Source organism: Jaculus jaculus, chromosome 9 (assembly GCF_020740685.1).
Source record: "Jaculus jaculus isolate mJacJac1 chromosome 9, mJacJac1.mat.Y.cur, whole genome shotgun sequence".
NCBI lineage: Eukaryota > Metazoa > Chordata > Mammalia > Rodentia > Dipodidae > Jaculus > Jaculus jaculus.
The window spans coordinates 109811177-109881353 of record NC_059110.1 but is presented as its reverse complement, the minus strand read 5'-3'; the positions used below and the strand labels follow the sequence as shown (position 1 = coordinate 109881353).

The following is a 70177-nucleotide window of genomic DNA, read 5'->3' as shown; positions in this document are numbered from 1 at the left end:
GCCTGAGCCTTGTCACCTCTCCGGTGGAACACATACCGACTTCCTCACGGTCATCACATCTGCTTCACCCTGCCCTCACTGCTCCTGTGTACGGACACCCTCTCTCAGCAGCCCCTTGTCCTTGTCCTGAGAGGAGAGGAGGTATACCTGGAGTGACATCTGCTTTCCTCCAGCTCCAACTTCTGAAATTCATGGTCCCTTCTAGAGTTGGACAGGTGGGAGAACCAAGGAAACCCAAATCGTTGCCTTCATCCAAGCCCAGAACCCAGATGAAGGCAGATCCCAAGGCCAAAGCAAAATTCCTATGAGGTCAGAAGGGCTCCTAGAAGTCAGCAGGCCACAGGGAGAAAACAGAGAGGCAGTGCTCGAGTGATAATGTCCACAGTTCTGTGCTCAGAGTGACCAAGAGAAAGGAAGAGGAAAGAGCATGGTGAGGTTCATTGCTAAACTCAGTCTATCCCAGCTGCATGAGGGTAGGGGCTGAGGTGGTCTTAGCAAGAAGAGAGGGAAGAAAGAAGAGAATTGGATGGAGAAATTTAATCTAGTATCCACTTTCTAAACCTGTACTGGGTACCAAAGAGCTGGGGAAAGAAATACAATGATAAAGGCCCTACTAAAATTCTAAAGAAATTTTACCAAAGAAATGTTTAGCCTGAGTGGCGCCCTCTGCAGGTGTGCAGTGTCTAGCTCCCGTTCATAAGGATCTGAATGGAAAGGACTGGATGGACATGGCAAGGGTTCCTGGGAGGCATGAAGCTGGAAAGAGCCCAAAGGCAACTTTGAGGCGTAGGCAAATGCAGAGGACCTAAAAAAGGGGCCAGCTTGGGGTCAAGTTTATCAGCTGACACCACTGCCAACCTTAGGAATGCCATGATAGACTGTGTAGTAGTGATCCCCAAGCTTTTCAAGGGTGAGGATGTTTTTCATGAACCCCTTTCCCCAGAAAACAGACTTTGTGGTATTTATTGCAGCACTGGGGATTGAACCCAGGATGTTGTGCTTGCTAGGCAAGTGATCTGCTAAGCTGTATCATACCCAGACCCTTTTATTTTGCTTTGTTTTTGTTTTCTGAGGTAGGGTTTCACTGTAGCTCAGGCTGACCTGGAATTCACTATGTAGTCTCAGGAAGGCTTCAAACTCATAGTGATCTTCCTATCTCTGCCTCACAAGTGCTGGGATTAAAGGCGTGTGCCACCATGCCCTGCACCTTTTTCTTTTCTTTTTTAAAATATATTTTATTTTTATTTATTTGAGAGAGAGAAAGACAGAAGCAGAAAGAGAGAGAAAAAGAGAGAGAGGGCTGGAGAGATGGTTTAGTGGTTGAGCACTTGCCTGTGAAGCCTAAGGACCCCAGTTCGAGGCTTGATTCCCCAGGAACCACGTTAGCCAGATGACAAGGGGGCGCATGTGTCTGGAGTTCATTTGCAGTGGCTGGAGGCCCTGGTGCACCTATTCTCTCTATCTGCCCCCCACCCCCGGTCTCTTGCTCTCAAATAAATAAATAAAAATAAAATAATAAATTTTTTTAAAAGAGAGAGAATAGGTGTGCCTGGGCCTCCAGTCCTTTGAAACAAATTGCAGGTGCATTTGCCACCTTGTGCATCTGGCCTATGTGAGTCCTGGGGAATCGAGCCTGGTTCCTTTGGCTTTACAGACAAGTGCCTTAACCACTGAGCGGTCTCTCCAGCCCTCTTTTCTTTTTGTATTTTATTTTGAATTTTTTTTTAAAAAAATATTGATTTATTTGAGAGAGAGAGAGAGAGAGGGAGGGCGGGCACAAAAGATAGAATGGGTGCATCAGTGCCTCCAGCCACTACAAACTCACTCCAGATGCATGTGCCACTTTGTGCATCTGGCTTATGTGGGTCCTGGGGAATTGAACCTGGGTCCTTTGGCTTTGCAGGCAAGTGCCTTAACTGCTAAGATATCTGTCCAGTCCTACTTTGAGTTTTGTAGCCCAAGAAGTCTTTGAATTTTCCTTTTTTAAAAAAATATTTGTATTGCTAGGTGTGGTGGCACATGCCTTTAATACCAGCACTCAGGAGAGAGAGGTAGGAGGATAGCTGTGAGTTTGAGGTCACCCTGAGACTGCATAGTGAATTCCAGGTTAGTCTGAGCTAGAGTGAGACCTTGTCTTTATATATTATTAGAGAGAGAGAGAGAGAGAGTGAATATAAGCATGGTTGCTCCAGGGCCTCCTGCCACTGCAAGTGAACTCCAGACATACACACTTTGATTCACTTGTGTGCCTGACTTTACATGTGCACTGGGAAATTAAACCTGGGCCATCAGCGTTTGTAAGTAAGTGCCTTTAACCGCCGAAGCATCTCTCTGATAGGTCTTTGAAGTTTTCATCCTCATACATCCACTTCCTGAGAAACTGGAATTATAGGCTTAAGTCACTAGGCCCAGCTTCTGTTATACTTTTAGTATAGTCTGAGAAAACTTGCAGTGGGAAAACTACTATAAATTATAAATTCTGTACAGCTTTTTATATTTATTTATTTATTTTTGGTCTTTCGAAGTAGGGTCTCGCTGTAGCCCAGGCTGACCTGGAATTCACTCTGTAGTCTCAGGGTGGCCTCGAACTCAAGGCAATCCTCCTACCTCTGCCTCCCAAGTGCTGGGATTAAAGGCGTGTGCCACCATGCCCTTCTCAGTACAGCTTTCTGATGAATCCGTTTTTGCCATCACAGCTTCTGCACAGGTCAGGAAAACATTCACACGTACCTGTATGGGGACTGGGGACTCCTTGGAATCTCCTTGTTCCCCATCCTTGCCCTAGGTGGGGGACCTCCGCTTCAGTGCCCCCAGGGAGGGAGTGGGGATGGCCTCTGGAAGCGGAGGGAGGCTCCCTGGAAGAGGTGAGGTGGTTGTTGAGGCTAAACTTAGAGAAGATTACTGCCCTCGAGGTAGGTGGTTCAGGTGCTGGGCGCGCTAAAGAACCACGTCCCTTCTCTTCCCCACCTCCTGCCCTGTGACCTCAGGGTGAACTTGGCGCTGGCCTACACCGAGCTGACGGAGGAGCTGGGCCGGCTTCGGGAGTTGAGCTCCTTGCAGGGCCGGATCTTGAGGACGCTGTTGCAGGAGCAGTCTCGCAGCGGAGGTGAGGCGGGCAGAGCTGCAGGGCAGGTGCCAGGTCCCCAGCGGGGAAGGGGTGGAGGGAGGGGTGGCCATGGCGTGCGCCACCTCCCACTTCTTGGGTGAGCATGGACCCCTCGCCGCCGCCCACCGGTCCTCCCTTCTCTTGCAGGCCAGAGGCACTCGCCGCTGTCGCAGCGCCACTCCCCGGCCCCGCAGTGCCCGTCGCCCTCCCCGCCGGCCCGAGCCGCGCCGTGCCAGTCCCCGGCCCCGCAGCGCCGCTCCCCCGTGCCCCCGTGCCCCTCGCCCCAGCAGCGCCGCTCGCCGGCCTCGCCCTCCTGCCCGTCGCCCGTCCCGCAGCGCCGCTCGCCGGTGCCACCGTCGTGCCAGTCGCCCAGCCCGCAGCGCCGCTCGCCGGTGCCGCCCAGCTGCCCGGCCCCGCAGCCCCGGCCGCCGCCGCCGCCGCCGCCCGGCGAGAGGACCACCGGGGCCGAGCGCGCCTACGCCAAGCCGCCCAGCCACCACGTGAAGGCCGGCTTCCAGGGCCGCCGCAGCTACTCGGAGCTGGCGGAGGGCGCGGCGTACGCGGGCGCCTCCCCGGCCTGGCTGCAGGCCGAGGCCGCCACGCTGCCCAAGCCCCGCGCCTACGGCGGAGAGCTCTACGGCCCCGGCCGGCCGCTGAGCCCGCGGCGAGCCTTCGAGGGCATCCGGCTGCGCTTCGAGAAGCAGCCTTCCGAGGAGGAGGAGTGGGCCGTGCCCGCCAGCCCGCCCAGCCCCGAAGCGGGCACCATCCGCTGCGCCTCCTTCTGCGCGGGCTTCCCCATCCCCGAGTCGCCGGCCACCACCGCCTATGCCCACGCCGAGCACGCGCAGTCCTGGCCGTCCATCAACGTGAGTGGGTACCCTGCGCCCCACGCCGGCCTCCTGCAGCCCCCTACCCTCTCTGCTGAGACACCCCCCCCCCCCCGTCCCTCTTGAGTGGGCACGAGCAAAGCTTTCACACCTGGCAGGCAGTGAGGGCTCTGTTTTCTGTACCAGGGTGCCCTTCGCCGCCTCCCCTTGTTCCCGGTTGGTAGGGATTAATTGGAGCCTGCGTCATAAGACTTGTCTGATGCTGCCGTGGTTCTCATAGTGACAATCCTGACGTTGATCCCAACTGCACTACAGAACAGGGACAATAATTTTATTATCTAATTACCTTAGTAGGTTCCTAGAAGGTGGCGGTGAGCCAAAAGCGGGTCGCAGGGTGGGTGGCTCAAGCACCCACTGTTAGGTTGGTGTCCAAAGAGTGTGACTACATGAAGCCACCCACCCAGCGACAGGCCTGCCTCCTCCTGTAGGCCTCAGAGCCCCTGCTCCTTTCTGTCTGTCCTGGAAGACACTCCATCGCCTCACTGACAATGAGTTTCCTGAATGTTAGTCACAGCTACCCCTCGACACCTGGAAGAACCAAAATACATTTCAAAGCCAGACAGGAAATTATTTCGGGGTTGTACACTGTTTCAGATAGTACGTAACTTTTAGAGTTATCTGGAAGCTGTATCTTAATCTCCGTGGAGGCTTGGCTGGGTCTTGGCTTCTCTCAAGTTACTGGGGTCCCCTGGCAAAGTGAGCAGCGACTCACACACACCTTGTAGGGAGCTGTGTTTTGGTGCAGGGAGTGTTGGTGCTGGGACCCCTCTGCACGCTGCAGCCCATCCTGTCTTGGGTCTTGGGAATGGGCAGGCTGGACTCTGGTGACCATAAGTGACTCCCTTCTCTCCCCACAGCTGCTGATGGAGACAGTGGGCTCTGACATCCGCAGTTGCCCCCTCTGCCAGCTGGGCTTCCCTGTTGGGTATCCAGATGATGTCCTCATCAAACACATTGACTCCCACCTGGAGAACAGCAAGATCTAGGGCTCCTTCCCCTCAACTGGCTGTTTCTCTGTCCTCTCTCATCACCCCCTGAACACTCACTTTGAATGCTGCATGAATCTCGTGGGGGGCCCCTGCCCCTTGCGGTCCCCAGATACCTCCACTAGCTACTGAGTCAATGTGTGTGCCATCTTCCCTGGTCCGGGCACCACTAAGCTCTTGGCTCTTTCCGGGAGGTCAGGTGAGGCTCTCCTCATCTTCCTGGTCTTTGCTTGGGGAGGTGAAGATGTGGGCTGGGATGGGGAGGACATATTCCCACCTGTCCCTCTCCGTTCTTAAAAACAGGGTCAGATCTGAGAAGGAGTCTAGTGGCCTAGGGGAGGGGGAGAGTGTCAGGTGACTCCAGGAGCTCCCAGAGCCCCTCCTCAGTGTTGCATTCTTCCAGGGGGGACCTCCCTCGAGCCTGCCCTGCACACTGACGCCAGACCTTCTGTACCATGGCTAATGCAGGGCTTGTGGCATTGGGAGGAGGCGGCATCCTGCTTTATGCTGGCTTCTGTAGGCTAGCCCTGGTCTCCCCCTCTGCCCACTCTGGAGAACAGGGAGGGTGGGAGAGGAGTGGGAGGGTGCCACAGGCCTCGGGAGGTACAGCCCAGAGAGGCTGCCCTGGGGCTGGGATTTCTGGGCCTTCACCCTCTCAGGCCCAGGCCCCCTCCTGGAATCCCTGGCACTGAGGTGCAGATCATTACGGCAGATGCCCCCCCCCATGCTCCCCCCCCACTGGAGCTCCTGACATCACCTGTTCCTGGAGCCCTTGTGACTTGGCCTCGGCTAGGTGGGTATCATCAGCCCCTGCCCCCTGGCCAGAACCTGAGAATGGGCCCAGGGTGCTGTGGAGGATCACCTTCAAAAGAGCTAACCCCCTTCTCACACCCACCCACCCCCATTCCCTCTGTGAAATCTACCTCAGAGTCGTCCCCTCGGAAGGACGGGGGAGTGGGAGGCCGGGGCCCTGGGCTGAGGTGGGAGCCCCCTACGGGAGCCTGCTGCCCACGACGAATCCGGCCCTCGCCACGGGCCTCCCAGGGCTTTGGCCGGCGGGTGGCAGCGCAAAGCACTGTCTGATCCAAATCTTCCAGGCCCCCCTCCAAGCCCCGCGCTTCCTCTGTGGAGGGAATGAGGGGCGTGTCAGCTGGAAAGGGGCCAAGGACTCCAGAGACACATGTCGTTGTACCCGGAGTGTTCCCCAGGGAGGGGACATGGGGAAGGGGGCCTGGAGAGGGGAGGGGGGCCCGTGCTTTCTGAACAAGTTGAAAGTCCAAATAAAACGTACCTGTTCCATCTGCGCTCAGCCTGTGCCCTGGTGGATGGAGTGGGGCCGCGACCCTCGCCAGAAGTGGGAGGTCTTAGAAACTGGCTGTGGGAAAGCAGGCACTGGCAGGTAGGGAGTATGGGCTACCCGCGTTCAGTGATTCTGTTGGTACACACGTGCCGGCGGTCCCAGGTAGCTTGTGACGTCACGCTCATTTAGACCGGGCACGTAGCAGCTTCCAGGCCCAAACAAGCACAGAGACTCTTTTTTTAAAATTTTATTTATTTATTTATTTATTTATTTGAGAGCGACAGACACAGAGAGAAAGACAGAGGGAGAGAGAGAGAATGGGGGCGCCAGGGCTTCCAGCCTCTGCAAACGAACTCCAGACGCGTGCGCCCCCTTGTGCATCTGGCTAACGTGGGACCTGGGGAACCGAGCCTCGAACCGGGGTCCTTCGGCTTCACAGGCAAGCGCTTAACCGCTAAGCCATCTCTCCAGCCCGAGACTCTTGAACTTGTGACCTCAGCTCTCCCTAGGGTGGTCGTAGCTGCTCTGCTCGTCCTTGCTGAGGGAGAGATGCGCTTCTTCCCTCCAGCTGTGAGTTGGGGCTGTGTTCTCAGGGGCAGGGTGTCCAGTCCTCTCCTCCCCCTCCTGCCCAGCCCTGCTAGACCTTCCTGGTCGTGAGCATAGAGCTGTGTCATGCCACAGACAGTGTGCCACAGACCAGTGCCCCAAACCAGAGCTTTCCTCCACACTGCAGCCTCCTGAGCATGTGCCTCGACAGGTGGAGGTCTTTGGAGGCTTTAAAGCTCTTGGTGAGGGAGGTCTGTTGATCAGCAGCCCCCACTCTTTCTTAGGCAACTTCTGCATGCCTGACGCCTCATACGTCTCTGAATAGGGAGGAGCCAGGCTCTACGTTCAGTTGCTGCCTCAAGTATCCCACCCCTGGGAGGTCAGAGCTGGGTCGTGGAACTGTGTGCCCTCTGGGTATAGAAAGGGCCTGAGCTTCCTGTTCATAATTCCAGCGTGTCTTTCATTTCCATGTGGCTCTTTTAAGCCAAAGATTCACTTAAAAACAAAGAATGGGCCAGGCATGGTGGCTCACGCCTTTAATCCCAGCACTCAGGAGGCAGAGGTAGGTGGATCACCGGAAGTCTGAGGCCACCTTGAGACTACAGAGTGAATTCCAGGTCAACCTGAGCTAGAGTGAGAGACCCAACCTCAAAAAAACCCCAAAAAACAACAAAGAAAGGGACCTGGGAGGGCCGAGCGTATAGCTCAGCAAGGCTGTCTGTCACCCAGCATGCCCAGGCGCTGGGTTCATTCTTGGCCCTGGAAAGAAAAGGAAAAAGGACATGTAGGAAAGGACATGTTGGCAATTATTCATCGGTAGCCTTAGCTTGAGCTCTAGACCCAGGGCCAATGGCAGTCTCCATTCTGAGCCCAGGTCCCGCCCCCTCAACTCCTATGTTGCCATGAGCACTACTGTCTGCAGCCAGGACTTATCCGAGTGTCAGGACTGAGTGACATGGCTCACAGCCCCGAGAAAGAAGGATCTGGAAACTGGCACATGGATGTCCAAGGCTTCCTGTAGCTCAGCTTTCTGGATCCAGGTCCGGCTAGATCTCTGGAAGCACTCACTAGTGCGGCATGAAAGGCTACCGGTCATCCGGGAACACAAGGGCCCTGAGACAAAGCCGCAAAAGAGAGCCTGGGCTTGAGCCTGCACGCAGGCATGGGGTAGCCCAGGTACCCTGAGCATGCCTAAAGGTGGGTTGAAACCCAGGTATCCCTCTGTCTAGATGTTCCCCTGTCATCAGGGTGTGGGGAGCATGGGGACATGGGGTGCAGATTCTGGCAGCTTGTCTCCCTGATTTCCAGGGACCCGGGAAAGACTCAGGTGCAGGGCAGAATGTTGCTGGGGGCTGGAAGAGAAGTGGGGGAGGGAGAAAAAGCTAGTCTGACCCATCCAGGAACTCCCTCCTCCTCCTTGCCACAGCCTTTCATCTAATGCCCCTGAAAGGAAAGGGCTGGGGTGGGAGAACTGGGGGAAGGTGGGGGAGGATCACTCATTTTCACCGATTGGGTTGGCCATCGCTACTCATTGCTCTTTGGAACTGGGGGTGGGTCAGGAGGGGCTGAGGAACGTGGAGATCAAGGCAAAGGGACGCACATCTCTAGTGTCCTAGAAAAGGGAAGAAGGTGACAACTTTCCCTTGAGTGAGATAGAAGGGAGACCCCTGTGAAGCTGGAAAGAGACTCGTGGGGGACCCACTTGTTTTCCTCAACACAAACCCAGAGGCAGGCATGTCCGAGGTAAGGACAGCTTCACAGAAACCAAGTCAGCCAGGGTCAATCTCTACACGCCAAATGACGAACCGGCACAGGTCCATCCTCTTTGGCAACAACCCTTCTCCCCACAAGGTCTCCCCGGCCAAAGCATTCAGGTCATGACAACTACTGCCCCTCTCCCAGTTCCCTGGGCAGGCTGTCACGTGATCGCAGAGGCACGCAATAGCTCTCTGAGAAGCTGATCATTAGCAAAGGGAGGGTGTGCGGGTGAATGAGCCGTGCTAATGAGAAACACCTCACCCAGCTGATGAAGAGGAGGAACGGGGTTGGGGGTTGCACTCAGTGCCATCTTTCTAAAGTAGGGGAGCAGGACAGCTTCCCAAGTTCCATTTCTCACTCAGCAAAGATAAGAACTGAGTCACTTTGGCCACCCTAGGGAGAACTGAGGTCACAAATGAAAATGAAACATGAAGGGCCTGGGGTGGGGGTGGGCTGGGGTCCACACTAGGAGGGGTGGGACATGGGTGGTCGAGTAGAAAAAAGCAAACCCCTCCGGCACCCTACCCCTCTTCTTGCCCTTCCTCTACTTTCTCTCCTGTGACTTGAGAGGGTCTCAGTGTTATGAGTGGCTCCCCCACCTCCACCCCATGCTGCCCAAGTCCCTGTGGGACCCATCTCCCGTCCCTAGAGGGCTGGGAGCTGGTGGTGTGTTTGGAAGGCTGCACTCCGACAGGAAAGCTGGTCTGTGACAGCATCTACGCAGTTAGTTACCAGGATGCAGCTCAGGGCGAGGGGAGGACTAGGGGAGCCCCCCCCCCCACTCTGTGGCTGCCCTGTCCTCATAGCAAAAGCAGATATCCCAAGAATGCAACTTCAGCCACCCTCTGCCCAGGACAGGGTCACTAGGCACTTCTCACAGATGTTCCAGATCACTGTGTGAGTGTGGGCCTGGGTGAAGGCGGGGAGGGGCTGGGGGACAGGATGGGTGTCACCAGCACCTCCAGTAACTTCTCATTTGCATTGTCACTGACACCCTTCTTGACCAAGAAAATGGAGCCAGAAATAACAAGGGGGAGAAGTGGTTCCCTTGGGGGGATGACTTTGAGGGGCTCTTTCCCTGCCTCCAACTCTCCCACGGTGCTGAGGAGAGGAGGTGAGCCTCACAGCTGGCCTCAGGCAGGGGAAGTGCGCCCACTGTGGCTCATCCACCCTCAGAATGAGCGGACACGCTGCCTCACCACCCTCAGCCCCACATACCACCCCATTCCTTCTCCTGAGCTTACCCCAGCTTCCAACTCCTCCAGGTGGTCTTTCTCCCCCCGGAGCCCATCTCGTGGCTGTGAAGACCACGTCCCTGCCCATCTAGAAAATCATCTATGCCCCATGTTCCCCGGTTTGTAGCCTGCCTCCACCATGAGATTAAGCTTTTCCTAGATCCTGAGCCTGAACCTGTACCTCCCCCATCAGCCCAGGAGCAGCTTAAGGGGCCACTCTGCCCAGGAAACAGTCCAGGTAGTAGCAGGCGAGCTTGTGTTTAAGTTTCTAGAAATGGTATGAGGCAAACCAGAGTTCTGGGTGAAACTATGACCCTAACACTGGTAGTGGGGGATACAAAAGGGCCTTTCCTTTCCCACTAGGGGTTCCTACCTCTGATAGAAGCCATTTGTACTTGGAAGGGGGTTCTCAGCTGTGAGCCTGTCCCTTCATGAGATCCTTGAGAAGGATCAGGACTGTTGTAGTTGGTCTTTCGTGGAGTGGTGATGTGGTACTAGAGGTCAAACCCAGGGCTTTGTACATACTAGGCAAGAGCTCTACCACCGAGCCCTGGCCCGTGACAGACATTTTTATCCCCTGCTCCTGAGACTACAGCCTAAGCCCTCCACGCATTTGGTGCTCAGTTTGCTTGCACTGAATTTACTTCTGTCCCAAAGAGGACAGAGAATCATGTAAGAGCCACACATGGGTGGCCAGGATGGGCTAAGGCCAGAAGACTCTCATGTTGGCACAGGAGTCCTGCGATCCAGGAGGGCAAAGAGATGAGGGTGGAGAGGCAAGAGCGGAAGGGCCTGGCAAGAAAACCAGGTCGCGAGAGACAGCAGAGAGAGCTGTGAACGCGCTGGGGGAAGGAGCGAACAGTGAGCTGAGAACTCCCCTCACCCCTCTCCAGAGATTCTATTTTGGGGGGAGAGAATATATGCAGTGCAGGGGCAGTGGGAGGGGGGGCAGGACGCCAGCTTCTACAGGGGTCAGCCAACTGCCCGTGGCCTCCATTTCCCCAGCCATCTTCATTGGCTCTGCCAGTCCTATCTTCTCCTTCCTTTTTATTCCACTGAGTAGAAGAGGAAGGATGAGCCGGGAGATTTAGAGGTGTTTTTTTTTTTTTTTCTATTTATTTATTTATTTAAGAGAGCAAGAGAGAAAGAGAGAGAATGGGTACACACCAAGGCCTCCAGCCACTGCAAACGAACCCCAGACACATGTGCCACTTTGTGCATCTGTCTTACATGGACCCTGGGAAATTGACCCAAGGTCCTTCGGCTATGCAGGCAAACGTCTTAACAGCTAAGCCGTCTCTCCAGCCCACCACCCCCCCACACACCTTTTTTTGAGGTAGGGTCTCACTCTAGCTCAGGCTGACCTGGAATTTACTATGTAACCTCAGGGTGGCCTCTACCTCTGCCTCTCAAGTGCTGGGATTAAAGGTGGACATCACCACGCCTGGCTATGGAGGTGGCTTCTTGAAACCCCTCCTTCAAGGGTCCCTGGGGCTTCAGAGCTCGGGAGAAGTTTCTCTTTCCACCTCTCTGTTGGTATGAAGCTGTGGAAGGTGCTGTGGGGCAAGCACCTAGCACAGCTCGTCAGGCTGAGTGCATCTGGGCCTCCTGCTCCTTCCTCCGTACTCTGGGGCATATGTGTTAAACCTGGAATCTGGACGAGTGTTGAGGGAGGCCAGCACCCAGAAGGCCTTGGGCCCCAGAAGGTCAAGGTCCTAGCCGAGAAAGCCAGTCTTGCTTCTTGGGCTCTAGGTGGTGGATGGAGTTTGCCATCAAGTAAAATCCTTGCTTGGCACAAAATGGAAATTCTTGCACCCTAACTCTACCCTCTGAAGGGCCCTGACTCATTTCGGGATGAAAGCTCTAATGCCCTCTGGGTTTCTGTGGTGGCAGGGGGCAAGGGGAGGACAGGGTGAGTAGATGAAGGCTGGGGTTGAGTGGAATGGAGACTTTTGTTTTGTTTTCTCTCTCTCTCTCTCTCCCCGTCTCTTTCTTTCTTTCTCTCCCTTCCGCCCCTCTCCTTTCTTTCTTTCTGAGCTTGGTAGTTTGTCTCCCTGAGGGTCCCAGATTCAGCTGAGAGAGAAAGTTAGCTAAGGTGGTAGGAAAGCCCAACTCCTAGCCCAGGCCCAGTTGCAGCAGGGTGAACCTGAGGCCAGACTCTGGACTAGCGTGAGCAAAGGGGCACATTTACAAACACAGCCAGAGGGTCCCTAACGTTAATCCTGGATGTTCCACTGTGGCTCCTTTCCTCCCTCTGAGACTGGGAATTTACCCTGGCATGGGGCCATGATGGACAGAGGCGGAGTCCACCTCAGTGACCCACTAATAGGTGGGTAGGAGACGTGCGGGGCTCTGAGATCCCTGGCAGGAGGGATGAGGGTGGGTTTGGGCATCAGAGCCCAGATGTCTCCAAGCCAGATTATGGATCAGGTACTTAGTTAGCCACAGGACAGGAAGCCCCTTGTCATCTTAGACCCTGTCATGGTTGGTTCCTGTCTTCTGGCTTTTCCTCTTGTGGTCTAACAGGCAGGGAGTTGGGGACAAAACAGTTCTGGTGAAAGGATGATTGCTCCTTCTAGTGCCTGAAGCAAGAAACCTGCAGGATTTCTTTTTCTTTCTTTTTTTAATTTTTAAAAATGTATACACACACACACACACACACACACACACACACACACACATATTTGGAAAGAGAGAGAGGGGAAGATAGAGAGAAAGAGAATGGGCACACACGGGCCTCTAGCCACTGCAAACAAACTCCAGAAGCTTGTATCACCGTGTGCATCTGACTTACGTGGGTCCTGGGGAATCAAACCTGGGTCCTTTGGCTTTGCAGGCAAGCATCTTAGCCTCTGAGCCACCTCTGTAGTCTGCCTGTAAGATTTCTTAGCAGCTAGACAGAGCCCTCAAGGAAGGGTGTGAGGAGCCAAATGCCTGGGACAGAGAAACTGAGGGGCTTTGTCAGGGACAGGGAGCCTTATCATTCTCCAAGGCTCCTGTCTGGTCCCTTTGAGTAGTGAACATGTCCCTCCTCTTCCCTGGGACCTTGGTGGGGGTGTTACAGGAGCTGCTTTTCCCTCCCCCCACAGACAGGGAAAGCCAACGGAGGATGGGAGGTGAGGGGGAGGATCAGGAGATGGTGTGAAGAAGATAGCTCACCCCACACGGGTGAGGGGCAGAGGAGAGGACAGTGCCTCCTGGCGCTGGCCTTTGTGGAATGCCTGGTACACACACACACACACACACACACACACTCATGAATCCAAGAGCCCCCTTTCCAGCCTCAGCAGCCCCGTGTACCTGAGGACAGAGAAGAGACCAAAGTGGGCTCAGCATTCTGGGCATCCTCTAAGCTCAGAGATGTGTCTCAGCATTGTGTCCCCAGTGGTGGACACAAGCGGATCTCCTTCCTGCGGATGGCCAGGTGGCTGCTCCAGCTTCACGTGATCCCACTTAACCTGCATGTAACAGACCCTGTTACACGCAGTTTTCTCCCCACCTCCCAGAGACACCTACCTACAGAGACACACGCCCCCAGATGGATGGAGATATATATATATATATATATACATACATACATACATACATACATACATACATACATACACACACACACACCCCTGGGTTTGCAGTGGGCCTTATTATCCAGCAGTATGCTGATAGACGTTTAACGACTGGCTCTCCATTTGAGCGGCCCCCTGACAGCCCTGTACACTGGCAAGCATCACACATAAAGGCGCTTTCTGGCTGTGCCAGTCACTCTAGCCTCCACTCTGGCATCCTTAGTAGAAATCCCATGACTGAGGGAGGGGCCCGCTGGGAGGGCTGTGCTTGGGTAGCAGTCACTCATCAGGATAGCTTTTCCCAGGTGGGGGCACCCCACTTCTTGCCTCTCATTTTTCCTCCTCCCTCCCCCATCCCTCAGGCTTCAAAACCATGGTGGACATTCACACGTGTCCCTTTTGTCCTTGCTTCCTCCTTTCTTTCCCCGTGGTGGCCCAGACCACCAGCTATGCAGGGTAACAGGCCATGGCTAATTTAAATAGGTGTCCATGGAGAAGGGGCAGCCATGCTGCTTCTTGGCAGAATGCCAAAACCCTGTGCCTGGATGACGTCAGCCCCTTGAGCCTTCCCATTTTTTAAAAAAAAAAAATTTCTTTAAATATTTTTTTAACATTTGTTTATTTTTATTTGAGAGCGACAGACGGAGAGAGAAAGGCACAGAGAGAGAGGGAGAGAGAGAGAGAGAGAATGGACACGCCAGGGCCCCCAGCCACTGCAAATGAACTCCAGATGCGTGCACCCCCTTGTGCATCTGGCTAACGTAGATCCTGGGGAGTTGAGCCTCGAACTGAGGTCCTTAGGCTTCACAGGCAAGCGCTTAACCGCAAAGCCATCTCTCCAGCTCTATTTTAAATATTTTATTTATTTATTAGAGAGAGATAAAGAGGAAGGGGCAGACAGATAGAAAGAGAGAATGGGTGCGCCAGGGCTCCAGCTACTGCAAACAAACTCCAGACGTATGGGCCCCCTTGTGCGTCTGGCTTACATGGGTCCTGGGGATTCTAACCAGGGTCTTTTGGCTTTGCAGACAAACGCCTTAACCACTAAGCCATGTCCCCAGCTTGCTTTCCCATTTCTTACCACTTTCTTCTGTTTATTTTTTTTGGGGGGGAGGGCTTGAGGCAGGGTCTTGCTCTTGCCTAGGCTGACCTGGAATTCACTTTGTAGTCTCAGGCTGGTCTTGAACTCACAACAATCCTCCTACCTTCTCCCCACTTCCCCCCGCAGTGCTAGGATTAAAGGAGTGAGCCACCACTTCTGGCTGTTTCTTTTTTTCCTTGATCACAAGGCCAAGAGTCTGGCTTGTGCTGAAAGTCAAGGCAAGGGGAGAGAAATTGTACCTTTCAGGACAGCCTGAGCCTCAAATAAACTGGACCAGGTGGTTTGAATTTAATTTCTGAGACTGACGTATTGGCATTTTTGTATTTCTAGGTTCTTCGAAACTCTGCTTGATAGGAAATTTCCATCTTTTTTCTTATAGCTCATGAGGCAGGTGAGAGAGGTGCTTTGAAGGGAATGGATGGAGAAAAAGCAAGGATGGCAAGGGAGGGTAAGAGAGGAGAGGAGAAAGAAAGGAAGCAGAAACAAAATGCAAGTGTAAGGGGCTGTGGAGATGGCTCATGTAGTTAAAGGGACCTGCTTGCAAAGCCTGCTGGCCCCAAATTCAGTTCTCATGTAAAGCCAGATGCACAAAGTCGCACATGTATCTGGAGTTCATTGGCTATGGTTCAAGAGGCCTCACCAGCCCACACGCTCTCCTTGTTTCTGTCTCTTTTTCTTTGTACCCATCCTCTTTCTCACCCTCCTAAATTAAAAAAAAAAAAAAAAGCAAGTGACCTGTATATCCATGACCTCACAGTGCCTGGTACTATGTAGGCTAGACCCTCGTAATAGAAAATAGGAAAAGATGATGACATCAAGATAAAGGAGACTAATTGAGAGGGGGAGGGGCATGATGGAGGTTGGATATATGTGAGGGGGAAGATGGGGGAGGGGAGGGAGTTACCATGGTTTATTGTCTATAATTATGGAAGTTGTCAGTAAAAAACAAAAGTTTAGGACTGGAGAGATGGCTTAGTGGTTAAGGCGCTTGCCTGAGAAACCTAAGGACCCAGGTTCCATTCTCCAGGTCCCATGTAAGCCAGATGCACAAGTGGGTGCTTGTATCTGGAGTTCATTTGCAGTAGCTAGAGGCCCTGGTGCACCTATTCTCACCCCCTGTCTCTCTGTCTCTAATAAATTAATTAGAAATAAATTTTAAAAAATAGTTTAGGGCTGGAGAGATGGATTGGTGGTTAAGGTGTTTGCCTGCGAAGCCAAAGGTCCCAGATTTCATAGCCCAGGACCACATAAGCCAGATGCACAAGGGGGCACATGCATCTGGAGTTCATTTGCAAGGGCTAGAGGCCCTGGTGCACCCATTCTCTCTTTGCCTGTTTCCTCTCTCTATCTCTCTCTGCTTGAAAATAAATAAATAAATAAATATTAAAAACAAAGTTTAGGGGCTGGAGAGATGGCTTAGCAGTTAAGGTACTTGCCTGTGAAGTCTAAGGACCCAGATTCTATTTCCCAGTACCCATATAAGCCAGATACACAAGGTGGCACATGTGTCTGGAGTTCATTTACAGTAGCATGAGGCCCTGGTGCACCCATTCTCTCTCTCTCTCTCTCTTTCTCTAATAAATAAATAAAGCAATAAAGGTGGCACACACCTTTATTCCCAGCACTTGGGAGACAGAGGTAGGAGGATCACCATAAGTTCAAGGCCACCCTGAAACTACAGAGTGAATTTCAGGTCATCCGGGACTAGAGTGAGACCCTACCTTGAAAAATAAAATAAATAAATGTAAAATATTTTTAAGTTAAAAAAAAACTTAATAAAATAGGGCTGGAGGGCTGGAGAGAAGGCTTAGTGGTTAAGGCCCTTGCTTGAGAAGCCTAAGGACCCATGTTTCACTCTCCAGATCCCACATTAGCCAGGTGCACAAAGGTGAGGCAAGTGCAAGGTCACACATGCCCAATGGGTTGTGCAAGCATCCAGAGTTTGATTTCAGTGGCTAAGGCCCTGACACACCAATTCTTTCTTTCTCTTTCTCTCTCACACTTTGCTTCTCTTTCTCTTGCTCTCTCTAAAAACAAAATTTAAAAATACTAACAACAATAGGGCTGGAGAGATGGCTTAGCAGTTAAAAAGCACTTGCCTGCGAAACCTTAGGACTCAGGTTCTACTCCCCAGAACCCACATAAGCCAGACGCACAAGGTGACACACGCACACAAGGAGGTGCACACATCTGGAGTTCATTTGCAGTGGCCAGAGGCTCAGGCATGCCAATTCTCTCTTTTTCCCGCTCTCTCTTTCTCCCTCTCTCATAAAAATAAAATAATGTCCAAGCCTCCCCCCAAAAAAAAAATTGCAAGGAAAGGAGAAGAGAAAAGGCAAGAGGAGGAAAGGGAGAGAGCAGAGCCACAAGCTTCATCCAGAAAGTAAAGTTGCTCAGGGCGTAGGGAGGGAAGGGAGGAAGTGGTCCTGGTTGTCTGTGTGATCTTGAGATGGGGGGCATTCCTGAGCCTTGGCTACACGGTGCTGGCCCAACGGGCTTGGGATGGGACACAGCTCACTTCTTCACCCAGGACAAGGCTCTGCTGTGTCTTCTGAAAACTGAAACCACAAAATTGGCTTGTGGTTGAGCGCATATCACTCACCGCTATTTAGCTTGGCTTCCTAGGATGACTAAGGGGGTTAGGAGCCCCTCCCACTAGCCCCCCAGATCTTCAGAGGTGTCCCAGGTCAGGGTGGAGATGGCTTCCTGTGGAGGTGCTTGCTAGGGCCTGAGCTGTCAGAGTCGCCCAGGTGGTGGCATCATTCCTGGACTACCTCACCTGGCAGCTTGGGGTAAGGAGAAGATGGGCAGGGGGACACCAGGGTTCTCCAAAGAGTAAATTTCCTTTTGCCTCTTCCAGCTTCTCAGAGAACAGCCCCTGCTCGAGGCAGGACAGGGGTCTACCACACAGCTTCTGGGTACCAACCAGGCGGTGGGGCTGTGCTCAAGCTTGGGACCAGAGCCCTAGGTTGGAATTCTAGCTGGCTGGGTGATGCCCCCTTCCCCTCTCTGGGCAAATTCTTCTGGTGGTCTTTCAGACAGGGGTGGTGCTACCGGCAGAAGCTAGGCTGTGCGTGTTCAGCCCCCTGCCTGGTTGGCGACCTTTAAGAGCTCCACAGCTCTGGTTTCTCGGGTGCAAGTCTCTGTGGAGAGAAGAGAGCTCAGGTGATCCTGAGTTCAGGGGCAGCGGGTGGGAAGAGGTGCTTTCCTTTTTCCTTCTTGGATACCCTGGCTCTCCCCCTGCCTCCTTGGCATGCGGTGATGAGAGCACCAAGAAAAGGGACAGCATCCCTTCAGTATTATGTAAACGTATGCTTTATTTTATTTATTTATTTATTTATTTATTTATTTGTTTTTTTTTTGTTTTTTTTGAGGTAGGGTCTTGCTCTAGCCCATTCTGACCTGGAATTCACTATGTAGTCTCAGGATGGCCGTAAACTACGTAGTGAGCCTCCCACCTCTGCCTGCCAAGCACTAGGATTAAAGGCATGTACCACCACGCCGGGCCTGGATGCTTTATTTATTTTATTTTATTTGCAAGGAGGAAGAGAGGAAGGGAGAGTGAGAGAGAGAGAGAGAGAGAAAGAGAGATAATGGGCACACCAAGACCTCTAGCCACTGTGAACAAGCTTTAGATGCATGCACCACTTTGTGCATCTGGCTTTATGTGGGTACTGAGGAATCAAACCCAGGCCATCAGGCTTTGTGAGCAAGTGCCTTAACTGCTGAGCAATCTCTCCAGCCCTAAATGGTTGCTTTAGAAAATTTGCCATTTAAAAAAGCTTTATAAGCCTGGTGTGGTACCACATGCCTTTAATCCCGGCAGAGGTAGGAGGATTGCTGTCAGTTCAAGGTCAGCCTGGGACTACAGAGTGAACTTCTGGTCATTCTGGCTAAAGTGAGACCTTACAACAACAACAACAGAAAGAAAAAGCAAAAAAAAAAAGAGCCAAGTGTGGTGGCGTACACCCTTAATCTCAGTTACTCGGGAGGCTTGAGTCCAGCAGTTCTGGGCTGTAGTGCGCAATTCCAATCTGGGGTCCACACTAAGTTCATCATCATATGGTGACCTCCCGGGAGGGGGGCACCACCAGGTTGCCTAAGGAGAGGTGAACCGGCCCAGGTTGGAAAGGGAGCAGGTCAAAACTCCTGTGCTGAATAGAAAGAAAGGGAGGGAGGGGGGACCTGATAGGATGCTACTGTACATATGTAAGTAGAAGAATAGATTAATGTGGGTGAAAAGGCCTAAGTGAGATCAAGGGAAGAGATTAAGTAAAGGAAAGGTGGAGGAAGGGCTAATAAAAATCTAAGAGGATATAAATAAGTCATATGGGGCTGGAGAGATGGCTTGGCGGTTAAGCGCTTGCCTGTGAAGCCTAAGGACCCACATTAGCCAAATGCACAAGGGGGCGCGCGTGTCTGGAGTTCGTTTGCAGTGGTTGGAAGCCCTGGAATGCCCATTCTCTCTCTCTCTCTCTCTCTCTCTCTCTCTCTCTCTCTCTCTCTCTCTATCTATCTATCTATCTCTCTCTCTATCTATCTATCTCTATCTCTCTTCCCCTCTCTGCCTCTTTCTCTCTCTGTCACTCTCAAATAAGTAAACAAATAAGTAAGTAAAAATAAATCATATGGAAACCTACTGTTTTGGACAATGGAACCCACAGGAGCCATTGATTGTTATAGAAAATTTTCAGTGCCAGGAATGGGATACCTTCCAGTGAATTGTTGGCCAGGGAGGATCCTGATGTCCCCAAAACATTACAGGCCATTGCCAGGGCCCTTGATTTCCCACCAGGAATCGATGGTAAGACCCTATTGCTGAAGACTCCACATACCTGGGCTGCAAGGCCACTGAGAAATCCTGTTGGAGCTGAACTGAAAACCTCCTCCATGTAGACCAGCTGACAGAAAGCTGGAAGTAGCCATTCTGCATGCAGTTCAATGGGAGAAAGATAAATCACCAGTGAAGATACTCAACAGTGGACACTGCAAGCCTTATATTTGGCCAGCCAGGTCAAATGAGCCAATGGATGCAATAGTGGCACATCTGTTTTGGGGGAAACCAACTGCCCTCTAATTTGACTGGAGGCTTGCTCCATGGGAGGGAATACATCCCGGATACTGAAAACCTACAACAGGTGTAGTTATGAGCCCTAGGGGTGTAATGTCTGCTGCTGTCTGGCTAAAAGTATATACTATGCTCACCAAACTGCCCAGTAAGCACTGCTCTTAATGTTCATACACATATATTAATGCTGATCTCACTTTTGGTTAGAGAAGCTTCTCTTTTCTCTTTTCAGATGGCAGTGACCTTGGGATGACTCAGAAGGCACTATGGTGCTGAGAAGAAGTGACAGAGGAGTGCTCAGCACTGAAATAAATCTACCACAGCTTCCAAGGCTCAGAGTCCATTGTGGAAGAGGTGGCAGAAAGAATGTAAGAGCCAAAGGAAGGGTAGGACTCCTTACAATGTGTTCCACCAGACACAAAATGGCCTGGATATCCATGACCTCACAGTGCCTGACACTACCTACATCAGATCATCAAAATAGGAGGAAAAAATCATGACATCAAAATAAAAGAGAGACTGATTGAGAGGGGGAGGAGATATGATGGAGAATGGAGCTGTGAAAGGGAAAGTGGGGGGAGGGAGGGAATTACCATGGGATATTGTCTACAATTATGGAAGTTGTCAATAAAAAAAACCTCCCATGCTGATCAGTAGTGGGATGGCGCCTATGAATAGCCAATGCACTCCAGCCTGGGCAGCATAGCGAGACCCCATCTCTTAGAGAGAAAAGGTTCAAAAAAAAAAAAAAAACCCACAAAAACTAGCCAGGTCTGGGCACACACTGAGTTCAAGGCCAGCCTGGAACTACATAATAAATTCCAGGTCAGCTTGGGCTAGAGTGAGACCCTACCTCAAAAAAAAAAAATCTCGGGCCAAAGAGGTGGCTTAGCAGTCAAGGCACTTGCCTGTGAAGCCTAAGGACCCAGGTTGGATTCCCCAGTACCCACGTAAGCCAGATGTACAAGGTGGCACATGCAGCTGGAGTTCGTTTGCAGTGACTAGAGGCCCTGGTGCACCCTCTCTCTCTCTCTCTCTCTCTTTCTCTCTCTCTCTCTCTCTCACTGCTTCTTCCTCTCTCTCCCTTTTTCAAATAAATAAATATTAAAACAAACACAAACAAACAAAAAACCCCCTAAATTGTGTGTGGTGGTATACATCTTTCATCCCGGCACTTGGGACGCAGAGGTAGGAGGATTATTGTGAGTTTGAGGCCAGCCTGAGACTACAGAATGAACTCCAGTGAACTGGAGCTAGAGTGAAACCCTACCTGGAAAAACCAAAAACAATAACAAAAAAAAAAAAAGAAAAAAAGAAGAAGAAAGAAAGAAACTAAAAACAAATTATGAACTATCTGTATTAGAGATTTTTTTAACTCTTTATATTTTATTTTATTTATTTGTGAGAGAGAAAGAGAGAGAATAGGCATGCCAGAAGAGCCTCCAGCCACTGCAAACAAACTCCAGACTCATGTGCCACCTTGTGCATCTGGCTTATGTGGATCCTGGGGTATTAAACCTTGGTCCTTTGGCTTTGCAGGCAAGCACCTTAACCGCTAAGCTATCTCTCCAGGCCCTGTATTAGAGATTTTAGTTTTATTTCTTTGCTTATTTATTTATTTGCAAGTGGAGAGAGAGAAAAGAGAGACAGATAGAGAAAATGGGTATGTGATGGCCTTCAGCCACTGCAAACGGACTTCAGAAGCATGTACCACTTTGTGCATCTGGCTTTATGTGAGTACTGGGGAATCAAACTTGGCTCATTAGGCTTTGCAGACAAGTGCCTTAACTGCTGAGCCATCTCTCCAGCCCAAGACGTTAGTGGGTTTTGTGTTTTGTTTTGTTTTGTTTTTTCAAGGTAGGGTTTCACTCTAGTCCAGGCTGACCTGGAGTTCACTATATAGTCTCAGGGTGGCCTTGAACTCACAGTAATCCTCTGACCTCTGCCTCCTAAGTGCTGGGATTAAAGGTGTACGCCACCACACCCGGTGTTTTTTTTTAATATATTTTTAAAATATTTTATTTATTTATTTGAGAGAAAGAGGGAGGGGGAGAGAGCACGCCAGGGCCTCCAGCCACTGCAAACGAACTCCAGGTGCATGCTCCCCTTGTGCATCTGGCTTACATGGGTCCTGGGGAATCGAACTGGGATCCTTTGTCTTTGCAGACAATGCCTTAACCGCTAAGCCACCTCTCCAGCCCAAGACTTTAGTTTTTTATGAAGAGAGAGACAGAGAGAAAGCAAGAGATAAAGAATATAAATGAGAAATAGGCGTGCCAAGGTCACTGCAAACGTACTCCCGACATGTGCACCACTTTGTGCCTGTGGCTTTATGTGGGTACTGGGGAACTGAACCCACGCAGGCAGGCTTTGCAAGCAAACTTCACTGAGCCATCTCCCTAGACCCCATGTTGCCATTTTTGTTATCTGTAACATCTCAAAGACCTGCCTTGACCTTGCAAAGACTAGAGACAAGTGGGGATTTCAGTTGGGATCCTGGGGCTGCTCCCCAGATCCCGCTGGTGCGGAGCCTCCCCTACTGCCAGCAGAACTCTAGCTGGGGATGGACGCACACCCTCAGCCCACCTGGAGGTGGGCTTCACTCACATCCAGAGTCCCTTTTTGTTGACTGAAGGGTCTAACTCACAGGAAGAAGCTTCCATCCTTCTTCCTGACATGAAGAATTTGCATGTGTCCTCGCTGACCTTTGACTGTCAGGGATGCTCTTGAAGGAAGGGATCAGTCCTTCTTCCCCACACACCCCATCTCTGCTCCTCTCAGGTGCCCCCACCCCACTCTGCTCTCTTTCTGACTGTCCACTGGTCTCAGTTTCTCTCTCTCACTCCGCTCTCCTGCTCTTGCTTTCTCTCTCCTTGTCTTTCTGTTTCAGCCCCTCACTCTAGCCCTCCCCTTTCTATAGTTTGCTCACTTAGGGTTCTCTAGTCACTCTCTATAGGACCCCCCCTTCAGGTGTGGGACCCCTTTAAACTCTCCTGACCTCACTCAGGGGCTTAGGATCAGATTCTGATTTGGGGGGTTGGTGTCTGGAGCCTTTGAACACCAGGAAGGTGTCCACAGGTTCCAGGGGAGCCCTTTGAGGTCCCAGCTGAAGGGGTGGGGGAGACCGTTTTCAGAGATGAGAAGCACCCACCCAACCCCATAAAACTCCCTGGCGTTGCATGCCTATAACACTCGAAAGGTGGAGCAGGAGGATCATGAGTTCAAGGTCATCCTCGGCTATATAGGGAGTTCGAGGCCAGCCTGGGCTACAGGAGAACCAGCCTCGAGCAAAACAAAAGCAAACACACACCTCCTGAGTCCCCATCTCCTTCCCGCAGGCCTTCTCCCAGGAGGAGGTGGAGGGCGTTTATTGAACCCCCAGCTTTCATGGGGGAGAGGGGCACCAGAGGAAGGCCTTGTGGACACAGAAAAGGAGAGGAGACCAGGAACGTTCGCATGCGTGTTGTGTACCGGTGGTCTCCGATCTTGGCGTCATTTAGTCACACCGGAGGTGTGACATCTCCTTCTTCTACTCACACTTCCCCTGAGGGGGTTGGGGAGCTCCTCCACTGCAGGAGACCCACATGTGCATGTGTGTTAAGTGGACGCATGCATCTCACTGCAAGGGAGGTTGGGGAGGCACAGGAAGGCAGGTAACCCCACCCCCCAGTGCCTGCGCCCTGCCCCCCCGCCCCGCCCCCCCAGCGTGGTTGATTTTTCCCAGCTTCGAGGAAACACCTCCCTTTAGCGGAAAGCGAGATGGTGAGGGGGAGCATTGACTCTCGGGCACCAGCGTGAGCCCGATTTTCCAGTCAGGGCGGGGCAGAGAGACATGGCACCGGGGACGCCCGGGCCAGGGGGCCTGACTCAGAGCCAGAACCACAGGGCTCCTCCTATATTGTCATCGGAGAACAAGAAGCCACCGGGTTTATAAGAAACTGCGATTCATCTCTATCCTTTTCCACCCTTCTGTAAGGGATCAGTGTTAGAGACTAGGAAGGACTGACGCTGGGCAAGAAGGGACTGCCTGGGGGATCCGGGTCCGGGTCTCCCCTGTGTTGGTTCAAGAGCAGCATAGAGGAGTCCAGAGCCAGTGGGTGGGGCGCGCAACCTCCCCGTGTTGTTGTTAAGACCCCTCCTCACTACCTGCCTTAGGAAAGCTCTTCAGTCCGGGTTGTCTCCAGGGTTACCGCAGGGGCAAAGCCCCCCCCCGCCCCAGGATGCCAAGCAGTCTGTTGGCATGGAGGGGAGCGGGCTTAGCTTCCTTCCTTGGTCTTGGCTGCTGGCTCCCAGGGTGAGAAGCAAGAGCGCGAGTGTGCCGCAGGGCACGGTGAAGGTGGGCTGACCTCAAAGAAAGAAAAAGACTAGAGCTGGGGAAGAGCCCCCGAGAGGCTCTGTCTCCCACTTCCAGGATCTCCCTCCCCCGCCGTCCCCTTTTTCCTGCAAGCGCCTAGCTCCAGGGTATCAGGCAGTGAGCTCAGAGTACATCTGGGAGCTAGAACCCCAGGGTTCTTCTCGCCTGTACCCATCTTCCCGAACTACTGCTGTGTGACTGAGGCAGCCCCTGCCTTGCTGCCCCCAGCCCCGTAGTGGGGTCCAATTCTGCCAGGTCAACAGGTGGAAAAGGATGGCAGGAGGGGTGCGGGGAGGAGGCTAGAGCCGGGAGACTTCCCAAAGCGTAGGGGACACGCACTGGTGATCCAAGTAGAGCTCTTCTCCAGAAGGACCCCCGAGCCAGGATTAGATTGGACAAGAGATCCCAAAACATGAGGGGGCAGGGGAGGAAAATAGCTGGGCCTGAAGACATGAGGCCAGCCCTCTGAGCATCAGCTTCTCTCCCTCTCTCTCTTTCTCCGTGCTTTTACTCTGTACCCTATGCTGGCCTGAAGCTCAAGCTTTTATTTTTATTTTATTATTATTTTTTCAAGGTGGAGGTCTCACTCTAGACTAGGCTGACCTGGAACTCACTCTGTGGTTTCAGTCCGGCCTCGACCTCACAACGATGCTTCCACCTCTGCTTTCCAAGTGCTGGGATTAAAGATGTGTGCTACCATGCCCAGCTAAGCTTTTTATTTTATTTTAGTTTTTATTTTTGGTTTTTCCAGGTAGGTTCTCACTCTAGCCCAGGCTGATCTGGAATTCACTATGTCATCTCTGGGTGGCCTTGAACTCATGGCAATCCTCCTGCCTCTGTCTCCCAGGTGCTGTGATTAAAAGCATGTCCCACCATGCCTGGCTTACTTTTTAAATTCCTATTTATTTGCATGTATGTGTGTGAACAAACACTAAACACTTGTGCCTTTTTTTTTCTTTTTGAGGTAGGGTCTAGCTCTAGCCCAGGCTGACCTGGAATACACTATGTAGTTTCAGGGTGGCTTCGAACTCACAGTGATCCTCCTACCTCTGCCTCCTGGGTGCTGAGATTAAAGACGTGCACCTCCACACCCAGTTCTGATGCCATTTTTTGCATCCAGTTTATGTGGGCACTGGGGAATTGAACGCTAGCTGACAGGCTTTGTCAGCAGGCACCTTTAATGGCTGAGCCTTCTCCGCATTGTCCTGGAACTCAAAGCCGTCTTCCTGAGCACTGGAATCACAAGAGTGCATCAGCCCGCAGGGCTCATCTGTAAATTGAGAGCAAACAGATGAAGGAGGCCCCAGTGAGGAGAGTGCAGTTCTGGCGCACTCTCATTTGCCTCAGCAGCTGCGTGACCTTGATGAGGCACTTAACCTCTCTGTGCCAGTTTCCCTTCCTTTCTATAAAACGGGGATGGTTCCTGTCTAACTGGCCTCACACCATGAAGTCTGATCACAGCAAGGGTATGAAATCTCTGGATATTCTCATCTCACCCTCCCCCATGGGTCCCTCAGAAACACTTTTTTTTTTTTTTTTTTGCTTTTTTATTTTTTATTTTTTATTTTTTTTAAAAAAAAGTTTATTTTATTAAAAAAAATTTTTTTTGGGGGGGATTTTGAGGCAGGGTTTCTTTTCACTCTAGCCCAGGCTGACCTGGAATTCACTATGGAGTCTCAGGGTGGCCTTGAACTCATGTTTTTTTGCTTTTTTAAATTTATTTATTTATTTTTTCAGGTAGGGTTTCACTCTAGCCCAGGCTGACCTGGAATTCACTATGTGGTCTCAGGGTGGCCTCAAATTCATGGTGATCCTCCTGCCTCTGCCTCCTAAGTGCTAAGCTCCACGCCTGGTTCCTCAGCAGCATTTTTCTGTTTTGTTTTGTTTTTTTTTTTTTTGGTTTTTCGAGGTAGGGTCTCACTCTGGCTCAGGCTGACCTGGAATTCACTATGTAGTCTCAGGGTGGCCTTGAACTCTCAGCGATCCTCCTACCTCTGCCTCCCGAGTGCTGGGATTAAAGGCGTGCGCCACCACGCCCGGCTTTGTTTTGTTTTTTTGAGGTAGGGTCTCACTCTAGTCCAGGCTGACCTGGAATTTACTATGTAGTCTCAGGGTAACCTTGAACTCACAGTGATCTTTCTACCTCTGTCCCCCAAGTGCTGGGATTAAAGGTGTGTGCCACCACTCCCGGCTCTCAGCAGCATTTTTAAAAAGGGGGTTTTATTTTATTTAAGAGAGAGAGAAAGGCAGATAGAGAATGAGCATATCAGGACCTCTAGCCACTGCAAATAAACTCCAGACCCACGCGCCACCTTGTATATTTGGTTTATGTGGGTACTGGGGAGTCAAACCTGGGTCCTTTGGCTTCTCAGGCAAGTGCCTTAACTGCTAAGCCATCTCTCCAGTCCAAGAACTAGGGTTTTATTTCCAAACTCACTGAGGAAAAGGATAAGAGGAAACACAAGCCAAATGTGTCCATATTTTCAGGGCAGTGGGAGCCAGAGAGCTTTGTGTGGTGAGTCAAGGTGCGTGCAGGTAAGGCCACTATCTCTCCTCCCAGCTACTGGTCCAGTTTGCTTGATCTTTTTGTTTTTAGTTTTTTTTCTGTTTTATTTATTTATTTGAGAGGGACAGAGGGAGAGAGAGAGAATGGGCGCGCCAGGGCCTCCAGCCACTGCAAACGAACTCCAGATGCGTGCGCCCCCTTGTGCATCTGGCTAACGTGGGACCTGGGGAACCGAGCCTCGGACCGGGGTCCTTAGGCTTCACAGGCGAGCACTTAACCGCTAAGCCATCTCTCCAGCCTCAGTTGCTTGATCTTAACTTCCTCTCTCCAGCCCACAGTGTCACACTGTGGTGCCAGCAACTGGGAAGAAACTGAGGCGGGCATGGGGAGAGGGTACACATAGACAACCATGCCAGCTTTATGCCCCTGCCGTCAGAGACGCAGTTCAAGGCCTCTCGGGGATGGCGTAAAGTACAGCTGCTCATGGCCCTGGTGGGAGGATGTTGGCAAGACTGGCAGGACGCCTTGTGACACTTGCTGGGTCGCTGAGTGGGGTGAGCAGCAGACATCAGGCCCCGGGGAGATCACAGACTCGAGTGTCAGAGCAGATCTGTGTCTGGGGTGGTAAGTGGGGTTAATCTCAAGGTCAGACCCAGTCAATCCATTTTCATGCCAACATGGCCTTAGGTGCCCTGCATGCTGGTGGCTGGGGACCCAGGTGCCCACTCTGTTAGAGATGGTACTGTGGGGAGCCTGGTGCCTGTCTTGTCCCTGTTCTGTGATCACTGGTTGCCACCTGTTTTTGTCCCATTTCTGGGGGCGTCCTGAGGAGCAAGGGTGTAGGGCGTTGTCCCAGGCTACCCTTGCTGGTCTCTTCACAGGTTTCAGTGTGAAGGCCTGTGGGGAGATAGCTGAAAAGATATCGAGCTTCAAGTGGGGGCAGGGGAGGGGCCTTGAACTTTCCAGGCATCTCAGATCTCTGCACAAACTGGACCCTCGGCCCCTGTGCCGTGTGCTTAAGTGCGTACAGCTATCAGCCTGCGCTGTGCTCCAGGGACTTACCTCCTCACTCTCGGCTTTCCCCAGGTCACAGTGTCGTGATGTCTGAAAGTACCAGAGAGAGAGAAGGGGAGCCCTGAGAACAAACTGGGCACCCACGGTGGACACCACCAGGACGCAGGGTTGACAAGATTGTAGGAAAAAAAAAAGAAAAAAAGCAGTCCAGCCGGCCGAGAAACTTAGGGTGAGTCACCAAGCTGCCTTTGCGTAGATCCAGAGGCTAGAGGGTAAGAAAGGCTTTTCCAGAAGGCAGTACTGTCAGTTTGCTGCGAATGTGATGTGGGTGGGGTGGGAATGGATAGAGGAAGGATTGTCGCCGGCGGGAGCCTGCAGGTGAAATTCCAGAGGGCCCCGTGAGCCAGCGCGGCGCGGCGCTGGGGAGGCAGAGGCAGCTGCCTGGCCTGCAGACCTCTTGCGCTCACGCCAGCTCCCCCCACCCCGCCCCCAGAAACCCTCTTCCGCACCCCCACCCAGCCCCACCAAGGCCTGCAGCCCTAGGGAAGCTATGTGGCCTTCTCACCATGGACCCAGTGCCGGCTGTGGCTTTTTCTCTCTGACCTATTTTTTTTAATCATTCAATAGGATTTTTTCCCCCTAAACCAAAGCCCCTGCCCCCTGGGCCCGTCAGCTCCACCGAGTGTCAAAACCGCCCCTGTCACTTTGCGTTGGGTTCTTAGTCCAGCAGCCCCTCCCCGCAGGGCCTGAGAGCGACAGCTAATTACCCAGCTGCGGAGCACCCCTACTCCTGCCCCTCCACCCCCAGCCCCAACAGAGGGGCCCCCCAGGGAGGCCTGATGCTAGGAGAAGCTGGGACCTCCACAACCTCCTATTCCAAGGCAGGAAGTCTTTCCTGCTGTCTAACCTCCATTTCTCCCTCCATCCTGCCCCTAGTGGTGCTGAATCCTACACACATGTGTTGATGGTTCAGACTGGAAGGGGCTTTGGGACATTTCCTTGAGAGACAGAAAGGGCACTAGCCTCCCGCCCTGGGTTGAGGTATTTTATCCTGGCTCTCCCACAGATGTTTAAGGGATAGTCCTGCCAAGTCTCTCTCTCTCTTTCTTTTTTCTTTTTCTTTTCTTTTCTTTTCTTTTTTTTTTTTTTTTTTTTTTTTTGAGGTAGGGACTCATTCTAGCCCCAGGCTGACTTGGAATTCACTATGTAGTCTCAGAGTGGCCTTGAACTCACAGCGATCCTCCTACCTCTGCTTCCCAAATGGCGGGATTAAAGGTGTGCGCCACCACGCCTGGCTTTATCTTTCTTTCTTTCTTTTTGTTTTTGCGAGGTAGAGTCTCACTCTAGCCCAGGCTGACCTGGAATTGTACTCTCAGAGTGGCCTCGAACTCACGGCGATCCTCCTACCTCTGCCTCCCGAGTGCTGGGATTAAAGGCGTGTGTCACCACGTCTGGCTTGTTTCTTTTTTGTTGAGGTAGAGTCTTAACTGTAGCTCAGGTTGACCTGGAACTCACTCTGTATCGCAAGCCTCTAACACTGTGATTGAAGGCCTGCACCCCTATGTCCTGCTCTAGCCTTCCTTCCTTCTTTCTCTCTCTCCTTCCCTTTTTCTCCCTTCCTTCTTCATTACTTTTATTTTTAGACTCTCACTATGTAGCTCTGGATGACCTGGAATTTATGATCTTCCTGCCTCAGCCTCCTGAGTGCTGGGATTACAGACATGGGCCTCCATGTCCCACATCTGTTTGTCTCTTTGTGATTCAATCCTTGTCCCTGATTAGCAGTGCTCCATGCACTGTATCCCCTGTGGGCTCTGTTGCCAGGTCTGGGCTGTGTAGCTTGTTCCAGGAATCACTAAGAGGACGCTGAGTATCTCCATCTCTCCCCCATCACATACCTGCCATCCCATCTTCCCCCATCCTGCATCCTTCTGTGGTCAAGCTGTCATCTGCCCCACCTAGCTGTACCCTGTCACATTAACAAGAACAAAGCCAAGGGCTTGAGCCAGAAACAGGCAGACAGGTAAGATTCCAGAAGGACACGCTGACATGCAGTAGGGTACTGAAAGTGAGGCCATCCTTGGGACCCACACAGACTTGGAGATGCAGAGACAGACAGACATGAACCCAGGGCAGACTCAGAGACAGGGATAGGGATAGAGCCTATGCTCAGTTCATTTCGCCAGGGTTTCCCCTGCTCCCTTCTCTTTCTCTGTTATTTTGAGATGGGGTCTCATGTAGACCAGGTTGGCTTTGAACTTGCTGTGATGACTTTGAACTCCTGATTCCCCTGTCTCCATCTCCCAAGTGCTTGTGCCACCACATCTGACAAGACACATGCAGTTTGACAGCTCCTGAGAAAGAGATGGAATGGATGTGAAAGAAAAAGATACTCTGGGGCTTGAGAGATGGCTCAGCAGTTAAGATGCTTGCCTGCAAAACCTAATGACCCAGGTTCGAATCCCCAGTACCCACATAAAGCCAGAGGCACAAAGTGGCACATGTATCTGGAGTTCCTTTGTGGTGGCAGGAGGCCCTGGCATGCCCATTTTCTCTTTCTTCTTGAAAATAAATAAATAAAAATATTTTTAGTGCTGGAGAGATGGCTTAGTGGTTAAGGTGCTTGTCTGAGAAACCTAAGGACCCAGGTTTAATACCTCAGGACCCATGTAAAGCCAGATGTACAAGGTAACACACACATCTTGAGTTCGTTTGCAGTGGCTATAGGCCCTGGCATGCCTATTCTCTCTCTCTCTGCCTATCTCTTTTTCAAATAAATACTTAAAAAATTTTTTTTAAGCCGGGCATGGTGGCACTTGCCTTTAATCCCAGCACTTGGGAGGCAGAGGTAGGAGGATTACCATGAGTTTGAGGCCACCCTGAGACTACATAGTGAATTCCAGGCAAGCCTGGGCTAGAATGAGACCCTACCTCAAAAAACAAACAAGCAGTTGGGCGTGGCAGCACACACCTTTATTCCTAGCCCTTGGGAGGCAGAGGTAGGAGGATGGCTGTGAGTTCAAGGCCAGCCTGGTACTATAGAGTCAGTTCCAGGTCAGCTTGGGCTAGAGTGAGACCCTACCTTGAAAAACCAAACAATAAAAATTTAAAAAACCAAAACAAAATGTGTGTCTGTTTATGCTTTTAAAGAGAAAGGACACACCATGGGCTGGAGAAATAAATGGCTTAGTGGTTAAGGCACTTGCCAGCAAAACCAAAGGACTCAGGTTCAATTTCCCGGTACCCACACGAAGCCAAATGCACAGGTGGATGTGTACGTCTGGAGTTCTTTTGCAATGGCTGGAGGCCCTACAGCACACCCATGCATTCTCTCTCTCAAATAAATAAATAATTTTTTTTTTTTAAAGACACACCAAGACTCAGGCAAGATACAGAGGTTCAGGGTCCGATCACCGTAGCGGAGAAGTGCTAACGAAGCAGCTGAGGGACAAGAGTGAGTCTCACGGAAGCACAGGGGCCTTGGAAAGAGCCGGGGCTAAGCTGGCTTGTCGGCTGTCCTATGGCCAGAGCCCAAAGGGTGGTTTATACGGGCTTGTGAGCCTGGCATGGCCTGACTACAGAAAGTGGAGCCCATGACAGAGGAGCCCGGCTGCATAGAGGTTAACTGAGCTCTGCCAGCTCCAGGCTTTCCCTGGCTCCTCTCCTTCCCCCTCCGCCACACCAGCTCCCTTTACCCAAAGCCCTGGGCACCCCTACCCCCACTCCTGGTAACCAGACCTGCTTCCTGCTGAGATTAAGGCCAGCGGGCCTTCCCCTGGAAGGGGGGCAACACCTCCCTCAGGGCCTCCCTGAAGTTTGGGCTTGCCCATCAGTACTCTGGCATGCCCCCATGATCATAGAGTTGCTCAAGTGGGAACATTCAGGGGACCCCCAGCCTGAGCACATCATGGGATGCGGTGCCTGTGGAAATGTGTGGGAAGAGCTGGGGTGGGCTTCAAGTACTGAGGGATCATCAGAGGTAGGGCACCCATGAAGATAGAGGACGGCAGTGCAGGGCCTTGGTGTCGCCATGAAGTTCGAGGAGTGACCCAGCCTGGAGTCCTTGACCTTGGGGTGAGCCCTGGGTTTTGTGTCCATTCTCACCACCTGGTGCCGGGTACTGGGGACTTGGAAGTGCTGCAGCTGTCACTGTTGGGAGGGGGGTTCTACAGGTGTCTGTGGCTGCCCTGCCCCCTCCCTGGCTGCTAAGCCGACGGTTCCGGCCATGGCTATGCTATCTGAAGGACTGGCATTCTGGGCCTGGAGAGGGAGGGCTCCAGGGTGGGTGGATGGGCAGTCAGATCTGCCCCAAGGAGCCCTGCAAAGCTGGCTGGATGGGACCAGGCGGGGAGTGGGGCAAAGGGCCCTGGTTGCAGGGTCACTGCGCCAGCGCTGCGTGTGGCGTGTGCGCACGTGGGGGTGACAGGGTGTGTGCCACTCCACCCCTGGGAGAGGGCGAGTGGGCTGAGGGGTGGGGAACTCAGGCCCCCAGGGTTACCTTGATAAAAGGTCTTCAAGGTCAAAGACTGACCTTATATTATGGAACCAGAGACTGCCTTTTTTTTCAAGGTAGGGTCTCCCTCTAGTCCAGGCTGAACTGGAATTCATTCTTTTTTAAGAAAAAATTTGTTTATTTATTAGAAAGAGAGAGGGGGAGAAGTAGATAGACAGAAAGAGAGAATGGGTGCTCTAGGGCCTTCAGCCACTGCAAACGAACTCCAGACACATGTACCACTTTCTGCATCTGGTTCATGTGGGCCCTGGGGAATTGAACCTGTGTCCTTTGGTTTTGCAGGCACGTGCCTTAACCACTGAGCCATTTCTCCAGCCTTGGAGTTCACTCTTTAGCCTCAGAGTTGGGCCTTGAACTCACGGCAATCCTCCTACCTCTGCCTGCCAAGTGCTGGGATTAAAGGTGTGCGCCACCACACTGGCCAGAGTCTGCTTTTAAATATATATTTTAAATTTATTTACAAGGTAGAAAGAAAGAGAACGGGCACACCAGGGCCTCTAGTGCTGCAAATGAATTTCAAATACATACACCACTTTGTGCATCTGGCTTTACGTGGGTACTGAGGAATGGAACCCTCCCTGGTCATTAGGCTCTGGAGGCAAGTGCCTTAACCACTGAGAGTCACCTCTCCAGCCCAAGTCTGCTTTTTTTTTTTTTTTTTTTTCTCACTCTGGAATTCACTATGGAGTCTCAGGGTGGCCTCAAACTCACACCATGATCCTCCTACCTCTGCTTCCCGAGAGCTGGGTGTGCACTACCACACCCAGCTTGCTTTTTTTTTTTTTTTTGATGACTTATTTTTGTGTGTGTATGTTTTTGTATGAGTGTTTTGTATGAGTGTGAGCCCATTTGTGTGTGTGGGTGGGTGCACAAAGAGATGCCAGAAGTCGACATTGGGAGTCTTTTCAGTCACTGTCCACCCTATTATTTGATGCTTTCTGTCTTTGTTTTTCGAGGTAGGGTCTCACTCTAGCCCAGACTGACCTGGAACTCAGTCTGTAGCTCTTGTCTGGTCTTGAACTCTCCTACCTTAGCCTCAGCTGGGATTCAAAGCGTGTGCCACCACATTTGGCCCATCCTATTTTGTTTTGTTTTGTTTTGCTTTGGTTTTTCAAGGTAGGGTCTCACTCTGGCCCAGGATGACCTGGAATTCACTATGTAGCCTCAGGGTGGCCTCGAACTCATGGCAATCCTCCTACCTCTGTCTCCCGAGTGCTGGGATTCAAGGTGTGTGCCACCACACTTGGCCCAACCTATTTTTTAAGGCAGAGTCTCACACTGAACTTAGAACTCACCAATTTGGCTACACTAACTGGCCAGTGAACCCAGGGATCCTCCTGTCTCTAGCTTCCCAGTGTTGGTACTGCAGATGGGCACCACAGCGCCCGGTTCTGAGGACCAGAGCTCAGCTCCTCATGCTTGGGCAGTGGTCCCATTACCCACTGAGCCATCTTCCCAGGCCTTAGGGTCTGGTTTATCACAGCCCTCAGGGAAGGGTGTCAGGAAGGAGGCAAGCCTGGCCATTCCTGAGATGGGATCCTTCTGAACAAGGGGCTGCCTTCTGTTCCAAGACCCCCAGTGACTGCTGGGGACAGGTATGAGGGACTTTTTCTGGAAGAACCACTAAACCAGAGGGAGAAAAAGGGAGGAGCCACGGGATTGGGGACAGAGGACAAGGGACAGTTTGGTGCTGCATGGACATCTGTTCTGCTTCTGCCTAAGAGCAGGACCCTCAGCCTTTATAGCCTGGGAGAAGGTGTGCTTCCTGTTCTCACGGAGGTTAAGACACTCCGGCAGGTCGCCCAGCCAGTGAGCGTTGTCGTTCCTTCCCAGACACTTGAGGCAACCCATCTGTGACCCTCTGCTGGGCCTTTCGTACTACGAAGCCCTTTGGCATCTATCACCTTCCTTCCTTCTCTCTCTCTTCTTTCTTGCATTGCGACCGAGGGCCTGAGACTTTCTTGCTGAGTCACATTGAGTTGTTTTTTTTCCAAAACAAAACAAACAAACAAAACTATTTTCAGCCAGGTGTGGTGGCGCACGCCTTTAATCCCAGCATTCAGGAGGCAGAGGTAGGAGGATCACCCAGAATTCGAGGCCAACCTGAGACTACATAGTGAATTCCAGGTCAGCCTGGGTTAGAATGAGGCCCTACCTCGAAAAACCAAAAAGAAATTAATTAATTAATTTATTTGAGAGAGAGAGAAGAGAGGTAGATAGAGAGGGAATGGGCAAAGCAGGGCCTTCTGCCACAGGATGGGGGAGGAGGGGGAACTCCATATGTATGCACCACTTTGTGCATCTGGCTTTATATGGGTACTGGGGGATCAGACCTGGGTTGTTAGGCTTTGTTTGTAGTCAAGTGCCTTAACCACTGAGCACTCCCTCCAGCCCCACATTGAGTTTCATTTAAAAAATATTTTCTTTGGGGGGCTGGAGAGATGGCTTAGCGGTTAAGCGCTTGCCTGTGAAGCCTAAGGACCCCGGTTCGAGGCTCGGTTCCCCAGGACCCACGTTAGCCAGATGCACAAGGGGGCGCACGCGTCTGGAGTTCGTTTGCAGAGGCTGGAAGCCCTGGCGCGCCCATTCTCTCTCTCTCCCTCTATCTGTCTTTCTCTCTGTGTCTGTCGCTCTCAAATAAATAAATAAATAATTAAAAAAAAAATATTTTCTTTGGGCTAGAGCAATGGCTTAGTGGTTAAGCGCTTGCATGTGAAGCCCAAGGACCCCGGTTCGAGGCTTGATTGCCCAGGACCCACGTAAGCCAGATACACAAGGTGACGCATACATCTGGAGTTTGTTTGCAATGGCTAGAGGCCCTGGTGCACCCATTTTGTCTCTCTCTCTGCCTCTTTCTTTGTCTGTCGCTCTCAAATAAATAAACAGAAAAAATTTAAAAAAATAAAAAAATATATTTTTAAACTATTTATTTTGAGAGAGAGAGAAAGAGGCAGATACAGAGAATGGGCACAGCAGGGCCTCTAGTCGCTGCAAATGAACTCTAGACACCTGTGCTACCTTGTGCATCTTGGGTACTGGGGATTGAACCTGGGTCCTTAGGCTTCACAGGCAAACGCCTTTACTGCTGAGCCATCTCTCCAGCCCCACATTGAGTTTCCTGTTCTTCTCATATCTGAATCTCTCAGAAGCACCCGCAGAGCCTGGTGCTTGCTTCTCTCATGCTCTCTCCTCTTCTAGGCTCTGCGGCTCTGGGGGCTGAAATCCTGGGTCCTGGTGTCCTATGTTCTAAGTCACTGGCCCTCTCCCCAACCTACCTGTCTCTCAGCCCCTACACCTTGTTGAGGAGAGGAACCCTTGGGAGGAGCTATCAGAGCCCCGAGCATTGAGAAGCACATCACAGCGCCTACAGGTTCAGGCTCAGACTTTCAACAGCCTCCTTCCTCGGCTCTTGAACCTGCAGCTGACTCGTGGAGTGGGACCTGACTTGGCGGTAGGAGAGAGACAGAGAGCAGGCTGTGTAGCGCCCCGAAGGCCAGCATCATGTGGAACCCTGAAACCTGGAAGCCGCTGCTCTCCTCAGGTCTGGGAGGCAGCATGTCTCACATCCCAACAGCTTCCGGGCCTAGGTGGTGGCGCTGAGGCAGTGTGGCCTCAGTGAAGGCCCTGTCACTTTGCCTCTTGATGGGAAACATCTGGAAAGAAGTCTTGAACACTGGCACGGCGCTATGGGGTGGGAGAGACGTGCTAAGTTAGGAGGTTTAGGGGCAATTTTCTGTTTTCCAAACCTTATCTTTTTTTTTTTTTTTTTTTTTACTTGTGTGGGTGGGGTGCATATACAAGTGTGTGCCCTCACAGTGGGGGGTCTCTTGCTGGTGGAGGCCAGAGTGAAACATCTGGTCAACTGTTCTATCACTTTTTTTTTTTTTTTAGCCTCATCTTGTTTTTGAGCCCAAATCGCCTTTTACTAATTCTGGTCTCTAAAGATTCACAGGTCTCTGCTCCCTGTGGGACTGGGGGTTACAGGCACTTGTGGCCATGCCCAGCTGTTTTACATGAGATCTGGAGACTTGAACTCTGGCAGTCTCAAGCCGTCCTGCTTAATTAAGCAGGAAGTGCACTTAACTGCTTAGCCATCTCTCCAAGCAGTGCATTTTTGACTTTTTGGGGTGCTGAAGATTTATCTAGCCCAGGGCCTTGTGCATGCTGGGCAGGCTCTCCACCACTGAGCCACATCCCCAGCCTAGGTCTGACTTTTTCTTGACTCATTTTTGTGGGAAGAGCACTGGATCAGGAGTCAAAAGGCCAGGCCTGCAGCCCTTGCTATGAGCCAAACAGGGCATGGGACTTCTTAAGTCATTCTGTTTCCCATACTGCTCTCTAGCCCATCCCCTGAAACGAGATACTGGCTGGTGACTGTCTCGCCTGTCCTGGGCACCCCACTCTGTTTCCTCCAGTCCTACCCCACTGGGGAAAGTCTTTGAGTGGGATGGCTGGTGGTATGAAAGAAGGAAGGGCTGGGAGAGGCAGCCACGGGGAAGGCAGAGAGGGGATCCCAGGGGGCCTGTCTCCTGTCTCATCTCCTCTCTTCCCACTTCTGCAGCCCCGAGGCCTGGGAAGAGGGTGAGGTGCAGCAGGAAGAGGAGGTGTCACCGTCAGGGTTCTTCTCACCCAAGCTGGCAGAGGGCGGGACTGGCAGTGGTGACACCAAGGCCACTCAGCCCCCGCTTTTCACAAGCACTTTCTTTTTTGGGTGGAAGAAATTGGAAGCAGTGCGTGTGTGTGTGTGGGGGGGGGCGGTGAGGAATCTGAGGTTAATGAACCAGACTCTAATAGCCCACTAGCAGATAAAGAGACCACCTTCAGAACCCCCCTTCCTCCACAGACATGCCCCCAGGGCCACCCGATCAGAGATTCATGATCCCTCCTGCTCAGGGAAGCTGGGTAGCACAGGCCATTCTGTTCAGAAGCAGGGAGGATAGATAGATCCTTTGAATCGGAGGATTAGCAGGGAAGAAGAAGGGGGGGGGAGAACAAGACTACAAATGGGGCACTTAGCAAAACTGCCCCCCAAAAGAGATGTCGGCATTCAGTAGTCTCATGTCTTCTGGGAGAAACAGTCATGCAGGTGAGTCTTTCGGAAATCTCTATGGTTATCGACAGGTAGGCAACGGTCCCAAGGTCAGCCTCTTTCAAGCAATGCTGCCCCACTTCAGGCAGCAGGCAGAGACTTTCACCTTCCTTAAGGCACAGGGAAATGGAGGGCGAAGGACTGGGGAAGAGGCCAGAAACCCAAGTTTCTGGTGCAGTTATGTATTTGGTCTCCATCCTCAAGAGATATGCTGATTCTCTCTTCCTCACCCTTCCTGGGTCGTGTCTGCCTCCTGGGGTGCCCAAGTTTCACCTTAGCCTGCCAGCCTGCCTCTTGGTTCAGCTCTAGTTGGGAGCAGAGTGTCCCCATGGGCCCTTAAAGGTGAAGCCCTGTTGGGTTGGGACAGAAATGTAGAGATGAGGCCAGGCCCCAGGGGAGAAGTGAAGAGGGCAGAGATAAGGAGAGAAGTCAACCTTTAATAGGATGGAACTGTGTGGAAGTACTTTTTGAACTTGCTTTAGAATGAAATATGTTGTTAATAATAATAAGAAATAAGAATTATTGTTGAAAATTTCAAAAAAAGTAAATCTTTATATATTTGACATGCAAAAATTCCATGACACTTTGTTGAGTGAAAAAAAAAAACTATATGACAAAGCAGCTTGTGTGGTGTTATATAAAATTATGGATTTGTGTGTGTGTGTGTGTGTGTGTGTGTGTGTGTGCGCAAAAGACAGGGACAGGGAGATAGTATACAGGAGAGATAGCTAGAAGAGGTTCCTCAAGATGTTAATCATGTTTGCTCTTAAGGGTAGAAATGAGGGTGATTTATATAGTCTTGCTTTTCTGTATTGCTGTTTAAAGACTGACTGAAGAGCCAGGCATGGTGGCACATGCCTTTAATCTCAGCACTTGGGAGACAGAGGTAGGAGGATCACCATGAGTTCAAGGACACCCTGATTTTACATAGTGAATTCCAGGTCAGCCTGGGCTACAGCAAGATACTACCTAAAAAAAAAAAAAAAAAAAAAACCCTAAAGATTGGTTGATTGAGTTTCCTTTTCCAAGGTAGGATCTCACTCTACCCCAGGCTGACCTGGAATTCACTATTTAGTCTTAGGCTGGCTTCAAACTCACTGCCTCTCAAGTGCCAAGATTAAAGTCTTGCCCACCATGCCCAGCTTAAAGATTTTTTCTTTTTTTTTCAAACAACGTCTCATGTTTCCCAGGCTGGCCTGAGCTTGCTATGTATCCAAGGACAACTTTGAACTTCTAATCCTCTTTCCTGTATCTCACAAGTGTTGGGATTACAAATGTGCCACCATGCCTGGTTTATGGGGGACAGAAACCAAGGACTCATGCATGCTAAGCGATCACTCAGCTACATATATCCAGCCCACCAGGGTGTTTTTTTCTTTATACACAAGAAATCCCCTAAAGGGACTATTTTCATTTGGGAGAGAAACAAAAAAAAAAAAAAAAAAAAAAGGAAGAAAGAAAAAGAATCATACTTTTTCTTCAAAAAGTATGACTACCTTAGGTGGCAGAAAATCACAGTGGAGGAAGAACAGCCCCTGTCCCTATCACAGCTGTCAGCCCGCCCCTGTCTCAGAGCCACTTTCTGTCCCTTATAAGAGACTGGAAAGTGTTGTACACAGACGCGGGCTGGTGTAAAGTTAACATCCTCCTCGCCCACTGTAGGCGGGTTTATTTCCCCCTCCTCCATCCGATAAAGCCTATGTGACTTTCAGGCAAGGGAAGTGACTTAGCCAGGTCCATACGTCCCATATACCCGAGTCAATGGGCAAAGCCAGCTCCGGAACCCTAAGCACTGATGGTCTGGTGCTGTGCTACTTTCAAGAGCTTTTGTGGCCCTGTGCAGCCCCGCGTTTACTGCTTCTGATAAAATCCCCTTTTAGGAAGCCTGCTTGCCCACTAGTTTCCAAGTCTGTTTCAGGGCTGGAAGGACAGACAGAGCCCACTCACCTAGGGTGTCCGGCCAGGTGAAAGTGGGTAAGCGCTTTGTGTAAGGTCGCTTAGCTCAGAGCCTGGGCACAATGAAGACATCAACAATCTGTTGAATGGGTACAGCACCAACAGCTCGGAGCCTGCTGGTGCTGCGGGAATGCCCTACCAGCCCCCAAGGACTTCTGCGGGAAACGGGCTTTGTTGAACCCTCAAGGATGGGTAAAATTTGCCCACACCAGCAGACAGGGGAGAGAAACTAGCCACTGTGTCCGGGACAAGCTGACTCTCTCCGAAGGCAAGGTCTTTTGTTGTTGTTAAGGTAGGATCTCACTCTAGCCCAGGCTGACCCGTAGCTCACTCTTTAGCTCCAGGCTGGCCTCGAACCCACAGCGGATCCTCCTAAACCTCTGTCTCCCTAGTGCTGGGACGAAAAGCTATATCCGGCCTTTAAGTCCAGGAGGTCTTTAAGAGAGAATTTCGGAGCGCTGGGAGACCCCCTGTTCTCCATCGTGGAGGAAGGGGTGGTGGGACCCCCCATCCCCGCCAGTGCTCCCCGACAGGCTAGAATGCTCGCAGTCTTGGCTGCAGGGGGCGGGACGGGGTGGGGCGGGGCGGGGTGGGGGAGAACCCGGAATGCTTCATAAAGCCACAGCCGGGGCGGCCGCGCGCTAGTGACAGCGGCCCGCTGGCGGGGGCGCCGGAGAGCTGCCCGTGCACCTGCTCGCCCAGCGCGGGCCCCGGAGCCAGACGTCCCAGCCCGGCCCGGGTGGGGCTCCCCACTTCCACACGGCCCCGCCCCCCCCCCCCCCCAGCTCCCAGGGACCCGATCCTCGACGGCTGCTGCGGCCAGGCGCTCGCTCAGCCCACCCCGGATGGGCATCGTGGAGCCGGGCATTGGAGACATGCTGACCGGCGCGGAGCCGATGCCGACGAGCGACGAGAGCCGGGCGCCGGGTACCGACCCGCAGCCCCGTTACTTCTACCCGGAGCTGGGCGCGCAGGACGCGGCCGATCGTCGCGGGGGCGGCAGTCTGGGGGCGCCCTATACCGGGGGTGCCCTGGTCCCCTCCGCACCGCCGCCGGGACGCTACCTGGGAGCCTACTCCTATCCACCTCGGGTCCAGGCGGCCGGCTTCCCCCCCGGGCCCGGTGACCCCTTCCCGCCACCCACGGGCACCGAGAGCTACCAGCCCGGGGATGGGTACCCGGCTCCGGACCCACGTGCCGGCCTCTACCCGGGTCCGCGCGAGGACTACGCGCTGCCTGCCGGCCTGGAGGTGTCGGGGAAGCTGAGAGTGGCGCTCAATAACCACCTGTTGTGGTCCAAGTTCAACCAGCACCAGACCGAGATGATCATCACCAAGCAGGGACGGTGAGTGCGGCGCCCCCCGGGGCTCTTCGGGGTGGAGCCCGCGGGGCTGCTGTGGCCCGGGGCCGGAACAAGGACTTTCCTCCCTCTCTCTCTCTCTCTCTAGACATAGCTAAAGTCTTTTATTTATTTATTTATTTTTCTTTTTGCAGTTTGGGCTTCAGCTTGGGGCAGCAAGGGCAACAGGGTTGCACTGAGGACATTGGCAATGTCTAGAGGGCTGCGGATGCCCGCGGTATCACACGGACAGCCAAAGAACTGAAACATAAAAATAAGTAAATAAGAAGGGAGCTGGATGAGAATGGGGGCGCAATGAGAAGTAATCTTGGTGCAAGGAAAAGGACTATTCTGGCTTCGCCTGGAGTTGGTGGCGCTGCCGCCCTGCTCTGGGCCTGGGTCTAAGTGGTGGCATAGGGCAGCGGGGAGCCCATGTTCAGGGGAGGTGTCTTGTCTCTTAGTCCCTGTGTATGGGGAAACTGGAGTGTTGGAGACATCTTCTGGGTGTTTTGGGGTTCTCAGAACCCCCCCCACACACACACACACTTTGCTGCTGCTGTTATGGGGCAGCTGGAGGGGAGAGCTAGACTGGGATTTGGTGACAGGGAGAAGCAGTCGCCAAGTTTCTTTTCCGGTCTTACTTTGAGATCATATGTCTGTGTGTGTGTGTGTGTGTCTGTGTGTGTGTGTGTGTGTTGTGTTGTGTTGTGCAGAGAGGGGGACAGTAAAAACTTCTGGGGAGTCACAAATGTCTGAATAGGTGAAGCTCAGCTTGGATCCCAGCTGGTAGCCAAGTACTTACTACACCACGCTCTGAAGCAAGTCCCTGAAAATGTGCCCACTCCCCTCACCGAAATGTTCACCGACCCAGGCCAGGGGAAGTTGGAAAGAGCTTTTCCTGAGGCTAGCCCACGAGCGGTAGGGTTTGGGGCTCGGGGTGTTGCTTCCGGATACAGCCTCCTGAGTGAGGCAAGGAAGAAGCTTGTGCTTGTTCGTGGAGTTGCTTAGTAAGCCACGCAGAAAGTGGGCCCTCCTGTGTCCCGCGTGCGACATGGGTCGTCCACCCTTCCGGGCAGGGGCTGCGCCATTGGTGGGCTCCTGTGGAGGGGTACTAGGATGGAGGAGTTGAAGAAATTTCGAGGGTAGGATTGGGAAGGGAAATGGAAGGCCTTGCTGGGCCCCAGGCTGGCATGGCTGTAGCATCTGCCCTACAGAGGGGTACCCTGGCATAACAGGCCGGTTGTCCACCAACCACAATTGACTTCCAGTGGCTAAGCTATTCCTCTTCAGTGAGATGAACCCAGGAAAGGTGGCAGGAATTTTCTTGTTTTTACGACCCCGCCTTCATCTCTAAAGCTTTCTGAATATTCCTTGTGGTTCTCCCTGCCCCAGCACCTCTGTGGGTGTCCACAGACACTGGTCAGCTTTGGGTCCCAAGGGTGTCTGAGCTGGAAGGGGTTCAGAAGATTCTGCCCAGCCCTGTCACTGTCCACAGGGAAGCAGGCCCAGAGACAGCCAGCGATTCTTTTGGGGTCACAGAGCATGGTTATTTGCTGGTACCAGAGCCCACATGGAATCTGCCTGAGCTTCTTTCTCCACTCCCCATGGCCCAGGAAGAGCAGCTGCCTCCACCATCCGAAGGCCTTACCCAGGGCTCTTTCACTTCCATTATTTCACTGAGCGTCAAGTAGAAGACACGCTCTCCCCATTTTATAAGCCACGAACCCCAAGGTGCAGCGTATAGTCAGTGGTTTGGCTCCGTCACACAGCAGAGCAGATGGGGCCTTGAACTCTGTTTGGTCATGTGGTCAAGAGCATGGAGCTGGCTGGCTGTTTTTGGCTTGGGTAGGAGGGCCTTGGCGTGGGTGGGGGGCGCTCTAACCTATATCGCTGTCTGAGCTCCTAGGGTCACCTCTGCTACATCATTCTCACTTGACAAATTTTGTCCATCTTCCTTTTAGATATATGTCTTTATTGATTGATTGTTCTTTCTGGTTTTTCAGCTGAGGTTGAAACTCAGGAACTTGGGTATGCTGAGCATACTTTGCAGGCAGAGGTGGTGGTGCACACCTATAATTCTGACATCTGGAAGATTGAGGCAAGCTGACCTTAAGTTTAAAACCAGCATGAGGGCTGGAGAGGTGGCTTAGTGGTTAAGGCATTTGCCTGGAAACCCTAAGGACCCAGGTTTGATTCTCCAGTTCCCGCATAAGCCAGATGCACAAGGAGTTTGTTTGCAGTGGCTAGAGGCCCTGGTGTGCCTGTTCTCTCTCTCTCTCTCTCTCTCTCCCCTCTCTCTAATAAATAAATAAAACCAGCAAGGACCAAATAGATATTGTCTGAAAGAATGAAAATTAATTGAGCAATTGATTAATTTAACTAAATAAACTCTGCTATTTTTCTGTGTTGGAACTGAAACCCAATGGCTTGTGCATGCTAAGCAAGCACTGTACCACTGAGCTACATCACCATTTTAAAATTTAATTATAGGGCTGGAGAGATGGCTGAGTGGTTAAGCACTTGCCTGTGAAGCCTAAGGACTCCGGTTCGAGGCTCGGTTCCCCAGGTCCCACGTTAGCCAGATGCACAAGGGGGCACACGCGTCTGGAGTTCGTTTGCAGAGGCTGGAAGCCCTGGCGTGCCCATTCTCTCTCTCTCTATCTGTCTTTCTCTCTGTGTCTGTCGCTCTCAAATAAATAAATAAATTTAAAAAAAATTTAATTATATATGTATGTATGTATGTGTGTATATATATATGTATATATATATTGTTTTTAATCATATATATATGTGTATACACATATATTTGTTTCTTAAGGTTGGGTCTCGCTCTAGCCCAAGCTGACCTGGAATTCACTATGTAGTCTCAGGCTGGCCTCAAATTCATGGCAATTCTCTTACCTCAGCCTCCAGTGTGCTGGGATTAAAAATGTGCACCATTTTTTACAATCATGGAAAATGCTAATAAAAATTTAAGAAAACAAAAAAAATGTGCACCACCACACCCAGCTCTCAAGCAAAAAAAAATTTTTTTGAAATAGGGTCACATTCTAGTCCAGGCTGACCTGGAGTTCTCTCTGTAACTCAGTCTGGCCTCAAACTCATAGCAATCCTCCTAGCTCAGTCTCCTAAGTGCTGGACTTAAAGATGTGAACCACGGGCTGGAGATATGGCTTAGTGGCTAAGGTGTTTGCCTACAAAGCCAAAGGACCCTGGTTCAATTCTCCAGGACCCACATAAACCAGATGCACAAGGGGGCACATGCATCTGGAATTTGTTTGCAGTGGCTGGCAGCCCTGGCATGCCCTTTCTCTCTCTCTCTGCCTCTTTTACTCTCATAAATAAATAAATGTTTGTTTGTTTTTTTAAAAAAGATGTGAACCACCACTCCTGGCTTGGGTTTTTTTTTTTTTTTTTTTTTGAGGTAGGGTCTCATTCTAGTCCAAGCTGACCTGGTATTCACTATGCAGTTTCAGGTTGGCCTTGAACCCACAGTGATCCTCCTACCTCTGCCTCCCAATTCCCTGCTCAGTTAAAAAGCAAAAAAAATTTTTAGCTGGGCATTGTGACACTTTCTTTAGTTCCAGCACTCAGGAGGCAGAGGTAGGAGGATCTCCATGAGTTTGAGGCCACCCTGAGATTACATAGTGAATTCCAAGTCAGCCTCAGCTAGAGTGAGACCCTGCCTCAAAAAAACAAAAACAACAAAAAAAAATTATTTTATTTAGCCTCCCAAGTGCTAGGATTAAAGGCGTGCGCCACCACGCCTGGCAAAAAATACCTTTTTTACTATTTATTTATTTTATTTGAGAATACTAGAAAGAAAAAGGCAGGTAGAGAGCCATTGAAAACTAACTGTGGATACATGCACTACCTTGTGCATCTGGTTTACATGGGTACTGTGGAATCAAACCTTGGTCCTTTGGCTTTGCAAGCAAGTGCTTTAACTGCTAAGCCATCTCTTCAGCCACCCTTTTTTTTTTGTATGAAGAATATCACTGTATACAAAAGTGGACAGAAGCTGGGCATGGTGGCACACGCCTTTAATCCTAGGACTTGGAAGGCAGAAGTAGGAGGATCGCCATGAGTTCAAGGCTACCCTGAGATTACCTAGTGAATTCCAGGTCTGGGCTAGAGTGAAACCCTACCTAGGGGGAAAAAAAAAAAGTGGACAGCAAAAATGTAGCTGGCGCCGGGCATGGTGGCGAACGCCTTTAATCCCAGCACTCGGGAGGCAGAGGCAGAAGGATTGCCATGAGTTCGAGGCCACCCTGAAAATACAGAGTGAATTCCAGGTCAGGTCAGCCTGAACTAGAGTGAAACCCTACCTCGAAAAAAAAAAAAAAAAGGTAGCTGGCTACCCAAGCATCAGCATTTGTCAGCTCTGATCTAGTGGTTTTTGTTGTTGCTTTGAGACAGTCTTCCCATGCAACTGAGGCTGCACTTGAATTGTCGTCCTCCTGCCTCAGCTTCCTAGTACTGGGTTATAGGCCTTGATCCAATCTTGTTTGTTTTTTGTCCTTCTTCCTTTCCATTCTTCCTATCTGCAACTATATTAGTAATATAGTGAAAATTACTAGATAAATCTTAGACCTTATTTTAGTCTGAAATCTCTCCGTAGGCACCTCTGAAAGTAGATTTTTTTTTTTTTTCTTTTGAGACAGGATCTCATTCTATGGCCCAGGTGGGCCTTGAACTCTCAATCCTCCTGCTTCATCCTCTTGAGTGCTCAGGGTTACAGATGTGTGCACCACACATAGCTTTGAAAATGGAATTATTTTTTTTTAAATCAAGCAAGATAGGTGTAGTGGCTCATGCCTAACATCCCAGCACTCAGGAGGCTGAGGTAGGAAGATCATCTTGAGTTCAAGGCCAGCCTGGGTTACAGAATGAGTTCTGGGGTCAACCTGGACTAGAGTGAGATCTGACTTCAAAACAACAAAAAACAAAACAAAAAAAATTTTCAATAGCAAACTTGAAATGCCGCTCTTAAATATCACCCGATTGTCCCACACGTGCATGCATGAGTCCATGTGGTTTATAGTCCTTACACTGGGTCCCAAGGACCACCTTGCTGACGTGGGGCCCCTATTGGATTGTCACAATGGCATTTCCTTTGATGCATGCCCTTGGGTCATGCCCCAGGGGCCTGGTGTTGGGAAGCAAACAGAGGACACCCCACCCTGATTCAGACCCCTGTCACTTCTCAGCTTGGGCGCCATAATCTGGGAAGTCCAGGGCCTTTTCCACTTGCTGAAGGCTTTTGGGTTCAAAACCCAGCTTCCCGTCACTCCTCCTGCTTTGCAGGCTGGCCTGTCCCTCTGTGTGTTCCAGTGACCTGCCAGTCACCACCTCATCACCCACAGTCTTCTTTCTTTTTGAAAAACTCTTCCACCCCAGGCCTGCCCACAGCCCAGAAGGCTTTGGTCCTGGGCTGACTCACTCACCTGGTTCCTTCCTTTCTCACCCACCTTGGTCCCTCCGGTCACTACGGATCAGCGGGTGTCAGCTTTTCGTCATGGAGGGCGTGAGTGAGGAGCAGGTGGGGGACACAGAGACCGAGGAAAGCAGCTCCAAAGAGGAGGAAGAGATCACAACATCGAAATAAAGGAGAGACTGATGGAGATGGGGAGGGGATATGATGGAGAATGGAGTCTCAAAGGGGAAAGTGGGGGGAGGGAGGGCATTACCATGGGATATTGTTTATAATCATGGAAAATGTTAATAAAAATTGAGAAAAATAAATAAATAAGAAAATCCTAGCCGGGCGTGGTGGCTCACGCCTTTAATCCCAGCACTCGGGAGGCAGAGGTAGGAGGATCGCCGTGAGTTCGAGGCCACCCTGAGACTACAGAGTTAATTCCAGGTCAGCCTGGACCAGAGTGAGACCCTACCTCGAAAAACCAAAAAAAAAAAAAAAGAAAATCCTAAAAAATAAAGAAAGCAGCTCCAGTGGGGCTCAGGGAGAGGAATTGAGAGCAAGTAGATTTGTAGATTTTTTTGGGGGGGTCTCCGTGTGTGTTTGAGAAGGGGACAGCCTGCAAGTGGCGTAGAAGGCGGTGTCGCTGTTTCTGCGTGTGGTGTGTGCTGTGGCCGCGCTGGAGAACAGACAATAATAGCTGATGGGAAGACATTCACAGGAGGGGAAGAGAGGTTGGGTCTCTGTGGGTGTGTGGGTGGGTATTAATTGCTGGTAATCCTCACTTTTCTGGGTGCGATTGGTTGATTATTATAATTAAGATAACATTGGGGAAGTCTGTTGTTAAGTAGCTCAATTTGTATGTATGTTTGGGCATGGGAAGTTAAGGGCTGGTAAAACAATTTCAGTCCCATGTGAATGAGCCCCTCAGCCACTTTAGTTTTTTCTGCCACAGTCCCAACTCCAACAACTTTGCTTACTTAATTAGTCATTATTTTTTGCTATTGGAAATTTTCTTATTTTCTCTATTTATTTGGGGTGTGTGTGTGTCCACTGCACGTGTATAAGAGCTAGAGAACAACTTTTGGGTCAGTCCTGTCTTCTACCTCATTTGAGGCAGTCATGCTCCATTGTGAGCTTCAGGGATTACTTCCGTCTGCACCTCCCTTCATGCCGTAGTCTCACTGGGCCACAGAAACCAACCTTAGCTTCCAGCTTTGTATGTAGGACCTGTGGGTTTCAACTCAGCTATCCAGAGTTCAGTATTCAGCAAGTGTTTTATCAGCTGAATCATCTTCCCAACACCTTATTGCATCTGGCTTTACATGGGTACTGGAGAATTGAACCTGGGTCCTTTGGCTAAGCCATCTCTTCAACACCCCCCCCCCCTTGTTTTTAAAAATATTTTATTTATTTATTTGGGAGAGAGAGAAAAGGAGAGAAGGAGAGAGAGAAAGAGAGCACCAGGGCCTACAGCCACTGCAAATGAACTCCAGACACATGTGCCACTTTATGCACCTGGCTTCACAGGCAAGCGCTCTAATCATTGAGCAATCTCTCCATGCTCCCTTGTTGTGTTGAGATAGCATATCACTCTGTAGCTCAAGCTGTCCTGGAACTGACCCTGTAGCCTAAGGTGGTCTTAAGCATTCTGTGATTCTCCTGCCTCAGCCTCTTAAATGCTGGGATTATAGGTATGAGCCACCATATCCTGATGACTTTTTTATTTTTTCTTTTCGAGGTAGGGTCTCACTCTAGCCCAGACTGACCTGGAATTCACTAGGTAGTCTCAGGGTGGCCTTGAACTCTAGGCGAGGCACCTACCTCTGCCTCCCAAGTGTTGGGATTAAAGGTGTGCGCCACCATCCCCAGCCTAACAACTTTTTAGATTGGCTGCATGTGTATGCGTGTGCATGTGTGCGGTGCTGGATTGAACTGAGTCTCAGGCAAGTATTGTAACAGTGAGCTACATCCCCAGCCTAACTTTTAAGATTTTTTTTTTTTTTGTGATATTTTGAAACAGGGTCTTACTCTAGTCCAGCCTGCTTTAGAAATCACTCTGAAGCCCAGACTGGCCTTGAATTCAGAGCAAGCCTCCTACCTCACCCTCCCCAGTGCTTGAATAAAAAGCATGAGTCACCACATCTGGCTGTTTAGATTTTTAAAAATTATTTATTTATTTGTTTATTATTTATGTGTGTAGAGGTGAGTGTCATAGCACATATGTGGAGGTCAAAGGTCAATTTGAAAGTGTTTGACTACAAAGGACTGTCAGACTAGCTGCCTCCACCACCCACCTCTCGCTTGTGATTCCTCTGGGTTTGCTGGCTCCTATTGTCACAGGACAGTTGGGATCTTACAAGTCACTTTGCTTCTGTCTGCCTTTACAGGAGTTCTGGGGAAGCTTGACCTTGCAGGCTTTGCAAGTTCCTTTCGCTGCTGGGCCATCTCCCCAGCCCCTAGCTTTGATTTTCTGTGTGACCATTGACAAGTGGCTGTCTGAGTTCTACCATGTGACTCTGGGTAACTTAGCTGGAACAGATTATCTATTGCCATCCGAGCACATTTTGCATTTTTAAAATATTTTATCTATGTATTTGAGAGAGAAACACACACACACACACACACACACACACACACACACAGAGAGAGAGAGAGAGAGAGAGAGAAAGAGAGAATATGAAAGTGCCAGGGCCTCCAACAACTCCAAGGGAACTCCAGACACATGTACCACCTTGTGCATCTGGCTTATGTGGATACTGGGAAACTGAACCCAGGTTCTTAGGCTTCACGGTCAAGCACCTTAACTGCTAAGCCATATCTCCAGCCCATGTTTTGCATTTTTCTAGGTACAGGGCATTGCTAGAATGTCCTCTTAAAATATGGGTAGCAGTTATACCTCCACCAGCCAAATCTGAGGAGACCATTTGCCCACAGCATCCTCAAAAAATGTTAATCAAGTTTTAAGCATTTTATAACACAACTAACAAAAACTACCTATGTCCGTATTTTTCTTTTTGAGATGGGCTCACTTATGTAGCCCAGGTTAACTCTGAAGTTTTTTTTTTAAACTTATTTTTGTTTATTTTTATTTATTCGAGAGTGGCAGACAGATAGAGAAAGAGGCAGAGAGAGAGAGAGAGAGAGAGAGAGAATGGGCCCACCAGGGCCTCCAGCCACTGCAAATGAACTCCAGACGCGTGCGCCCTCTTGTGCATCTGGTTAACATGGGTCGTGGGGATTCGAGCCTCGAACAGGGGTCCTTAGGCTTCGTAGGCAATCGCTTAACCACTAAGCCATCTCTCCAGCCCAAGCTCTGAAGTTTTGATCTTGCTTTAGCCCTCTGGCTGCTGAAATTGTCAGACTTCAGGTGTATAACACCATACCTGGCTCTCCTTTGGCTCTTTAGTCACACTTAAATACTGTGAATTGGATCACATATGTACTAGGTGCTTTGAGATCTGCGGACGCTATGACTCTGCAAAGAATCATCCTGGCAGAGAGATTTGGGGTATTTTCTTCTAGGTAACCCTGTCTTTCTGCCTGCCTGCCTGCCTGCCTGCCTGCCTATCTGTCTGTCTGTCTGTCTATCTATCTATCTATCTATCTATCTATCTATCTATCTATCTATCATCTATCTGGCCCAGGCTGACCTGGAATTCACTCTGTAGCCCCAAACTGGCCTTAAACTCATGGCGATCCTCCCAAGTGCTGGGATTAAAGGATGCATCACCACACCCAGTTTTGAGATTTGGGATCTCGACTCTGTCCTCTGAGAGTGGTATGGTAAACAATTTGAGGGGGGGCTCAGTGTGGTACCACACCCATCTCTAGTCCCAGTGTTACATAAATCAGTCGGCTATTTTGAGATTCTAGCTGCTGATGATTCTAGCCTTTCAAGGTGAACCTAAACCCTTCTCCACTTCCTTCCACCCACCATCTTCCTGGGTGTCCGCCATGGCATGCATGTGGAGGTCAGAGAAAAACTTTCAGGTGTCAGTCCTTGGTGGCAGGGTTTCCCATTGTTCACAGCTTGAGTCACCAAGCCAGCTGCCCCTCCAGCTTCCTGTGGATTCTGTGGTGTCTGCTGAGATCTCATGCCTGTCGCAGCAGCTGCCTTTTACTTGGGTGCTGGGGCTCTGAACTCAGGTACCTATGCTTGTGGCAAGTGCTTTATCCCCCCTGAGTCATCTTCCCATTCCCTTGTTTGTTTGTTTGTTTTTAATATTTTAAATTTACTTTTTTGCAAGGAGAAAGAGAGAAGGGGGAGGGAGGGAGGGAATATGATTGAGAATGGGTATCTAGCGGCTGCAAACTGAACTCTAGATGCATGGCCAGCCACTCTGTACATCTGGCTTTTGCGTGGGTACTGGGGCATTGAACCAGGGTCCTTCGTCTTTGCAGGCAAGTGCTTTTACCACGGAACCATCTCTCTACCCCTGCTTTAAAAACAATTTTTTTAATTCACTTATTTGTAGAGAAAGTGAGTGAGTATGGGCACACCAGGGCCTCCAGCCACTGCAAATGAACTCCAGACACATGCGCCACCATGTGCATTTGGCTTATGTCGATCCTGGGGTATCAATCCTGGGTCCTTAGGCTTTGCAAGCAAGCACCTCAACTGCTAAGCCATCTCTCCAGCCCTGTTTGTTGATTGGTTGGTTGGTTGGTGTTTTGAGATAGGGTCTCACTCTAGCCCAGGATCACCTGGAATTCACTATGTAGTCTCAGGGTAGCCTCAAACTCATGGCTATCCTCCTACCTCTGCCTCCCCAGTGCAGGTATTAAAGGCGTGCACCACCATGCCCAGCTTGTTTGTTTTTTAAGACCCAGTCTCATGTAACTCAGGCTGGCCATGGATTCATTAGTCAAGGATGTCCTTGAGTGTTTGATGCTCAGCCTCTACCTCCTAAATGTTGGGATTACAGGTGTGTGCACCATACCTGACTTAAATAATGTCTTTTCTATGCTGCTTTAATCCTAGAACTCAGGAGGCTGAGGTAGGAGAATTGCCAAGAGTTCAAGGCCACCCTGAGACTACATAGTGAATTTCAGATCAGCCTGAGCTAGAGTGAGACCCTGCCTTGGGGAAAAAAAAAAAAAAGTATTTTTTTCTTACCTTAGGAATCTAAGGAAGACAGGAATGTGACAGCAGCCTCCTGGGAGATCCTGCTGAGGTTGCTGGGGATATTTTTTTTTTAATTTTAGGGGATATGTTTACTTTTTGTTTTGCTTGCTTCTGTGAGTGTGTGTGTGTGGGGGGGTATGTTGCACATTTATGAGCCCTTGCGATGCCCATGCACTTGCGTGTGGTGGCTGGAGCCCACTGTTACCCTTTCATTTTTCTTCCCATTCTTACTTGAGCTGGAGCCTCTTTTGCAGGTTTTGTTTTTTTCTTTTTTTTTTTTTTTAACGATTTCTATTTTATTTTGATTATTTGAGAAAGAGGGAGAGAGAGAAGGGAAGGGAAAGGAAAAGAAGAGAAGAGAATGGGTGTGCCAGGGCCTCCAGACACTACAAACAAACTCCAGATCCATGTGCCACCTAGTGAATCTAGCTTGCATGGGTGCTGGGGACTTGAACCTGGGTCCTTAGGTTTTGAAGGTATACATCTTAACTGCTAAGCCATCTCTCCAGCTCGCTTTTGCTGGGGTCTCTGCTCTGGTTATAAGTGTGTGTGGCCACACCCAGATGTTTCTGTGGATTCTGGTGATTTGAACTCTGACAAGTTCAGGTCCCCTCAGGCGCTCACACTTGCTCAAGAAGCACACCGAGCCATCTCTCCAGTCCTGGGGATATGGTTTTAAGGATTAGCACTCACCCAAAAGTGTGCCTTGGCCTCTGGAACTCTCCCTGCCTCAGAGACCGTTGCCTTTCCATCCTCCACGTCCCATGGGGGTTTAAGCCCCTGATATGACAACCGTTCTCTTCCTGCTGGGGTCTGAAGGGAGAGGCTCGGCTGCTGGAGCTGGTGATGGCCCTGGGGTGGGTGAGGTGATCGTCATCGAGATGCTGCAGCTGCTGGTGGTTAGGACAGTGAAGGCGATGGCTCTGGTGATGGTGACAATGGTGGGGATGGTGGACGGAGGGAGGATGGTCGCCCTAGTGGAAGGGTGATGGTAGCGATGTTGCTCATAGGCGCAGTGGACATGGTGACGGCAGGGGCAATGGAGGTGGTGGGGGCGTGGTGATGGCTGTGGTACAGGTGGTCGCTGAAGAGAGTGATGGCAAAGGCAGTTCTTGTGTTGATGGTGGGCATGAGAGAGAGGTGGTGGCGCCCTGAAGGTTAGAGTGACCATGGTTGTGATTGTGGAGGGGTGATGGTAGCCATGGTGATTGTGGATAGTGACAGTGGAGGTTGTGATGAAGATGATGGTGGTAGTAGTGATGGTGGTTGTGATAGTGGAGGTGGTTGTAATGACAGTGATAACGGGGCAGTGGTGGTGGAAGTGGTAGAGAGGCTGTTGCAGGAGAGGACTTCCTGTTCTGAATCTTCTGTTCTAGCGCAGTGGAGAATGTTGCAGTGTCCAGTCCATTCACTTTCTCTACTTTTGCTCAGAACCAAGACTTTAGGCATGAGGGCAGTTTTTTTAAAAAAAATATTTTATTTATTTATTTATTTCAGAGAGAGAGATAAAGAGGCAGAGAGAGAGAGAATGGGCACACCAGGGCCTCCAGCCACTGCAGACAAACTCCAGATGCATGCACCACCTTGTGCATCTGGCTTACATGGGTCCTGAGGAATCGAGCCTTGAACCAGGGTCCTTAGGCTTCACAGGCAGGCACTTAACCACTAAGCCATCTCTCCAGCCCCCATAAGGGCAGCTTAATGGAGCCTTCTGTCCACCTAGGGTATTAGCTGATTCTCTGAAGACCCAGACCATACTACAGACATCAGGCCTGGAGTGTGGAGCAGAGAGGACCTGTGGGCAGCCCCGTGGGGTCAGTTGTAACACAAAGAGTAGGAGAGTCACTGTTGAGGGGACAGAAGGGGGATTGAAGCTTAATGACCTTCTGGGATCTGCCTGTGGAGGGCTGGTCATGCTAAGGTTAGAGATGGTCGTGTGCAGAGAAATATCTCACAACTGACCTTTTGGAGGGAAGGCATTTTAAAAGGCTGTGGATGGGCTGGAAATATGGCTTAGTGGTTACGGCACTTGTCTGTGAAGCCCAAGAACCCAGGTTGGATTCCCCAGGACCCATGTGAGCCAGATGCACCAGGTGGCACATGTGTCTGGAGTTTGTTTGCAGTGGCTAGAGGCCCTGGTGGGTCCATTCTCTCTCTTAAATAAATAAAATAATTAAAAGTAAAATATCTTTAAAAGCTGTGGAATGGAGTGGGGATGTACCTCAGTGGTAGAGTACTTGCCTAGCATGCACGAGACCCCCCCCCCAGTTTGAGCCCCTAGAATCACAGAAGGGGGTTCTCATTTACAGTGTTTGCTGATTCCTGTGGTGTACGCAAGCTTACTGTGGCTACATGGTGTGGTTGAACATGGAATTGGGGGAAAATGCACACAGCCTTTGTCTGCACCCCTACTACATGGGACAGCAGGCGTAACTGCCCCCCCAGGTTGAGGGCACAGGCAGTAGAATATCATAGTAAAACAAAAGGGAAGTAATTTCTGAATGTTAATTACCTTGGCTTTTGGTAGGATGTATTTAATTTATACAGTTTAATTTTTAATTGTGGCTGTGTTTAACAACCAGCAGGCAAACTTCCAGAGCACTTGCCAGTTGGCTTTCTCGAGCAGATGGAGGCCAGCCTCAGTGCACCAAGCGTGCACCGGTGACCGGGGTCACCGAGCCAGTCATGGACGCCGGGGGGCCTCTCTGTTCCTGCAGGCGGATGTTCCCATTCCTGTCTTTCACTGTGGCCGGGCTGGAGCCCACCAGCCATTACAGGATGTTTGTGGACGTCGTCTTGGTGGACCAGCACCACTGGCGGTACCAGAGCGGCAAGTGGGTGCAGTGTGGAAAGGCGGAAGGCAGCATGCCAGGTATGCGCCCCTTTGGGAGGAGCAGGCATGCTTTTCTTCCAGGACGGGGCGCCCTCTGGCGGATCCCCCAAGCCCTTGCCCCTGGTTTGAAGGACTGAGTTCTACATGCCATCGCACCCACCTCTCTTCCTTGGGCTTATCACCTCTTTTCTAGTCTTGGTGGAGTTGGTCTCCCTGCTCAGTCCTCTGTCTATACCTGCCCTGCTCTTCCTAACTAGTCATCTGCCCTTGTGGCCTTTCTCACCACCACCCCCGACCCCCAGAACAAGCAAAGCTCCACATTCTGGGACAGGGCTCTGTCTGTGCTGTGTCTCCTTGCCAAAAAAGTTACCCGTCCACAGGGAACCGCCTGTACGTCCACCCAGATTCCCCCAACACTGGAGCCCACTGGATGCGCCAGGAAGTTTCTTTTGGGAAACTAAAGCTCACAAACAACAAGGGAGCCTCCAACAATGTGACCCAGGTAGGACTGCCTGTCCCGGAGGTGGATCACCCCTGCATCTGAGAAACCCCTCCCCACTGTTCCTTTTCCTTCTTCTGCATGTGCGTGTGCGTGTGCGTGTGTGTGTGTGTGTGTGTGTGTGTGTGTGAAGACAATCTCGGGAATCCTTCTTCTAGGCACTATCTTTTTTGTGGGTGTTGTGTGACATAGTATATGTGTGTATGTATGCAGATGTGTGTCCCATTCACACCTGTGTGGAGGCCAGAGGAGAATGCCAGGTATCCTGTGACATTGCTCATTCGCTCGTTCCTTGGCACAGTCTCTCTGAATCTTGAGCTGCCATTGTTTAAAAATATTTATTTATTTATTTATTTATTTGAGAGAGAGGGGGAGGGAGGGAGGGAGGGAGAAATGGGTACATCAGGGCCTCCTGCCTCTGCAAATGAACTTCAGGTGCATGTGCCACTTTGTACATCTGGTTTTAAGTGGGTACTAGGCAACTGAACCTAGACCATCAGGCTTTGCAAGCAAGTGCCTTTAACCAGCGAGCCATTGCTCCAGGTACTTGAGCTGCCATTTTAAATTTTTTTTAATATTTTATTTTTATTCATTTATTTATTTGGCAGAGAAAGGTGCTCCAGGGCCTCTAGCCACTGCAAATGAACTCCAGACACGTGTGCCCCCCTGGTGCATCTGGCTAACATGGGTCCTGGGGAATCGGACCTGCATCCTTATGCTTTACAAGCTAGTGCTTTAACTGCTAAGCCATCTCTCCAGCCCATGAGCTACCAGTTTTTTTGTTTGTTTGTTTTTGTCATAATTGAATGCTTTTATTGACAACTTCCATACTTGTAAACAATATCCCATGGTAATTCCCTCCCTCCCCCCACTTTAACTCCACTCTCCATCATATCCCTCCCCCTCTCAATCAGTCTCTCTTTTATTTTGATGTCATCATCTTTTCCTCCTATTATGATGGTCTTATGTAGGTAGTGTCAGGCACTGTGAGGTCATGGATATCCAGGCCATTTTGTGTCTACAGAAATACATTGTAAGGAGTCCTACCCTTCCTTTGGCTCTTACATTCTTTCTGCCACCTCTTCCACAATGGACTCTGAGCCTTGGAAGGTGTGATAGAGATATTTCAGTGCTGAGCACTCCTCTGTCACTTCTTCTGAGCACCGTGTTTCCTTCTGAGTCATCCTAAGATCACTGCCATCTGAAAAGAGAATCTTCTCTAACCAAAAGTTAGAGTAGCATTAATTTATGGGTATGAACATGAAGAGAAGTGCTTACTGGGCAGTTTGGTGAGCATAGCATATACTTTTAGCCAGACAGCAGCAGACATTATGCTCCTAGGGCTCATGACTACCCCTGTTTTAGGTTTTCAGAATCAGGGATGTATTCCCTCCCATGGAGCGGGCCTCCAGTCAAATTAGAAGGTGGTTGGTTTCCCCCATAACAGACATGCCACCATTGCACCCGTTGGCTCATTTGGCTTGGCTGGCCAAATATAAGGCTTGTAATGTTCACTTTGAGTATCTACACTGGTGATTTCTCCCTCTCTCATTGAACTGCATGCAGCTTGGTTTTTTTTCCAGCTGTTTGTCAGCTGGTCTACATGGAGGAGGTTTTCAGTTCAGCTCCAGCAGGATTTCTCAGTGGCCTTGCAGCCCAAGTATGTGGAGTCTTCAGCAATAGGGTCTATACCTGCTGAGAAACCAAGGCAATCACCTGTAATGTTTTGGGGGCATCAGGGACCTCCCTGGCCAACAACTCACTGGAAGGTATCCTATCCCTGGCACTGAAAAATTTCTAGTAACAATATATGGCTCCATTGTCCAAAAAAGTATGTTTCCATATGATTTATTTATATCCTCTTGGATTTTGAGTAGCCCTCCCTCCACCTTTCCCCTGACCTCACTTAGGTCCTTTCACCCCCATTAATCTGTTCTTCTATTTACATATATACAATACCATCCTATTAAGTCCCCCTCCCTCCCTTTCTATTCCCTTTATATCTCCTTTCTAGCTTACTGGCCTCTGCTACTGAGTTTTCTTCCTTACATAGAATTCCAGTCATTTGTAGCTGGGATCCACATATGAGAGAGAACATGTTACGTTTGGCTTTCTGGGCCTGGGTTACCTCACTAAGTATGAGTTGCCAGTTTTAATTAGACTGGCTGACCAGTGAGCCCCAGTGATTCGCCAGTCTCTACTCCCTGCAGGACTGGGATTACAGGTGTGTGTGGCTACGCCACCCCCTGCCCCAGTTGTGGACTCTGGAGAATCAAACTGAGGGGAAATCAGGCCCTCATGCTTGTACTGAAAGCTCTCTTACCTGAAGCCTCTCCCTCACCCCCCATCCATATTTTTTTTTATTTACTTATTTGAGAGCGACAGACACAGAGAGAAAGACAGATAGAGGGAGAGAGAGAGAATGGGTGCGCCAGGGCTTCCAGCCTCTGCAAACGAACTCCAGACGCGTGCGCCCCCTTGTGCATCTGGCTAACGTGGGACCTGGGGAACCGAGCCTCGCACCGGGGTCCTTAGGCTTCACAGGCAAGCGCTTAACCGCTAAGCCATTTCTCCAGCCCCCATCCATGTCTTTTGAGACAGGGTCTCTCAGTGGCATGGCTGGCTAGCAAGTTCTGGTCTCTGCCTCCTCAGCGCTAAATTTACAAGTACGTGCCTCTGTGACTTGGGTTGGCTTCATGGGATCGAATGTGGGTCCTCCCACTTGCATGGAAACCACTGTGCTCACTGGACTCTCTCCCCAGCCCTGTGGTGCCTTTCTTGCTCTTTCAACTCTGGCTCTTTCGTGCCCAACTTAGGAAGGTGAGATGGGCGGAAGCCAGATCATCACAGTCAGATCAGCATAGGCCAAACCCAGGGGCTTCCTCACTTGGGTCTGGACTGCCACGATTGGTCAGCATGATGGAATTAGACTTGTTCCCAGGGAATGGACGCCCAGTGTCTTCACGCTGACCAATCCTGTTACCAAAGGTCTCTTCAGTAGACATCTGGGAGTAGGAAAGGGAGCAAGAGGCTAGATTTGCTGCCCCAAAGAGGCTGAGGGAAGGCTTAGGAGAAGTTACATGTTGAGGCTGGAGAGAGGGCTTAGCAGTTAAGGAGCTTGCCTGAGAAGCCTAAGGACCCATGTTCTACTCTTCAGGTCCCAAGTAAGCCAGACACACAAGGTGACAGCAAGGTCACACATGTGCACAAGGTGGCACATGTGTCTGGAGTTCAGTTGCAGTGGCTGGAGGCCCTGGTGTGCCAGTTCTCTCCTCTCTCTCTCTCTCTCTTTCTCTCTCAAGAAGTTACATGTTGGCAAGGCAAAGGAAGAGGCAAGGTAACCCCAAAGGTTCCTTCTGACCTCACAGTAGAGCCAGTCATTGGTGAGGCCAGAGGGATCCAGAGGGCCATGGGGCCCACTGCAGGAGCGGGGGATCCTTCTAGCTCCCTCGGCCACCTTGCCTCCTCTCCAGATGATAGTGCTGCAGTCCCTGCATAAGTACCAGCCCCGGCTGCACATTGTGGAGGTGAGCGATGGAGAGCTGGAGACCGCCTGCGGTGCTTCCAACGCGCACGTTTTCACTTTTCAAGAGACCCAGTTCATCGCCGTGACTGCCTACCAGAACGCCGAGGTGAGGCTGCGGGGGCAGGGGTTTGAGTTGAGCGGGGGCAGACCCCTGCAGAGGGGCAGTGTGTGGCCGTAGTCCTCCGAACTATCCTTTAAAAAAATTTATATACTGGGGTTGGAGAGATTGCTTGGTGGTTAAGGATCTGAGGTTTCAGGTTTGAGTCTCCAGTCCCCACATAAAACCAGATGCACAGGGTGATGCATATATCTGGGGTTCATTTGCAGTGGCTGGAGGCCCTGGCACATCTATATTCTCATTATCTCTCTCCCTCCCCTCCCTCCCTCTCTTTTCCTCTTTCTCAAATAAATAAAATATTTTAAAAATATTTTATTTAGGGCTGGAGAGATGGCTTACTGGTTAAGGTGCTTGCCTGTGAAGCCTAAGGACCCAGGTTCGATTCTTCAGGTCCCACATTAGCCAGGTGCACATCGTGGCACATACATTTGAAGTTCGTTTGTAGTGACTAGAGGCCCTCGTGTGCCCATTCTCTCTCTCTCTCCCTCTGTAGCTAATAAATAAATTATGATAAAAAATTTAAAACAAGGGGCTGGAGAGATGGCGTAGCGGTTAAGCGCTTGCCTGTGAAGCTTAAGGACCCTGGTTCGAGGCTCGGTTCCCCAGGTCCCACGTTAGCCAGATGCACAAGGGGGCGCACGCATCTGGAGTTCGTTTGCAGAGGCTGGAAGCCCTGGCGTGCCCATTCTCTCTCTCTCCCTCTATCTGTCTTTCTCTCTCTGTGTCTGACGCTCTCAAATAAATAAATAAATAAAAATTAAAAAAAATTTAAAACAATATTTATGTGTGAGAGAGAGACAGAGAGAGAGATAGAGAGAGAGAATGGGCACATCAGGGCCTCCAGCCACTGCAGCTGAACTCCAGACACATGTGCCACCTTGTGCGCATGTGTGACCTTGCTGTCACCTTGTGTGTCTGGCTTACTTGGGACCTGAAGAGTGGGACATGGGTCCTTAGGCTTCACAGGCCTAAAAAAGATTCTATTTATGTTGGAAAGAGGAAAAGAGAGAGGGCGGGAGCAAGGGAGGGAGGGAGGGGAAGAAGAGAATCGGGTGTGCCAGGGCCTCCAGCCACCGCAAATGAACCCCAGACTCATGTGTCCCTTTGTGACCTTTGGCTTGACATGGCTTCTGGGGGGAATCAAACCTGGGCTGTCAAGGTTTGCAACCAAGCACCTCTAACCACTGAGCCATCTCCCCAGTTCCCGTAGTTCTTCTCGGCAGGGATGTTGGGAGTTCCTGAGCTTCAGACAGAGGGATCAGGGGACTCTTATTCCCCCCTCCCCCTTCTCTCTAGATCACTCAGCTGAAAATTGATAATAACCCCTTTGCCAAAGGATTCCGGGAGAACTTTGAATCGTAAGTGCCACTGGACTCAGCTCATCTTTGTTATCTCGGAGATGGGACTGCAGATCGGTGCCCAGCGCTGCACTGCCCTGCCCTGGAGGGGGCTGGAGGGTGGGCAGGCCAGGGAAAGAGGAGCAGGGAAAGAAAAGGGCAGGTGTTGACTTGTTTTCTAATTCCCTTTTTTATTTCCCTTCTAAGCATGTATGCATCTGTTGACACGAGTGTCCCCTCCCCTCCTGGACCCAACTGTCAGCTGCTTGGAGGAGACCCTTACTCATCTCTCTTACCCAACCAGTATCCTGTTCCCAGCCGCTTCTACCCCGACCTTTCTGGCCAGCCCAAGGATGTGGTGTCCCAGCCTTACTGGCTGGGGACCCCCCGGGATCACAGCTATGAGGCAGAATTCCGAGCCGTCAGCATGAAGCCTGCGTTTCTGCCCACAGCCCCTGGGCCCGCTGTGTCCTACTACCGTGGCCAGGAAGTGCTGGCCCCCGGAGCCGGCTGGCCTGTGCCTCCTCAGTACCCCCCCAAGATGAGCCCTGCAGGCTGGTTCCGCCCCTTGCGGACTCTGCCCATGGAGCCTGGCCCAGGGGCCGCGGATGGCCGGGGGCCCGAGGAGCGAGGGTCTCCTGCCCTGTGGACCGAGATCACGCCCCTGCGGCCCGAGGCCAGCGAGTCAGGACTGGGGGAAGGAGACTCGAAGAGAAGGCGGGTGTCCCCCTACGCTTCCAGTGGGGACAGCTCCTCCCCTGCTGGGGCCCCTTCTCCTTTCGATAAGGAAGCCGAAGGCCAGTTTTACAGCTATTTTTCCAACTGAACACTGAGGCGAAGCTACTGATTGGATATCAACTAAGGTGGAGGAGCCTTCCGCTCCTGCCCTTCCTTCCCTGTATAGTAAGCGTTTGGGGAAGAAGGGGGGTGAGAAGGATTCTGGGGTCCACTTACTGATTCCTGGCCCACAAGAAAAGGTGACAGGAGTGTTCCCCCCGCACCCCCCCCGCGCCCCTTCCTCTGCCCAAACTATAGTCGTGGACCTGGCGCTGCTTCTGGCAGATGGTCCTGTGGAGCACAGAGAGTGGACTCGGGAAGGTCTTGGACACAGAGGGGCTTGGTGGCTTCTGGAGGGGCGGGAGGATGGGGAAGAGGGCAACCAGAAGCCACTTCTCTCCCCTATGGAGTAAGTTTAGTGGTCCCGTCCCCTGCATTAATCCCTGCCCTGGACATGAAGAGAAATGAATTTTACAACAAGCAAGCCAGGGTTGGGGAGAGGACTCAAGGGACTGGGCAGCTGGCCCGAGCCCACCTGCTGGGAGACAAGAGATTGGGGTGCAGAGGAAGGGGCTGAGAATGCACATTTCACCAAGCGAGGTCCCATTGTGGTGCATACGCACACTTTTTCCTTTTTTTATTTTTTATTTTTTTGATGGGGGAGGCTATTTATTGTACAGAGAGTGGTGTCTGGATGCATTTCTTTGTCTTCATCACTTTCTGAAAATAAACATGAAACTGTTGAGCGTGTATGCTTCTGTGCCAGGGTGGAGGGGGCACATAGATCCAGGCTTGAGTTGTCCTATGGGCCCTCATTTCTGGGTACCTGTTACAAACCTGAAGTGGGCCTCATTCAGGGACAGACTGAGCCCAGCAAGGCTGTAAACCCTGTCCTCAGTCCTCGGTTGACGGTGATGTTGCCTGTTAGGCTGGCATGTGGCACCCCTCAGTCCGTGTGTCCAGACCTTGGGGTGTGGGAGTGAGGGCAATGCCAAGGGCCTGGACTGGGTGGCATGGGGACACTGGGGAGTAGTAGAGCTGGATTTATCCCTGAATTTCTACTGTTCCCCATTTTCATTTTTAGGTTTGCTCAAATGTTTGAAAAAAAAAAAATAGATAATCCCAGCACTTGGGAGGTAGAGGTAGGAGGATTGCCAGGAGGCCACCCTGAGACTCCATAGTGAATTCCAGGTCAGCCTGGGCTAGAGTGAGACCCTACCTCTAAAAAAAAGCAACATGCCAGCAGTTCCCATGGTTCAACCTAACACATGTGAAGGGTTTAGAAATAGTTCCCAACACAGTGAGTGCTTGGTGTGGGGGCTAGTATCACCTTCTTTTCCTTTTAATTTTGTTTATTTATTTAAGAGAGACAGACACAGAGAGAAAGAAAGAGAGAGAATGGGCGCATCAGGACCTCCAGCAAACGAACTCCAGATGCATGTGCCCCCTTGTTCATCTGACTTACTTGGGACCTGGAGAATCGAACCTGGACCCTTAGGCTTCACAGGCAAGCCCCTTAACCATGAAGCCATCTCTCCAGCCCTGTTGTTGTTTTAAATATTCATTTACTTGAGAGAGAGAAAGAGGCAGATAGAGAAAAATGGGTGTGCCAAGGCTTCTAGCCCCTGCAAATGAACTCCAGACACATGCGCCCCCTTGTGCATCTGTGGCTTACGTGAGTCCTGGGGAATCGGACCTAGGTCCTTAGGCTTCGCAGGCAAGTGCCTCAACCACTAAGCCATCTCTCCAGCCCTGTTGTTTTAAGTAGCTTACTTACTTATTTATTTGAGAGAGAGGCGGATAGAGTAGGTACAGGCACGTCAGGGCCTTCTGCCACAGCAAACTGTAAGGAAAGTGTAAGAGAAAAGCAAGAGGGAACCCTGGACTTGACCTCTACAGACAGATTGTTTATTGAGAGGTAGAGCGAGGGGCCGCAGCCTTCCCTCGGATGGAGGCTGAAGCACTGAGTCAGGCTGGGGTTCAAACTGATAAGGAGGATCCCAAGGCAAACAGACCGAATCAGCTGCAGGTCCAAGGGAAGCAGATAAGGCATCAGGGTTATTTGCTCAGAAGACGCTTTTTAGCAGAATTGTCTAGGGAGGACTGGATGTCTCCATTCTTTAAGGCCTTCTAATCTGAAGGTTAGTTATTAACTCATTTTAGTTCCATCTAGTTTTCGGGGAAGGCTATTAACCCTTCTCAAGCAAACACCAGAAGCATGTGCCACTTTGTACATCTGCTTTACATGGGCACTACGGAAGGTTGTTAGGCTTTGCAGGCAAGTGCCTTAATGACTGAGTCATCTTGCTCTAGCCCAGGCTGACCTGGAATTTACTATGTAGTCTAAGGGTGGCTTCAAACTTACAGTGATCCTCCTAACTCTGTCTCCTAAATGCTGGGATTAAAGGTGTGTGCCACCATGCCTGGCCCCTCGCCCACCCTTATTGAGACAGTCTCTCACTGGTGTGGAACTGAAAAAACTAGGCTGCACTAGCCAGCAAGCCCCAGGGATCTGCCTGTCTCTGCAACCCAGCCCTGGGGTTAAGAGTGAGCGTAAGCTGCTGGTTTTGGTGGTTTTAAATATGGGTTCTGGGGATCAAACACTTTACTGATTTGGCTCTCTCTCAGACCTGATATATGCTCGCTTGCTTTTTAAAATTTTGTGAGTGTGTGTGTATGTGTGTGTGTGTGTGCGTGCACGTGTATGTGTGCATGTGTGTGGGTGCACGTATGTGTGCATATACAGGCCAGAGCACAGGGATCATCTTGAGACATGCCATCCACCTCTTTTGGAGATGGTCCTCTCATTGGTCAGTGAGCCCCAGGGGTCCTCCTGCCCCCCTCTCCCCGCACAGGAACTACAGGCATGCATCACCCAACCACGTTCATGAGGGCGGTAGAGGTCAAGTCCAGGGCCTTCCTACACAGTAGGGAAACATTGTCAAATGAGCTACATCACCGGTGTGAGGACCAGAATGTCTCCGTTTTTGGACGCTGACCGCCGTTACATTGTAATGCTCTGTTTCCCAAGAACGCTGACCGCCGTTACATTGTAATGCTCTGTTTCCCAAGAGGGACCCAGACCACCCATTCCAATGATCACTTTTCTAGAATGGCCCAAACCACCTGTCTGATTACCACTGCCTTGAAGTGGCTCAATTCCTGAGGCAAGGTAAACCGCCTTGCAACCAGAGAATTCCAATGACCCCCACCACCCCATAAGTATTCCCTAGTCTTTAAGGAGGTGACTTCTGACCTGCCTGGTCAGAGCCCTCCTCTGGCTTTTCCAGAATAAGGCCTGTCTCTGCAGTTGACCTGAGTCTTCTCTCTCATTTCTTTCCCACTTTTTTTTTTTTTTTCTAACACGTGGTGCTAAAATCCAGGTGCTGGAGTAGGGACCCCCTGGCAACCCAGGGAACAATGGACAGCCAGGTCAGTCTGGGCTAGAGCGGGACCCTGACTTGTAAACAACAAACAACCACAAAAAGGCAAAGGGCCGGATGTGGTGGCGCACGTCTTTAATCCCAGCACTCCGGAGGCAGAGGTAGGAGGATCGCCATGAGTTCAAGGCCACCCTGAGACTACACAGTGAATTCCAGGTCAGCCTGGGCCACAGTGAGACCCTACCTTGAAAAACCAAAAACAACAACAAAAAAAATTAAAAGTACATTTTCCATTCTAAATGCTTCCTCCTACCACCACAAATCCATGAAGCCATCCAAGACATAAATAAATACCCCAAATGCCAGGGAGGAAACAACACATAGATTTAGGATTAACCTTTCTTTCTTTCTCTCTTTGTACCAGGGCCTCCTGCCAGTGTAGGAAACACTGTCTGACTATGATGGCTTAGACTATGTGTTCTCAATTTACCTTAAATAATATGATGGTTTACAGTAGTCTTTTTTTTTTTTTTTCAAGTTAGGATCTCCCTCTAGCCCAGGCTGACCTGGAATTCACTATGTAGTCTCAGGGTGGCCTCATACTTACGGTGATCCTCCTAACTCTGCCTCCTGGGTACAGTAGTTTTTTAAAATATTTATTTAGGGTTGGGCGTGGTGGCACACGCCTTTAATCCCAGCACTTGGGAGACAGAATGGGCTGGCCAGGGCCTCCACTGCCAGTTCAAAGCTAGCCTGAGACAACATAGTGAATTCCAGGTCAGCCTGGGCTAGAGCAAAATCTTTACCTCAAAAAACAAAACAAAAAAGGGGGGAGCACATCAGGGCCTCTTGCTGCTGCAAACAAATTCCAGATGCATATGTCATTTTGTTCATCTGGCTTTTCTTTCTTTCTTTCTTTTTCTTTTCTTTTCTTTTCTTTTTTTTTTTTTTTTTTTTTTTTTTTTGAGGTAGGGTCTTACTCTGGCCCATGCTGACCTGGAATTCACTCTGTATTCTCAGGGTGGCCTCTAACTCACCTTCTGCCTTTGCCTCCAGAGGGCTGGGATTAAAGGCATGGGCCACATGCCCAGCTTTCATCTGGCTTTTCATGGGTTATGGGGAATCAAACCAAGCCGGTAGGCTTTGAAATCAAATGCCTTTAACCACTGAAAAATCTCAATCAGCCCACTTTTCTTCTCCTGGTTCCCTTCTCCTATCTCCTCTTCTTCCCCCCTCCACCACCTCCTCCCTTTTTGGTTTTTTGAGGTAGTTTCTCACTCTAGCCCAGGCTGACCTGAAATACACTATGTAGTCTCTGGCTGGCCTCCAACTCACAATGATCCTTCTGCCTCTGCCTCCCAAGTGCTGGGATTAAAGATATGTGCCATCATGCCCAGCAGAGAGAGAGAGACAAAAAGAGAGAGAAAGGGTGCATTAGGGCCTCCAGCTACTGCAAATGAATCTCAGATACATGTGCCACCTTGTGCATGTGGCTTTATGTGGGTACTGGGAAATCAAACTCAGGTCCTTAGGCTTGGCAGGTAAATGCCTTAACCAAGTGAGTCATCTCTCTAGGCCCTCCTTTTTAAATATTTTATTTTTATTTGTTTATTTATTTGACAGAGAAAGAGGGAGAGAGGAAGCGCCAGGGCCTCCAGTCATTGCAAATGAACTCCAGATGTGTGTGCCCCTTTGTGCATCTGGCTAACGTGGGTCCTGAGGAATCTAACCTGGGTCCTTTGGCTTTGCAGGCAAATGCCTTAACCACTAAGCCATCCCTCCAGCTCCTAGCCCCCCTTTTTTGTTTATTTTTACTTATTTATTTAAGAACAACAGACAGAGAAAAAGAAGCAGAGAGAGAGAGAGAGAGAGAGAGAGAGAGAGAGGGAGAATGGGCTGGCCAGGGCCTCCAGCCACTGCAACTGAACTCCAGATGCACGTGCCACCTTGTGCATCTGGCTTACGTGGGTCCTGGGGAATTGAGCCTCAAACTGGGGTCCTTACACTTCATAGGCAAGCATTTAACTGCTAAGCCATCTCTCCAGGCCCCTCCTTTTTTAACATAGGAAACTATTGCTGTACTTTGAGCTGTAGTCCATGCTATAATTTTATTTTCATTCAGTTCACAAAACTAACAGTGCTCTTCTGTGTGTGAGCCTGCTGTTGGGACGACCTGAAAGGGTGATAGGGGGACTAGCAATGGGGAGCTGTCCAGCCGCAAATCCTGAGCATGTATGCCTTTTCCCAGCAACATCATGTTGATACTTGGATTTTCCATGTTGGGAATATGCACACCGATACTACCATGAGGGCACTTTCCTCAGACAGCTGGCTTTCTCCCAGTGCCAAGGGGAGCTTTTGGACTCCCACAATATTACGGTATAGAATCTTTCCTCCTGGTATAATCCGCCCATCCTCCAAGGCACTTTTTTTTTTTTTTTTCAGTTGTCTCAGTAACTGGCAGCATTCTGTGGATGGGAGAATTGAAAATTGGAGTCTCCCTATTCCCCATTTTTTTTTTTTTTTGAGGTAAGGTCTCTCTTTAGCCCAGGCTGACCTGAAATTCACTATGTGGTCTCAGGCTGGCCTTGAACTCACAGCGATCCTCCTTTCTTTCTGAATTTTAACTTAAACTTTCTTTTTTTCCCACTTTGCCTTATCCTTCCAAACCACTGTCTTTAGTACCTCCAACTCTCACATCCTTCTGCTTCTAGGGGGAGTGGCAAAGGGATGGCTCCTGGGTGCTCGGGGTGGGAAGCCGATGTGGGCATCCAAGCCTTGGGTTTCAGCCTTCCTGATGATTTTTCTGTTCAGTGCCTCAACCCCACTCACTACTGCCCTTCACTTTCCCAAGTCCTGAGACTCTTAGGGGTCCCTTTGGCATGAGCCATCTCACTTACTGATAATCCTTTTTGGAAGCATTTTCGTATCCTGCTCCATTTTTGCTTAGCAATGTTAGGCCCCTCCAGCTGCTTTCTGCCTTTAGAAAATTTGTCGAACCATATTCCTCTTTCCCTCCACTGTGTCCTCTGATCCTGTGATCTCATATATTCACCTTTCTTACACTGTCGTTTCAGGAAGCAACATTCCAAATTTAACCTAAATACTCATATTTTTTACTGACTTTGAGTGGGACTTGGTAAATCTTCTCAACACTCATAACAACTCATCATTTGGAGCTTTCCCTCCCTCCCTCTCTCCCGCTTTCTCGTCTCTCTCCCCTCTGTCTTCCACTGAAAGCCATGGAAGTTTTCTTCCATCTTGTCTCTGATTACTTCTTCTCCAGATAGCATTTATATTTCTAGTTTCTAATTTTTTTTGGGGGGGGGTACTGGGATTACACCCAGAGCCTCGTACCCACTAGGCAAGCACTTTACTCCTGAGCTCTGCCCCCAGTCCTGTCAGTATTTAGTTTTCAGGGATACCTGTAATTCTTTGATTTGATCTCTGATCCTTTGTTTCTCTTCCTATTACCTATTATTTTCATTGACTTTTTTTGTTGTTGTTGTTTTTGGTTTTTTGAGGTAGGGTCTCACTCTGGTCCAGGCTGACCTGGAATTAACTCTGTAGTCTCAGGGTGGCCTTGAACTCATGGCAATCCTCCTACCTCTGCCTCCCGAGTGCTGGGATTAAAGGCGTGCACCACGCCCAGCTTCATTGACTTATTTATTCAGGTTTTTCAAGGTAGGGTCTCACTCTAGCCCAGGCTGACCTGGAATTCACTATGTAGTCTCAGGGTGGCCTGGAACTCATGGCGATCCTTTTACCTCTGCCTCCCGAGTGCTGGGATTAAAGGCATGTGCCACCACACCCAGCTCTTTTTCTTTTAACAAGGCAAGCCTAACAGACTGCCTTTTATTTACTTTTTGGAATTCACTATGTATTCTCAGGGTGGCCATAAACTCACAGTGATCCTCCTACCTCTGCCTTCTAAGTGGTGGGATTAAAGGCATACACCTTTTTTTTTTTAATGCAAGAATGAGAGAGAAAGCCAGGTGTGGGGGTGCATACCTTTAATCCCAGCACTCAGAAGGCAGAGGTAGGAGTATTGCCATGAGTTCAAGGCTACCCTGAGATTACATAGTGAATTCCAGGTCAGCCTGGGCTAGAGTGAAATCCTACTTTGAAACAAACAAACAAACAACAATAACAAAAAAAACAAACTATTGTCTGAGAAAGATTTCTAGATGTGCCTTAGTAATGGAAGGTTCATTTAGAGTTGACTAAAGACATTTCTAAGGAGACAGAGATCCAGAAGTCTAAATATCTATACTTTCATCTATACCAATGCTTTTGTAAGTGTCTGTAGTTGCAGAGATTTCTTAAAACACTGTATCTTGGGCTGGAGAGATTGCTTAGTGGTTAAAGCACTTGCCTGTGAAGCCTAAGGACCCAAGGTTTGATTCCTTAGTACCTACATAAGCCAGATGCACAAGGTGGCACTTGAATCTGGAATTCATTTGCAGTGGCTAGAGGCCCAGATCTCTCTCTCTCTCTCTCTCTCTCTCTCAAATAAATAAAGACATAAAAATTTAAAAAAAAAGCAAAACCACTGTATTTCCCAGCACTTGGGAGGCAGAGGTAGGAGGATTGCCATGAGTTTGAGGACACCCTGAGACTCCATAGTGAATTCTAGGTCAGCCTGGGCTAGAGTGAGACCCTACCTCAAAAAACCAAAAAACAAAACAAACAAACAAACAAAAAAAAAACCAACACTGTATTTAGAGTTAATCATAGAAAGAGTCTATCTATAGCTGGGTATAAAAGTAACTGTTGGATTCAGGACATAAAACTGGAAACATTAATACTTTCTCAGTCTCAGCAAAACTCAGATTGTCTGAATTTCTTATACCCAGGCTGCCCATGGTTCTTCTAAATAGAGAACAGGACTACAGCAATTGGATCAGGAAACATCTAAGAAAACAGCCTTAGCTAGGTGTGGTGGCACACTCCTTTAATCCCAGCACTCAGGAGGCAGAGGTAGGAGGATCACCATAAATTCAAGGCCATCCTGAGACTACATAGTAAATTCCAGGTCAGCCTGAGCTAGAGTGAAACCCTACCTCAAAAAAAAAAAAAAAAAAAAAAAAAAAAGAAAGAAAGAAAACACAGCCTTCTGTCTTCATATTATTATATAGGTATCCTTATGAAATGAGGAGAAGTGACACAGACCTATGGCCAAGATCATATTTAAGCACACCAAATTATAATGAGTGTCCCCTTCACAGATTTGATTTTCTCTCAGTCCATAGCCTTCATTGAGAGTTTAAATTCTGCCACTGGATTTTGGCTTACTTTTATATTTTGTGTTTTCTCATTTATCTCCCCTTTATCTTGAAATACTGTCTTTATATAACTCCTAATATATATCTTTTTTTTTTTGGTTGTTCGAGGTAAGGTTTCACTCTAGTCCAAGCTGACCTGGAATTCACTGTGTAGTCTCAGGGAGGCCTCAAACTCACAGTGATCCTCCTACCTCTGCTTCCTGAGTGCTGGGATTAAAGGTTTTCACCACCACACCCAGCAACTAGTAGATATCTTTTATTCGACCTACCTCCTGCTTCTGCCTCTTGAGTGTAGGAATCATAGATATGCACTGCCATGCCAAGCTCAGATGGATCTTTTTAAAAAACATATATTGTTATTTATTTCTTTGCAAACAGAGAGAGAGAGAGAGAGAGATAAAAGGGGTGTTCCAGGGCCTCCTGCCACTGCACACAAACTCCAGATATATGTGCTACTCTGTGTACCTGGGCTGAGTACTCAGGAATCGAACCTGGGCCTTTAGGCTTTGTAAGCAAGCACCTAAATTGCTGAGCCATCTCTCCAGCCCTCAGTTGGATCTTAAAATGGAAAGATTAGCACAATGAATGAGGTTACTTACCACAAGTATGATACCACTAGCTCTATATACATCAGTTAAATGGACAGTTGAACTAGAACTTGTCTCTTAAATTGTATTTATTTGCACTGGGTGCAGGGGTGGGGGTATCAGGGTCTCTTGCTGTTGAAAATAAACACCAGATTCTTGTGCTACTTTTTGCATCTGGCTTACATGGATGGCTTGGGAATTGAATCTTGGGCCAACAGGCTTTGCAAGCAAGCACCTTTAACCACTGAGCTGTCTCCCCAACCCCTGAAGTAGAATTCTTTCCTTCATGGCAAAATAATGTATCAATTTTGGGGGAGGGGATGATGTATGTGTGTTTTTTCATGTGTGTTTAAGTGTGAGTGGATTCATACCATGGCGTGTGTGATGATCAGAGGACAACTTTGGGAGTCAGTCTTTGTCTTCCACCTGGATTGAGGTATGGTCTCCTGTTGTTCACTTATTCACTGCTGCATTTCCCAGGCTCACTAGCTCGGTAACTTCTGAGGCATTCTTCAGTCTCCACCTCCTCATTTATTTATTCATTCATTTATTTTAGAGAGAGAGAGAGAGAGAATTGGTATGCCAGGGCCTCAGCTACTGCATAGAACTCCAGACACTTGTGCCACCTAGTGGGCATGTGTGACCTTGCACTTGCCTTATTTCTGTGCATCTTATGTGGGATCTGGAGAGTCAAACATGGGTTCTTAGGTTTTGCAGGCAAGCGCCTTAACTGCTAAGCCATCTCTCCAGCCCCCCGCCTCTTTCTTACCCCAGCATGCTGGGATTGCAGATGCTGGCACTACAGTGTCCAACTTTACCTGGAATTGGAGGATCTGAACTCAGGTCCTCATGCTTGCCAGCAAGTGCTTTATCCACTGAACCATCTCCCCAGCTTAGGTCTTATATCTTCAGACCATATTCTGACTGAAAGTTCTGTCCACCCCACCCTTGCTTCTGGAGCAA

At 50.2% G+C, this 70177-nt stretch overlaps 2 protein-coding genes across 9 annotated transcripts in view; both read left to right on the top strand.

The window, feature by feature from the left end:
* The window catches only part of Tbkbp1 (TBK1 binding protein 1), an 18676-nt gene extending 12421 nt beyond the window's left edge, over window positions 1–6255 (top strand). For all 8 annotated transcript variants that reach the window (XM_045159600.1, XM_045159604.1, XM_045159597.1 and 5 more), the window contains exons 8-10: window positions 2988–3106; window positions 3254–3972; window positions 4851–6255. In XM_045159600.1, the coding sequence (XP_045015535.1) occupies window positions 2988–3106; window positions 3254–3972; window positions 4851–4979 (967 nt within the window). In that variant the 3' untranslated portion in view covers window positions 4980–6255. The remainder of the gene's footprint in view (window positions 1–2987; window positions 3107–3253; window positions 3973–4850) is intronic.
* A 30700-nt stretch (window positions 6256–36955) lies between these two features.
* Tbx21 (T-box transcription factor 21) lies at window positions 36956–60516 on the top strand. The gene is made up of 7 exons (XM_004655506.2): window positions 36956–37024; window positions 39769–40328; window positions 53587–53741; window positions 54083–54204; window positions 57675–57833; window positions 59142–59203; window positions 59390–60516. The coding sequence occupies exons 1-7, from the start codon at window positions 37019–37021 to the stop codon at window positions 60006–60008; spliced, it is 1683 nt and encodes a 560-aa protein (XP_004655563.2). The 5' UTR covers window positions 36956–37018; the 3' UTR covers window positions 60009–60516.
* Window positions 60517–70177: the final 9661 nt, after the last annotated feature.

Excerpts from the sequence above, each read along its gene's own strand:
- Tbx21 (XM_004655506.2), top strand. Across the intron at positions 40,329-53,586 it reads ATCATCACCAAGCAGGGACG|GCGGATGTTCCCATTCCTGT; the intron begins GTGAGTGCGGCG and ends CTGTTCCTGCAG. Across the intron at positions 54,205-57,674 it reads CCTCCAACAATGTGACCCAG|ATGATAGTGCTGCAGTCCCT; the intron begins GTAGGACTGCCT and ends CCTCCTCTCCAG.